This window comes from Nomascus leucogenys, chromosome 4, assembly GCF_006542625.1.
Source record: "Nomascus leucogenys isolate Asia chromosome 4, Asia_NLE_v1, whole genome shotgun sequence".
In the NCBI taxonomy this organism is placed as follows: domain Eukaryota; kingdom Metazoa; phylum Chordata; class Mammalia; order Primates; family Hylobatidae; genus Nomascus; species Nomascus leucogenys.
This window is the reverse complement of record NC_044384.1, coordinates 48407006-48479094: the sequence shown is the minus strand read 5'-3', so window position 1 is coordinate 48479094 and position 72089 is coordinate 48407006. Positions and strand designations below refer to the sequence as shown.

Sequence of the window (72089 nt, the reverse complement as noted above, 5' to 3'; positions counted from 1 at the left end):
TTATGTTTCTTATTGCTCTCCTTATATTCTCAGAGCACTTAAACGTTTAGCTGTCCTGATTTAGCCTTCTCTCCTGCCTGCTTGCTTACAAACTCCCAAGTTCATATTTTAAGCAATTTCAATCAGGACAGATTAATAAATCCCAGCCTATTCATGGGAATTAACTAATTCAGAATGAATCTTTCCTAATTGTTTTGTGTTCACATGGGTGTTCGCTTTGGCCCCTCTCCAAGCCTCCAGCCAAGGGAGAAAATTATCTCACCACACCCAACTAAAAACAGAGTCAAGGAATGATTCCTTTGGTGAAAGCGTCACTGAATAAGCAGTTTTAGCTTGGTGCGTGTGTGTGTGTTTTTTAAAAGGAGATCTGTTTGTAGATTGTTAACAAAGCAGTTTCCACACAGAAGAATACCAATTCCTGTTGTTGCTTTTTTTCCTAGCAATAACATTCTGAAATTTGCAATCTTTAGCACTAAGTTTTTGAAATTCCAAATGACATGTTGTTTTCTCCTGTATGAAAGTTTTCTTAAAAAGCAAATTGTAATTCTTTTCTCAGTCATTTTCTTTTTGTTTTTCATCTCTACCCTTCCAAAATAACATAATTTTCTGATAGTATCATCTTTTAAATTTTAAAAGCACATTCTTGAGTTAGGTCTTTCTTTTCAGAATGCAAACACTAGTGCTCCAGTATAAAAAATAAAAGGTCCTGACACTATTATGGCACAGAACTTTTTACATAGTTTCTTGCCCTTCTGCATATGAAAGTCCAGAATTAGTTATTATATGGTTGGACCTGGGAACTGTGTCTGAGCCCACCAGAGAAGCCTGGTCCAAGCTTCCCATATCAGGGATCTCTTAGCTTTTGAAGAACAACACAGATTGGGTGCTTATAAAAAAATAAAAGAGAAATATGCCCATGAGCTGAATTGGTATTCTAGAGAAAAATGGAGAGGATTTCATAGAGAAATGAGGAAGTGCTAGTGAGGTTTTAGAGCCTCTGGTTCCTCTCCAAATCTACATCCAGGAAACACCACCACCACTTTCCAAGGTGATGAATCAGACAATCCACTCCTCTCAGGAGTGGTTTCTGCAGTGGTGGCTGGCAAAGCACTTCGCTTGAGGGTTCATAAACACTTTTTGAAAATGGTGGTGATGACATGCTCGGTGGTCTTTTGCCATAAGGCTTATAGGAGAAGGATTTTAGTCGTAGGATTTTAAATAAATGGCACTGATAAGAGCTCAATGAGATAAAAAATATGTGTGGATGTAAGAATACAAACAGAAATTTGAAAACATCTTTGTCTTCCACAAGGTCATAAGAATTTACTTTTGACCCAGAAAGTGAATGACTGACTTCCTTTCATGGTATGTTAATGCTGACTTAAGATAAAATATATAAACATCAAATAAGTATGTCATGTGTATGCTTTCAGAGTGTGGAGGAGGTGTCTGATCCTGCAACATAAATGTTCTGGTGGTATTTACCAAATAACCTCTCATTTGGAAAAATAAAAACTTATCTGTCTCTTATTTTCTAAAAATTCTCCCCATTTTATAACATTATCCAGTTAAGAAAACTAGGTCTCTTTAACTCCTTTAGGGGACACCAAGAGCCAAATCAAACTAGGTAAGTTTCTGCTTTATTTTTCACAGAATACAGTAAGCACAACTTTAAATATTGCCAAGTCTCATAAACCATGCCCTGTTTGTGAATGAATCTCAGGGAACATTTCAAAAACAACAGAGCAGACCTTTTGATTTTCCTTATCCACGTTCTTTATTCTTCTCTTATTTCATATCCCTTTTTTGTACTTTCTTGATTAAAAAGAGAAACATAAACATCCTGTTCTAACACCTCCAATCCAATCTATATAAATGATGCTACCTGATTGCACTTCACAATACTTAGTAAACTGTGCACCCACGTTGCTCTGTATTGTTTTTGTTTTCTTTTTATTTTTTATACTGTTTTTCTCTATTCGGGAAACAATCCACAAGCATTTACTAAGCACACTCCACCTATTTAGTCTCTAGTATTAATTTCTTCCTTCCTGGAAAATTTAAGTTACACTGTGAAGGGCTCTGTGAAAGATGACAAGGTTCTAACCCCTTTCTCCTGGAAGCTAACGTGTGTGTGCGTGCATGTGTGTATAAAAGAGCAGGGTGAGTACGTGAGGGATATACGTGTAAACAATCAACTGCACTTCAAATCAGAATGAGGAAAGTGATCACAGTATTTTAGATGTGTCTCTTCTGATTGTAAGACACATACATAACCACAAGGTCTGTGAAGCAGGCAGCTTGAGAGGAAGAAGATGGGCAGAGAATGAGGAGGAGGAGGCATTCTCTGCTGAGGCAGGGGAATGATGGGCAAGTGTCCTGTGTGAGGGAGCCGAGCTGCCTGCGTAGGTGATTTAGTGCATGCCTATTTGCCTTTATCTCTAGGACATCGAATGTCTCCATGAGATGGCCTCTGATATGGCTTGGATGTTTGTCCTTGCCAAATCTCATGTTCATTTGTAATCCTCAATGTTGAAGGTGGGGACTGGTGGGAGGTAATTGGATCACCGGGCTGGTTTCTCATGGTTTAACACCATCCCCTTTTGGTGCTGCCATCGAGATAGTGAGTTCTCATGAGATCTAATTGTTTAAAAGTGTGTGGCACCCCCTCCCTCTCTCTCTTGCTTGTACTCCTTCCATATGATGGGTGTGCTCCCCCTTTGCCCTCTGTCATGATTGTAAGCTTCCTGAGGCCTCCCCAGAAGCTGAGCAGATGCGAGCATTATGCTTACTGTACAGCCTGTGGAAACATGAGCCAATTAAACCTCTTGATTTTCATATATAAATTACCCAGTCTCAGGTAATTCTTTATAGCAATGCAAGAAGGAGCTAATACAACCTTGATGACCACACAGGATGGTCAAGTTAATACACTGTAATATACACATCGTCCTGAATGAGTGGGTTTTCTTTAATCTCTGTCAGAATGTGCGTCTCATTCACACACTATTTTCTTTGTAGTCGAAAGTGTCCCATTGAGTTTAGACCTTAGGGAGATGATGTTTTGAACCTGGTTTGAGCCTTAAATTTCACATGCTTTTAAGTCTTCAGTTTTTTAAACAAAAAAACCTTAAAGCTAAAAATACTCAACAATAAATTCAGAAAACGTAAGATGATTTCCTAGGATTCATTTTTGGGAGGCTGAGGGGGACCTGAAAGGGAGTTCCTTGAACTTCCTTTGTGGACTTACAACGTCACTTTCTCCTGATTCTCTGATCACCTTTTTTCTTAAAGGATTAAAAGTCATTTGTTATTTCACCAATGTGTTCATTTACTCAGCATTTATGATAGCATATTTCATTCCAAGCATTGTGAGAACTCAAGGAGCTCAAACAGTATTTTTGGTTTGTCATTTTTTTCTTTTATTTTGGTTTTTAGGCTGAAACTAAAAAAATAAAATAAAACGAGATAAATGCTCTCTCAGGAGAAGCCCAGAGCACCCAGGGAGCCTGGAGGAAGAATCTTTACTTCCTGTCCAGAGAAGTCAGGAAGAACTCCAGAGCTTAGTCCAAGCTGAGCCTTTGAAGATTAAGAAGCGGTCAAGCACACGGCACAGAATGTAAAAGTATATAAAGGCAAGAGGGAATATTAAAAGTGGTGGGAAACTGAGGAGGATAGAACGGGCCAACCAAAAGACAGTAAAAAATGCAGTGAGAGTGGCTGCTGATGCTACTCAACTGGGGGGAAAGATGGCAAGTTAGAGGAAAGCAGGCTGAGTTTGTGCTGCCCAGGGCCACCCCTGTTTACTCTTGTTTTACTCCCTGGACTCCCTATTTGAATGCTGTCAGAGACGACTATAAGAGGACCAAGTGCAAATTCCACAGAAGGCATTCAAGGCCCTGCTATCCTATCTCCAGTGACAACTTCCCAGCCTGACCTTTCACACTCCTGATCTCCCTGCTCTCAAGCACACCCTGCAAGCTCAAACTCTGAGCCTTTGCTTACCTAGGCTCAGCTGAGCTTTATGCTACTTGGTGAAGTCTGACTCATTCTGCAGGGTCCATTTAAATGTACCTTCTGTGTAAAGCACTCTGGGACTCCTTATAATCCCTAAATCAAAATGAATAACTGTCTCCTGTATGCTGCCATGATACTGTACTTTAATCTGCTTCCATTAAATGAGCACTTATAACATTGGACTCAGAATAGCTAGTAAGTAGCTGTAGATGCTATGTGCTATGTATAAGTTATTTCTTTAACTACGCTAGCTCATTTAATATTCATAACTGATCTATGAGGATCATACTACTACCTTATTTTACAAATATGCAAACTGGGGCAGAGAAAATTGAAGTAACCTACCCAAGACCACACAGCTAACAAATAAGAAAGCCAGGATTCAACCCAGCCAACCTGGCTTTAGGATCCAAACTCCTATGGTGAACTCTCCTGTAACGAACTCCTGAAAACTAAGACTGGGTTTCACTCACCCTTGTATCCCCACTGGCTCTAGGGCTGGAAATACTCCATGACCATCTGTTATATTATTATTTATGTTAAGACTTTTAAAAGTCAGATGATAACTTTTAATAACTTCCTATGATAGTATCTTCTGGTCTCACTGCTGTATGATCAGGAAGCTGTTTATAGTATTTATCTTTAATCTTCCTTACTATTGTCAAAATGCATCCTCTCTGGTTCAATAAACACTAGACCCCCAAAAAACTCTTCTGCCTTCAATTCAAAATTCAATTCTGTCTTCAATTTTAGAAAGAGCCTTCCCTCTCTACTGGATCCTCCCCATCAATGTACAAATGTACTTCTGTTTCTCCCATCTTAAAAATTTTGTTAAAAAGTACCAAAATCTGTCACTCCCACTTTTCTTCCCTGCTACCTCCCATTTTTCTTACCTGTTAGAGGAAAACTCTCAGCAAGATTTGCACATACTTACTTTCACATTTCCTCTTCTCTCATTCTCCCTTAAACCCATTCCAATCAGGCTTTCATCCCCACTGTTTCTCAAAAACTGGACACAACTAATGGTCATTTTCCTATCAGTCCTATAGTGTGACCTATCTGCATTATTCAATCAAATTGATCATCTTTCTTTAAAATGGTTTCTTCATTTGAGCCACAGTGTTCCACACCTTTCTTCTCTTCTTACTCTTCACCACTTTGTCGATTCATTTTGTGTGTCTGCTTCTTTTTCCTGAGTACTCATATTTAAAATTCCACAAGATTTAGCCTTTGGTTCTCCTTTCTTGCCACACTCCATTGATTGTATCCTCTGGTCTCAAGGCCTGAAAAACCATGTGGACACCAATGACTATCAAACTTACATCTCCAGCCCAGACCTCTTTCCTGAACTCCATATGTATTTATCCAACAGCTTCTTCAATATCTGCTCTTAGATGTCTGACAGACATCTCAAACTTAACACGTCCCAACTGAATTCATCTTCAGCACCCTCATTCTGTCCCCAAATCATGACCTTCATTGTTTTCCCCCATCTCGATAAATTGTAACTCCATCCTTTCCATCATTCAGACCAAAAATCTTAATAACCTCTTTGCCTCCCCTCTTTCTTTCATACCCCATATCCAACCGGTCTGTGAAGCCAACTTCCAAACTTTATTCAGGACCACCTCCTCCCACCTCCATTACTACAGTGTTAATGTTAGCAACCAAGATTACTCACCTGGATTACTGTGAAAGCCTCTTAGCTACATGACTGCCACTCTTCCACATCTCTTTTCTATTTTCCACATTGCAGCGAGAGGCATCCTTTGAAAATAGAAGTCAAATCACATCATGTCTCTGTTCAAAATCCAGCAACACTTTAGCATATCCAGAGCAAAAGTCAAATTCCTGATGATGTCTTTACAAAGGCCCCATATCATCTGTTCCACTCTTCCCTTCAGTTTTCTGACATACTCTCCTTCTCCTCTATTTTGTTTTAGGTATTTCTGCTTTAAGATATTTGCTTTGGATGTTTCCTCCACCTGAGAGGTTCATCCTTCAGGTATCTGCATGGAAAATTCCCTTGACTGTTCGGAGTTATGTGCTCAAAAATCATGTGTTCAGTACAGCTCATCCTGATCATACTATTTAACAGTGGCTGGTCCCTGCTCTTTTAAATTCCCCTTCCTCTGCTCTAACCTTCCCATGACACTCAACACTTTCCTACATGCTATGTAATTTACTTATTATTTTGTTGTTCTTGTCTCTCTCCTTCCACTAGACTGAAAGCCTCAATAACTTGGGGATTTTTATTTTTTTATTTACTTCTGTATCCTAAATACTTACAATACTTACTAGCACATGGTGAGAACTAATAAATGTTTGCCAAATGAATAGATAGGAAAATAACTATCCTCCCTCAGGCTTTAACTTCCTAGACTGAATAAACAGAGTTCATTAACTTTTAAGTCTAACTTCCAACATGAATAATTTTTTTTGTGATTCTCTTCTGGCTTTTCTCCACATTCTTAGAATTTATTACATGTTGTGAATTCAAAATTGAATTCAAGATTTCAATAAAGCTTGTATAGTCTGAGAGTAGAAGAATATTGGAACTGAAATTCTCTAACTATTGATCCATATTTATCATGGAACTGCTACTTGATTTCTGACATCATTCCAGAAACTAAAAACAAACTGCTCCTGGAGGAAGCAACAGTAAACTTGAATTCCTTCTTCAATGATAAATATGTCTGACCTTTGATAATCCTGTGGTTTCAATGGGCAGATTACTTGTTCACTAGCATAACAATTCCCTGACCCCCTGTAGATGCCTTACACTAGGAAGCCATACATTTTAACATTATAAAACCTTCAGTTATTATCTACTGGTTTCATGTACCATTCCACATGCTTAGAATCTGTGGTTCCAAAAAGGACAAGTGGGTTTCTCCTGTTATCTTCTCTTATAGCCAGCAACACTTAAATTACTCTGGAATATTTATGAGAATCTTATTTTGTTATTTGAAAATAATTATTATGCAGTTGTCAAAGAAACTAAATGTGACCAAATTTTAGAGCTAACAAAATTTAATCTTGAGTCTGCCATGATTTTTACCTTGGTGCCTCATTGACACAATTATGTATCAAAGTTTTAAAAAACATGCTTTTTTACGTGATGGGCAGGTGGGTGGAGGGGTCGTAGGGTGGCAGAAAGGCACAGTTTGAGGGGTGTTTGTTTTTGTTTTGTCATGCATTTTTATAAAGCATGATGTTTTGGCAGCAGAACTTGATGATAATTTTCTGTCTGGTTAAAGGTACATACTAGTTTTCCTTGTTGAGATTTTACAAGAGATGTTCTTAGAACAACTAAGGCATAATTTCTTCTGCCTTGTAGTCAGCTCTGTTCTCATCAGAGCATGGGAGTAAACAGGGCATCTTGGAATCAACAAGGGCTTTATAATCACTCACATTGTGATTTGAATACAATTTGCACTACTTCATTCAATAAATATTTATTGATATCTATTTTATGCCAATTCTGGTTTGAATGCTGGAGATAAAGTAGTTCACAAGAAACACGAGTTTCCTGTTTTCATGAAGCTTAAACCCTGCACTTAAAAATCTCTTTGGTTAAACCTGATAGTGTAATTGAGAGTTTGAGATAACTTAGGTAAGGTACTGAGATAAAACTTATGTTAAGTGCCTAGACAGTATTTCAGTTTCTGGGGTGAATTTCAGTTTCAGCATCCCTATCTCTACCATAGCAATGCCTAACGATGGTTACACGAAGCATTTCCAATTTAGTGTTCACAGTGTTAATTTGTTATTAATGAATTGATTTAAGCATTTTTTAAAACAATTTATTTGTCTAGCCACACTCCATTTCTTGGGAGTAATTTTTTTCTGAACTGTTCTATTGGGTAATGGATAGAACACTAGAAAGAGAGTAAGGCTTATGCTACCTCAAGCTTTTGTGAAAAGATGAGTCCATCTTTTTACCTCTCTAGGTTCTGCGTCATACAGAGAATAAAAAAGTACAACTTGATTTAATGACATCAAAGTTCCTTTACAGTTGCAAGCTTTTGTGATTCTACTTCTTTTTACTATCCAAAACTTGCCCTTTTAAGCATCAAAGGATATCCTATATTTGTTACACTATGTTCATTCATATTCAGTGTTCACTCATATATTTTATAATTATATAAATTTAGAATATATTTTAAAGTTTAACACTTTTATTTTTATTTTTTTTTCAACTTTTATTTTCAGTTCCAGGGTACATGTCCAGGGTGTGCAGGTTGTTACATAGGTAATTATGTGCCCTGGTGGTTTGTTTCACCGATCATACCATCACCTAGGTATTAAGCCCAGCATCCATTAGCTGTTCTTCCTGATGCTCTCCCTCCCGCAACTTCCCCTCTCCAACAGCCCTAGTGTGTGTTGTTCCCCAACACGTGTCCATTGTTCTCATCATTCAGCTCCCATTTACAAGTGAGAACATGTGGTTTTGCTTTCCTGTTCCTGCCTTATTTTGGTGAGGATAATGGCTTCCAACTTTATCCATATCCCTGCAAATGATATGATCTTTTTCCTTTTTATGGCTGCATAGCATCCCATGGTGCCCATGTACCACATTTTCTTTATCTAGTCTATCATTGATGGGCGTTTAAGTTGATTCCATGTCTTTGCTATTGTGAATAGTGCTGCAATGAACATATGTGTGCATGTATCTTTGTAATAGAATGATTTATATTCCTCTGGGTATATACACAGCAATGGGATTGCTGGGTCAAATGGTAATTCTGCCTCTAGGTCTTTGAGGAATTGCTACCTACACTGTCTTCTACAATGGCAGAATTAATTTACACTCCCACCAGCAGTGTAAAAGCATTCCTTTTTATCCACAACTTGACCAGCATCTGTTGATTTTTTACTTCTTTAATAATAGCCATTCTGACGGTGTGAGATGGTATTTCATTGTGGATTTGATTTGCATTTCTCTTATGATCAGTGATGTTGAGCTTTTGTTTGTATGTTTCTTGGCTGCATGTATGTCTTCTTTTGAGAAGTGTCTGTTCATGTCTTTTGCCCAATTTATAATGGGGTCATTTGTTTTTTTCTTGTAAATTTGTTTAAGTTCCTTGTACATTCTAGATGTTAGACCTTTGTCAGATAAATAGATTGCAAAAAAAGTTCTCATATTCTGTAGACTGTCTGTCAATCTGATAGTTTCTTTTGCTGTACAGAAGCTCTTTAGTTTAACTAGATCCTATTTGTCAATTTTTGCTCTAGTTGCAATTGGTTTTGATGTTTTTGTCATGAAACATTTGTCCGTGTCTAAGTCCGAAATGATATTTTTCACTTGTGTCCATGTGAAGAGACCACCAAGCAGGATTTTTGTGAGCAACTAGGTTGTTTATTTCACCTGGGTGCAGGCGGGCTGAGTCCAAAAAGAGAGTCAGCAAAGGGAGATAGTGGTGGGGCCGTTTTGTAGGATTTGGGTAGGTAGTGGAAAATTAAAGTCAAAGGGGGTTGTTCTCTGGCTGGCAGGGGTGGGGGTCACAAGGTGCTCAGTGGGGGACCTTTTGAGCCAGGATGAGCCAGGAGAAGGAATTTCACAAGGTAATGTCATCAGTTAAGGCAGAAACAAGCCATTTTCACTTCTTTTGTGATTCTTCAGTTACTGCAGGCCATCTGGATGTATATCTGCAGGTCACAGGGGATATGATGGCTTAGCTTGGGCTCAGAGGCCTGACAAATACCCTGCCAGAAACTCCAATATATGTTGAATAGGATTGGTAAGAGAGGGCATTCTTGTCTTGTGCCAGTTTTCAAGGGGAATGCTTCCAGCTTTTGCTCATTCAGTATGATATTGACTGTGAGTTTGTCATATATGGCTCTTATTATTTTGAAGTGTGTTCCTTCAATACCTAGTTTATTGAGAGTTTTTAACATGAACGGATGTTGAATTTTATCAAAGACCTTTCTCCATCAATTGAGATTATTATGTGGTGTTTGTCTGTAGTGCAGTTTATGTGATGAATCACATTTGTTCATTTGGATATGTTGAGCCAACCTCACATCCTGGGGGTGAAGCCAACTTGATCATGGTGGATAAGCTTTCTGATGTTCTGCTGGATTCAGTTTGTCAATATTTTACTGAGAATTTCTACATTGATGTTCATCAGGGATATTGGCCTGAAGCTTTCTTTTTTTGTTGTATCTCTGCCGGGTTTTGGTATCAGATGATGCTGGCCTCATAGAATGAGTTAAGAGGGAGTCCCTCCTTTTCAATGTTTTTGAATAGTTTCAGTAGAAATGATTCCAGCTCTTTTTTGTACTTCTGGTAGAATTCAGCTGTGAATCTGTCTGGCCCTGGTTTTTTCTTTTTTTTTCTTTTTTTTTTTTTTTTGGTTAGTTGGGTATTTACTACTGCCTTAATTTCAAAATTCATTATGGGTATATTTGAGGATTCAATTTCTTACTGCTTCAGTCTTTGGAGGGTGTATGTGTCCAGGAATTTATCCATTGCTTCTAGATTTTCTATTTTATGTGCACAGAGGTGTTTATAGTATTTCCTAATGGTTACTTGTATTTCTGTGGGGTCAGTGGTGATTTCCCCCTTATCAAGTCTGATTGTATTTGTTTGATTCTTTCTTTTCTTCTTTATTAGTTTAGCTAGTGGTCTATTTTATCAATTTTTTCAAAAAAAATCTTCTGGATTTGTTGACGTTTTGAAGGGGTTTTTTTTGTCTTTATCTCCTTCAGTTTAGCCCTGATCTTGATTATTTCTTTCTTTTTTTTTTGAGACGGAGTCTTTCTCTGTCCCCCAGGCTGGAGTGCAGTGGCGCAATCTCGGCTCACTGCAAGCTCCGCCTCCCGGGTTCATGCCATTCTCCTGGCTTAGCCTCCCGAGTATCTGGGACTACAGGCGCCCGCCAACACGCCCGGCTAATTTTTTGTATTTTTAGTAGAGACATGTTTCACCGTGTTAGCCAGGATGGTCTCGATCTCCTGACCTCGTGATCCACCTGCCTCGGCCTCCCAAAGTGCTGGGATTACAGGCTTGAGCCACCGCGACTGGCCAATTATTTCTTATCTTCTGCTAGCTTTGGGATTGTTTGCTCTTGGTTATCTAGTTGTTTTAGTTATGATGTTAGGTTGTTAACTTGAGATCTTTCTAGCTTTTTGATATGGGCATTTAGTGCTATAGATTTCCCTCTTAACACTGCTTTAGCTGCATCCCAGAGATCTTTGGTACATTGTCTCTTTGTTTTCATTAGTTTCAAAGAACTTCTTGATTTCTGCCTCAGTTTCATTATTTATCCAGGATTCATTCAGGAGCAGGTTTTTTAACTTCCACGTACTTGTGTGGTTTTGACTGAATTTCTTAATCTTGAGTTCTAATTTGATTGTGCTGTGGTCTGATAGACTGTTTGTTATGATTCTGATTATTTTGCATTTGCTGAGAAGTGTTTCACTTCCAATTATATGACCAATTTTAGAGTAAGTGCCATGTGACAATGAGAATAATGTATATTCTGTTGTTTTGGGGTGGAGAGTTTTGTAGATATCTATCAGGTCCACTTGGTCTAGAGTTGAGATCAGGTCCTGAATATCTTTATTAATTTTCTGCCTCAATGATCTGTCAAATGTTGTCAGTGGGGTGTTAAAGTCTCCCACTGTTATTTTGTGAGAATCTAAATCTCTTTGAAGGTCTCTAAGAACTGTTTTATAAATCTGGTTACTCCTGTATTTGGTGCATATATATTCAGGATAGTTAGATCTTGTTGAATTGAACCTTTTGCCATTATGTAACACCCTTCTTTGTCTTTTTTGATCTTTGTTGGTTTAAAGTCTAGTTCGTCAGAAAGTGGGATTCTGACCCCTACTTTTTCTGTTCTCAACTTGCTTGGCAAATTTTCCTCCATTTCCTTATTGTAGACCTATGTGTGTCTTCACATGTGAAATTGGTCTCTTGAAGACAGCATACTGATGGGTTCTGGCTCTTTATCTAGCTTGTCATGCTGTGTCTTTTAATTGAGGTATATAGCCCACTGACATTTAAGATTAGTATTGTTACATGTTAATTTGATCCTGTTGGATCAAATAAAGCTAGTTGGTTATTCTGTAGACTTTTTTATGTGGTTGCTTCATAGTGTCACTGGTCTGTATTTCAGTGTGTTTGTAGTGGCCAGTTATGGTTTTTCCTTTCCAAATTTAATGCTTCCTTCAGGAGCTCTTAAAAGGCAGGTCTGGTGGTGACAAATTCCCTCAGTATTTGCTTGTCTGGAAAGGATCTTATGTCATTTCAATCTTACGTTCAGCACCTCAGCATACATTGAGGTCAAGAGACAAATGTGTATTATGGACAACATGGTATATTCATGATTGTTTTTTCCTCTAGGGCAACAAATCTTTTGTTTCCTGGACCAAACTTGTCTACCTGACTCTTTTCCCCTGTGAGATATATAAGATTCTCTTCTGGGTAGCTCATCAGTCCCTCATGCCTACCTGAATTGCTGGTGGCTCATCCCATACCTACTGAACCTGGAGGCATAAATCTGGGTCAAAGAGAGGTAGCCTTCACTACATTTAGATTCATACTTCTTGCAAGTTACTAGATCTTGCATTTTAAGAGAAGCTAAAAAAGGAAAGAATACAATTTATGTAGTTACATATTTATTCATCGAAATTACTAAATGCTAAAAGAGCTCTCCATGAAAAAGAAATGCTTTAGAAGCTCTAAAATGAAAGAACTGATATCGTTTTATTTATTTCCCTCTAGTAACCTTTGAAATATTTTATTTTTACAATCACATGAAGTCATTTTTTCTTTTTTTTTTTTTTGAGATGGAGTCTTGCTCTGTCGCCCAGGCTGGAGTGCAGTAGCATGATATTGGCTCAGTGTAACCTCCACTTCCTGGGTTCAAGTGATTCTCCTACCTCAGCCTCCTGAGTAGCTGGGATTACAGGCACCCCCCCTACCCACCGCACCATGCCCAGATAATTTTTGTATTTTTAGCAGAGACAGCATTTCCCTGTGATGACCAGGCTGTTCTCAAACTCCTGACCTCAGGTGATCCACCTGCCTCAGTCTCTCAAAGTGCTGGGATTATAGGCATGAGCCACCATGCCTGGCCATGAAGTCATTTTTAAAAGGTTACATTGATAATTGATATGTGGTTGCAAAGAAAGGCAGATACTTCATCCTAAGGAAAGAGACAAGCAGGCAAAGCTCAACCCAGAAACAAAGCCTTGGACTGGGAAAACCATGTAGTATGTGCCACTCCAAGCTCTTCCTGGCCCACCCATGTCTGAGATTCAGGGAGACAGTGGTACAAAACTCTTTAGCTTTGAAAGATATTGTAATGCATCATTAATTTGATATTCCCCTATAAGAAAAGAGGGCAATATTTTATTTTCTTCACCCCAGATGGCTGCATCCCAGGATCTAGCTCTCCCCAGTGGAACAGTGGGTGTTGTCTGGGGAAGAGCAGTGGTGCTCAAGCATCTGACCAGATCTGCTCATAAACACTTGAATGAATTCCACAAGAAATCACAGAAATGCTTGGAGGTTGAAAGGATGGTCTTTTTAGTGATCCAGGGGTGAGTTTTAGCAGATGGGACCTGTATCTGTTAAAAGATCAATTACAATTAAAAGGATCAGAACTACTTACCCATCCCTTTTTCTCACAGACTGCCTTTTGGTGCTTCTCTACAATTTGTTTATCAGATTTAATGGATAACTATAACCTTTGGCTAGTTTCCTGGATAGTTCAGTATCTCCTTAGAAAAGTCTCCAAACATATCACACTGAAAATCACATCAATACACTTTGTGCTTTTTCAATTCCTTATGAAGACTACAATTAGATAAAAGCTCACCATTAGCTCCAGAAATGAAACTTTGAACTTTACTCATGCAGCAACAATTTTTTGTTTGTAAACATTGAAAACAGTACAACCTGTGAATTGCATTGATTTGCTGTTGTTCAATTTAGGTCTTATAGCTTAAGGAGCACTAGCACATCATTTCAGTTATAAGGAGTCTAGTGTGTACAGATTCTTTTCTCTTGTTTTATGTTTTTGAGATAGAGTCTCATCCTGCACAGTCTGGAGTGCAATGGAATAATCATAGCTCATTGCAGCTTCCAACTCTTGGGCTCAAGGAATCCCCCCACTTCAGCCTCCTGAGGAGCTGGAATTAACAGATGTATGTCACTTTGCCTCACTAATTTTTTTTTTTTTTCTGTAGAGACAGGGTCTTACTATAGCACCCGGGCTGGTATCAAACTCCTGGCCTCAAGTGATCCTCCCTCCATGGCCTCCCAAAGTACTGGGATTACAGGCATGAGCTACTACACGTGGCCCAAATCTTATTCAATTGATTCCAACTTTCATTTTTATCACTTCCCCCCAACATCTCTCACCATTTGCCCTGCCCCATCTATTCCCCTCTTTTCCCTCCCAAGTTTCAACAGTGCTATCTTCCTCAGAACTGCATCACATGCCCTAAAACACTTTCACACTTTCTCTCCTTTCTCTCAACCTGCACTCAATCTGTTCAAGGACCAAACATGCCTAATCACAGAGAAGCCTCCCCACCCATCAGTCCAGCCCAGCCCAGAGTCTGAGTACAGGTTACTGCTTGCTCTGGGACTTCTCCACCCAGTTCTGCCTCCCCACCTGCCGCCTCTGCTCCTCGCCCAGTGGACACCCTGAGGCGATCGGCTGCTCTCCCAAGCTAGTTATACCATTATCTTCACTCTCCATCCCTGGAGCCAGTTTTACTGCTCATTGTTCACTAGAGAAAGCAAAAAATAATAATAATAATAAGGCTTTAATTTTCAGAAGGCACTTAACTACGGAGGAATTTGGATGCTATGGGACAGTCACGTTCAATCCCTTTTGTTTTTTTTCCATAACCCATCAGAAGAAATACCTTTTACACTTTTACCAAGTGTATATACCTATACACTGAAGAAAATATAAATGAATATAACACACCAGAGGAAGGAACCAAATACACCACCTATATCATGTACAAAATTACTTCCTGTGAATTCAACCACATATTTGAAAAACAATGGAAATTTAGATAGGATGCATGTACATTAATATATTATGTACATTTCGGTGTTGTAATTATAATAGCCAACACTTATTAAGCACTTGCTCTGTGCCTGGCACATATATTAAATCATGTAATTCTCCTAACACTATGTGGTAGGTGCTGGTATTAGTCCTATTTTATCAACAAGAAAGCTGAGGCACAGAGAGGTTAAATAACTTTTCCAGGGTCACATAGATAGGAAGTGATTGGACCAGGGTTTAAACCCAGGCTGACACACACTCCACGACTACTACCCTACCTCCTCCATCAGACATGTGTAATTTTATAACACTACGTAAGGTTACGTTCACAAAGTATATTGCTGTTTGTCAGTAATTTAGAGGTTTTTCTAGGTTTTTATGACCAGAGTGATATTCTGGTTTCATCTATTACCTTATAATCTTACTCTCTGTGAAATGAAATTCACAGGAAACATTCATATTTGGCAGACTTTTTTAAATTTTGAAGATGGCATGGGCTCTCTTAGTGCAATAAATTGATGTTAATAATTACCATATTCTTGCTAATTAAATATAAAACGCTGGAATTATACATTACAATAAGAACCAACTGTGGCAGGGTGTGGTGGCTCACACCTGTAATCTCAGAACTTTGGGAGGCTAAGGCAGGTGGATCACTTGAGGTCAAGAAGACGAGACCAACCTGGCCAATATGGTGAAACCCCATCTCATGTAAAAATACAAAAAATTAGCCAGGCATGATGGGGGGCGCCTGTCCCAGCTACTATTACAGTAGGATTACAGTAGCTGTAATCCCAGCTACTCAGGAGGCTGAGGCAGGAGGATCGCTTGAGCCTTGGAGGCAGAGGTTGCAGTGAGCTGAGATCATGCCACTGCACTCCAGTCTGTGCGATAGAGTGAGACTCTGTCTCAAAAAAAAAAAAAAAAAAAAAAAAAAAAAAAAACAACTATGCAGCAGCTTTTCTTAATGCAATTTTAAAATTTCCTTTCTCATAAGAGAATGTACTTATTACAAAAATATTGACTTCCTAGAATCACAACCTGTTAGAACTAAAAGCAGCCACACTTCAACCAACCTACCATTTTTCCTTTGTGAAAAAGAACCCTGAGACCAAGAGATATGGCAATTCTTCTCAAAGAACAATTTAATTAAAAATGAACAAAAAATTTTATAAAAATTAACCATAACTTTCTGGAATACTACCAAGAAAAGCTCATTTATAATGTCACGAATGATGTGAAACTTTTAAAAATTAGTTATTTTCTTAAAGCTTCTGTGTTTGAAATATTAAGAATGCATTGTCTTCAAAGCTAAGTTCTATGTGAATAACTTAAGTTGGTCCAAAGAAATAACGAGTCTGAGTATGAATTTATGCTAATTGGGCACACCTACTCAAAACAAGTTTAACAAGTTCTCACTGAGAATATACATTTAGTAGACCTATTAAGTTAGCAAAATAATAGTAATATTGACATAAAGCAACTATACCAGCTCACAGGATAATAAGATAGCAGTGGACATAGGACAATGGTCAAATGCTTCCTGAGTTTCACAAGTTTTATTCTAATTCAACTTAGACATGCATCATAAGCTGAGTGTGAGGTAGCATTTATGGTTATGGCGCTATCTGGGAGGTATCTCTAAAGGAACAAATATTTAGTTAGGCAGTAAAAGAAAGACCATTTAGCTTTCAGGAATGTCTCAAATTTCAAAATCATTTTGGAGAATCTAGCCAGGTAATGATTTTCCTGAACATTGGACTGTCGATGAATTTGTGAAGGTGATGCATGCGTTTCCAAAATCATTTTGAAATTAAGGGCTTACTGTTTAAATCAAATACTGACCCCCAAGTTAGAGAATTTGGTGAATAATATACATATAAATACAAACAAATCATCACTTTGACCTGATACTGCTTTCAGGTAGGGGTCTAGTAAACTTTTGTATGCATCACTCTCACGAATTCATCAGCTGTTCAATGTTCAAGAAAGCCAGTACCTGGCTAGATTCTGCAAATACCATCCTGATGTGTAATAGCCCCTAGTAAGCAACAGGCCCTTAGGTATATAAGCAGTTAGATTGAGAAGATGGATAAGACTGTCACAATCTACTCATTTGCTCAGTGCTATCAAGTATCGGCTAGTCCTACACATGACCCAAAATACTAGAGCATCCACTTATGTTTTAGCAAATTTAGATAATCTTCAGTTTTAAATGCCACAGCTTTCTGAAATTCAAAGACAATTAAATAAACTATATACCCTGTCCTTAAAAATAAGGATGTTTCAAAAGATGATGATTGATTCATTTCATAAGAATGCAAAAGAAGTGAACATTTCATGTAAAATATACTTTAAAGTTAGGAGTTAAGGAGGTGTTCAACTACATTCATTAAATTTGAAAATCTTTTTGTCTGCTATCTCTCTACTGCAGTAAAATGCATACGGTAGATAATCACACTAACAGAATTTCTGATTTTATATTACATTTTCACTTTCAGTGCTTATATCCCTTTACTTACTTAAATATAAACAACACTATTTAGGGTTACTGCAATACATTTATTCATTTATGAACTTTGAAAAGTTTAACAAATTCTTCACAATTTCCCATCAAACGTGATACAAGGGGGTAATTTAAATATGAGATCATGGCATTTATGTGGCCAACAAACACATGAAAAAAAGCTTAACATCACTGGTCATTAGAGAAATGCAAATCAAAGCCACAGTGAGATACCATCTCATGCCAGTCAGAATGGCGACTATTAAAAAGTCAAGAAACAATAGATGCTGGTGAGGCTGTAGAGAAATAGAAAGGATTTTACACTGTTGGTGGGAATATAAGTAAGTTCGATCATTGTGGAAGACAGTGTGGCAATTCCTCAAGGATCTAGAACTAGAAATACCATTTGACCCAGCAATCCCATTACTGAGTATATACCCAAAGGAATATAAATCATTCTACTGAAAAGACACATGTACATGTATGTTAACTGCAGCACTATTTACAATAACAAAAACATGGAACCAACCCAAATGTTCATCAATGATAGACTGGATAAAGAAAATATGGCACATATATACATGGAATACTATGCAGCCATAAAAAAGAATGAGATCATATCTCTTGCAGGGATGTGGATGAAGCTGGAAGCCATCATCCTCAGCAAACTGACACAGGAACAGAAAACCAAACACTGCATGTTCTCACTCAGAAGTGGGAGTTGAGCAATGAGAACCCATGGACACAGGGAGGGGAACATCACACACTGGGGCCAGTCATGGGGTTGGGGGCATGGGGAGGGAGAGCATTAGGACAAATGGCTTATTTATGCAGAGCTTAAAACCTAGATGATGGGTTGATAGATGCAGCAAACCACCATTGCACATGTATACCTATGTAACAAACCTACATGTTCTGCGCTTGTATCCCAGAACTTAAAGTAGAATAAAAAATAAAAAAATAGGACAGGGCGCAGTGGCCCACGCCTGTAATCCCAGCACTTTGGGAGGCCGAGGCAGGTGGATTACGAGGTCAAGAGATAGAGATCATCCAGGCCAACATGGTAAACCGGGTCTCTACCAAAAATACAGGCGGCATGCACTTGTAGTCCCAGCTACTCGGGAAGCTGAGTCATGAGAATCGCTTAAACCCAGGAGGCGGAGGTTGCAGTGAGCAGAGATTGCGCCTGGTGACAGAGCGAGACTCTGTCTCCAAAAATAAATAAATAAATAAATAAATAAACAAACAAACAATAAATAAACTCATAATAAGGAGTCTAGACAGAAACAGACATGAAGGGAAAGTTCCAGAATCTGTGTATCTGGTCATTTTACACTCATTTTTCTTTATGGGCAGGGTTATTTTTTCATATTTGTAATCTCTGCTATTCCCTTAGTAGGGATCCTGCTAACAATAAAGGTTGTATTTGTGAAAAAACAAACAAATAAATAAATAAATATCAGGTCATGGAGCAGATTAGAGGATATCTAAGTTTTTTCCAGTTTTTGTAATAAAAAAGACATTATGCTGCATTCATTTTTTTACCTGCATTTTTACCTGAAGACAGTATTATTTAGCAAGGTCAATTACATTTTATCTGAAACATTAACATCTTATGCACAAATTAATGAGAAAAATAGAGTCATCACAGAAAAATTAACTTATTCATATATCTTGTTATTAAATAGTTAATCTCAAAAATACATATCAAGTTTTTATACAATATTATGTGACAGATGCAACATATAGTTGTAGGCACTCGGTAAACACCAGTGGAATAAATCAAAGACTATAACCTTAAATATTACAAACTAAAAATTCTTTGTGGGTGAAAAAACAATAGTAATAAATTACTCATTATTTGTTTTAAAAACTATGTCTTGGCTCACTTATGTTAGCAGTTTAAATGGTCAGTGGTTCTCTGACGGTTTGTATTTTTAGAATATGAGAGTCTCCTTTTAAATATTGATTCAGCTTGTGTTTATATAAAACCTTTTTACTATATTGTAATATTACTATTAATATCTATCAAAAAATGACTAAAGCTACAACTAATTTAATTTACATTTTATTAATTTTATTGGATTTTATAAATGAGATGATTTTTATAAATATTTGAAAATTCGAATAGCTACTTGGATATATTTACTATTCATTTACTTTAAATAATGAATGGAAAATATATAAATTTGTATCTATCAATTAATGAGTCTATAAAATTTGATGAGTAAATGTAAGATTTCAGAGGTTCCTTGCAATTATTTCAGCCCTCTAAGCTCCTAGCTTACAGGCTGGGCTCCTCTGACCTGAGGAAAATAAATAATATACCTATAAATACAAAACAATGCTTGCATTTTCTCCATGAGGGCATCATGCTCCCTGGACTGTGACCTCCTTATGAGTATCTTCACTCCTCAACACCCAGCATAGCATCTGAAACATAATAAGAACTCAATCCATGTTTGTTGCATGAATAAGTAAATTATTGAATTTTACTAATTGGCAGGCCTCTGTAAATTTATTATCCATCACTTTCTCAAGTTATTTTACTACCAGGATCTTTTCTCTGTTATAAGAATTGATGGGTATTCTTTCACCAAGTGAGTGTATGTTGGCTGTGAGTGTGGGTGGAGGCAAGGGTGTTCCGAGGAGCAGGTGGAATTCCTGCTGGCACTCAGACCATACTGCAGTGCAGGGGTGTGACCTTATTTGTACCACCTCCCTCACAACAAAGAAGGTCTCTGGGAAATGCCCTCTTTAAAGAGGAAGTAACTCTTGAAGGTTAAACTGCACCTTACCAAGGATCCCGGCATGAGGGAACCATGGTTCATAGCAGAGCCTTATTGGGTAAGGCCCCATTGGGTAAGGCCCCATTCAATGACATTTATTGCCATCAAATTTAATACTTCTGGATGGAAGCAAATATTTTCAATGGTAAAATATTTTGTTAAGATTCCATAGTTTCTGCTTGGTATGATTAATATGGGTTAGAGTTGATATAACATTGACACAAGATTCCTGATAGAATTAGGTGTTACCTCTCAATCAAGATATCTGAATGTATGCAGATTTACCTGGGTGTTCTTCTCACTAACTCTTAAGTCCAAAGTTCTGTGACTCACAATATACAAGTCTGACTGCTTGCATGTGCATTTCCAGAGGTTAGTCATCAGCATTTCCTACCACCTAGTTGATTATATCATGTAATTTTGATGATGTTTGCAGTTGCTCTAGTTGAAAAACCCTCCCAAGAACCAGAGCATGTTTTTAAAACCTGTTTCTTGTTGTAACTCTTGCCATAATTGCCAAAAACGATTTGCTGCTTACTGGCTGCAACTGCAGTGTAATTCTTAAAGTCCCTAGCAGTAGAAAAAATGCCATATATATATATATATATATATTATATATATATATATATATATATATATATGTATGTATAACTGCTTGGGATGAAGGGGTGAGGAAATAGACGGCTTTAAAAATACTAATTATCATTCAAGAAGTTGTAATGAAGTAGAGTTTATATGGCAGTGACTGTGAGATATGGTCTAGAGAGATGCTCTAAGAACTAAAGTGGCAGAGTTTCTGAAAAATAGCGCTTTAATTCAATTTAATTCAAAATATTTATTATGTTTACACTGGATCCCAGGCAATGGTAAGGAAGCAGAGGGAGGGACACATGCTCCCCTACTTTAAGGCCCTTTTTACTTCTCCAGGAGCATGTACACAGGCTCTAGAGTACAGTTCATACCATCAACACCGGTTCTCATGGCCACACCCTAAGCCTTAGGAAATCATTTTACTTCTATACATCTAAACTCAAATATGAAAGTTTTAGGACCACAATCTACTATCCTTCTGAAAATCTCATTCCTTTGCTTGTATTAAAAATACATATGTCTTTTAACCTCACAGACTCCAAACTCATACTCTGCATTTCTTCAGAATTAATCACATAAGGGATCTATTCTTTGCTTCCTTCCCTTTCCAGAACATATCCCGTAGTCTGTTCGGCTATTCTTGCCAACGCTCACCTCCACATAATTCTAAATGTTTCTGGAATTCTCCAACAATCATCTATTTTCAAATTTCTTGGCTTCTTTAAGATTTACTTCCATCTTCTTAGATCTCTGAACAAAGATTGAAACATACCCTTTCTTCTTGAAACTCCACTTTGCTTTCATTCATTTATCCATTAATTCAAAAATATTTATTGAGCACTATTATATGCTAGCTTCCAAGAACATAGTTTCGATTAAAACGTTTTTCTTGTTCTCAGTGAGAACATATGGACACAGGAAGGGGAACATCACACTCTGGGGACTGTTGTGGGGTGGGGGGAGGGGGGAGGGACAGCATTAGGAGATATACCTAATGCTAAATGACAAGTTAATGGGTGCAGCACACCAGCATGGCACATGGATACATATGTAACAAACCTGCACATTGTGCACATGTACCCTAAAACTTAAAGTATAATAATAATAATAATAAAATAAAAAGAAAAATAAATAAATAAATCTCCTAAGAACATATGATTCTATACCCTGGATGTTATGAAATAATAATAATAAAAAAAGTTTTTCTTGTTCTCGTGGATATAACAATCTAGTAGTGAGGATAGAGAGTAATAATCACACAAATACCTGTAAACTTGGCAACTATGACAGATGTGAAAGAGGAGATGGACAAGGGTCCCAAGAGCTCCTTCTGGACTGAATATGGTATAAGGTGAGACTGAAGAGTGGGCAAGTATTAGACAATATAGGACCTTGCAGCCCTGACGAAGGACTCTTTTTCCCCTTTATTCTAAAAGTTACCAACAGATGTTTTTTTTAAAAGGTATTGATATGCTTACGTTTGCTCTTTGAAATTATTTTTCCACCTTTAGTGTAGGAAACAGATTGGCGGCTGGCCAGCATAGATGCAGACCTGTGAGAAAGTTACAACAACAATCCTGGTGAAGGACAATAATCACCTGGCTAACATAGTGATAGTCAAGATGGAAAAAAGTGAATGAACTTGAGAGATATTTTGGATGTAAAAAATCAATAGACCTTGGTGATGGATTAAAATAGAAGTGTAGGAAAAAAAGAATGTTGATAATATCTCTTGGGCTTCTCTGTTACACAACTAGATGGGGGTATTATTTTCTGGGAAGTGATCACTGGTGAAGGTGAGAATGAATTTCCAACACATTGAGTTTGAATTGTATTTGAAACTTCCAAGATAAATGTCAAGTAGGCAACTAGATGTATAGGTTTGGAGTTCAGGAGAAAAGGCCTGGACCAGATAGCTCTATCTATAAGTTGTCATTTGCATAAGATCACTTTTGCGAGGGACAACAAACAGGAAAGAGGGACACAGACCCAAGCTTCATGTGACGATACATTGAATGGGTGGTTAGAGAAGAACGTACTGGCAAAGAAACAGAAAAGTAACAGTCAGAAAGTTGGAAAGAACGGCCGGGCGTGGTGGCTCATGCCTGTAATCCCATCACTTTGGGAGGCCGAGGCAGGCAGATCACGAGGTCAGGAGATCGAGACCATCCTGGCTAACTCAGTGAAACCCCGTCTCTACTAAAAGTACAAAAAAATTAGCCGGGTGTGGTGGCGGGCGCCTGTAGTCCCAGATACTCGGGAGGCTGAGGCAGGAGAATGGCATGAACCCGGGAGGTGGAGTTTGCAGTGAGCCAAGATCACGCCATTATGCCACTGCACTCCAGCCTCAGTGACAGAGCAAGACTCTGTCTCAAAAAAAAAAAAAAAAAAGAAAGTTGGAAAGAACATCGGGGGATTTCAGTGCACCTCCTATTCTCCTATCTTCAGGAGTCGTATGGAAACTTTTCATCTTGAAGCATTGCCTTTGATTTAAATTACATTGGATTGAGCTAGTTCTTTGACTTCTTCGAAGCACCTTTCTGTCTCCTTTGCTGACTCTTCTTCTTTCTAAGCAAATGTAGACAAGCCAGTTTGCTCTTCGGATATTTTCATGTCTTTCTGTTCAGCTCTCCCTACATGATTTCCTCCACTTATGCGATCTCATTAACACCTTTAAACTGACGACTTTTACATATGCATTTTTAATCCTCATCTCTATCTTCAGATGGACAAAACATCATCTCATCGAGTTGCTGCACCAATACTATATATGTACACTACTCCAGAAAGTCAATTATGAAGCTTAAAATATTTTTACTTTTTGTTACAAAACAAAGGCCTATTAATAGTAAACCGTAGAAATGTATCAGAAGAATAGAGAATTAAGCATACAATTATTTCTTCAGTTAACAGATTTTAGTGAATAATTCCAAAAAACTTCTATGCATATATAAAATACATCCACACAACGTATTTTTATTTTTATACACAAGTGTTCACATTGGGCCCATTATTCTACATACTTGATTTTACACTTACTGTAAGTTGGACATAATTCATTATCAATATATAAAGATGTCACTTTTTTTTATTATGCCGTACAAATGTACCCAAATTTTCTGACCAAATTCTATTCTAATAGACATTGTGGTTGCTAAGAATTTTTCGTTATTACAACAATAATGAAATGAACATCTTTGTAGGTAATTTTCAGTCAGTTGTGCCAGTGCATCTTGAGCTAAATTCAGGGAATAGAAATTGTTGCATGAAAGTGTATATATTTTTTAACTTTGTTAGCTGTTGTCAAATTGCTGTCCGAAAACATTATATCAACTTACACTTTCACTTCAGTCAAGTAAATGATTTTCTACTTCTGCCTCAGCAATAGATACCTAGTATTTATAACCAAAATCTAGTACTTTTTTTATAAAGTGCCAATCTGATGGGTGAAATTTTTTTCGCTTCTTTGGTGGTGGTTGTTGTTGTTGTTGCTTTGCTATTTATATATCTGATTTTAACTGAGGGTGAACATCTTTACTTCTGCATATTAACCATTTTTATATTTTTCTAAATGCAAGAACTATTTGTGTTCATGTAACTGAAAGACCTCTTTATTTCTTTTGCCTATTATTCTTTTGAGTCATCGATTTTTTCTTATAGTTTTACAAGAGTTAAGTATATATTTTGGAAACTAGACCTTTGTTTGTTATATATGTAAAAAACCTTTTTTTCTACCTTGCCACTTTTTTTGTTTTGCTTATGCTTATCATATGGACATTTTAATTTTTATGTTGCTAAATGTGTCAATCCCTTATTGGTCCTGGATTTAGATAGACATTCCCCACTTCAAGGTACTTCCATTTTTTTTTTTTTTTTTTTTGAGACGGAGTCTCTCTCTGTCGCCCAGGCTGGAGTGCAGTAGCGCGATCTTGGCTCACTGCAAGCTCCGCCTCCCGGGTTCACGCCATTCTCCTGCCTCAGCCTCCCGAGTAGCTGGGACTACAGGCGCCGCCACGCCTGGCTAATTTTTTTGTATTTTTAGTAGAGACGAGGTTTCACCGTGTTAGCCAGGATGGTCTCGATTTCCTGACCTCGTGATCCACCCGCCTCAGCCTCCCAAAGTGCTGGGATTACAGGCGTGAGCCACCGCGCCCGGCCGGTACTTCCATTTTTACTCAGTTATTTTTTCCCTACTATTAGTTTCTTCTACATTTAAATCTTTTTTCCATCTGGAAATTTTTCTGGCATAAGAAGTAGGTTGATTTTGTTCTAAGTGGCTAGCCACATGCTCAACACCATCTTTTGAGTTATGTACATTTTGCTCAGTGATTTGAAAAGCCATCTTTATTTCAGACTAGAGATCTTTTGTTAACTCCTCTATTAAGTTTATTTCTGGATCTCTAATTTCCTTAATACTGTATTCATTTCCCAGTTCCAAATTGCATGAATAACTATAGTATCACAATGTTTAGTAACTTGTCAGACATGACTTTACTAATTACTATTCTTTTCCAGAATGTTCATTTCTATTCTTGATTATTTGTTGTTCCATATGAAATATGAAATCATTTTGACAAATTTCACACACACAAAAGACTTGGAGGTCTTTTTATGATATTGCCTCTTTCTGTACAAAAACAAGAGCACCTTTCTATTGATTCATTACTTCTTTGTGTCTCTTGCGAAAGTCTGAGGTTTTTGTCAGGCAGGTAGGTGCTACACATTTCTTCTCAGCTTCTTTATAAGATCGTTTATACTTACAGTTGCCGCTTGAAATGGGACATATTTATTTCATTATATTGTGTAACTGATAATTAGATTATTGAATTTTATTAATTATGTACTCAACATTCTTAATTAAATTTTCATGTGTCTTACAAGTTATAATTGATTCTCTTGGAATTCCTATGTAGACAAATTTGTGGTCTATTAATAATATTTACTCCTTTCCAATATTTTCCTTTGGCTATTACATCTAGAAAACATTAAGAATGTAATAGTGAGATTATTTTTCCCCTGATTTTAGTAAGACTGTGTTTACCATTTGGACACTAGGAATAATAAATTTTTGTATAATACATCATTTTTATTAAGTGAGAAACCATCCTTTTTTATATTTGTTTTTCCATTTAAAAACAAATGATGAATTATATCAAGCTTTTCAAAACATGCATAGAAGTTATTTTTTAATTTGAGTTATTATAATGATTAATTACTGTAATAGATCTTTTTAAACATTAAACCGCCTTGCATTTTTAGAAAGAATTTCAATTGGTCATGACTTATTCTTTTACTGTGCTCCCCAAATTGATACATCAGTGTATTATTTCAAACATTAGCAATTATATTAGTGAATATGATTATTCCATTTGGCTTGTTGTTGTGTTGCATTTTGTGTTTGTTGTCTTTGTCTAATTTGTTTGCAGAATCATTTTTTATAATCTGTCAATGACTAAAGATATAAATTAAAACCTCTTGTCCTATCTACTTTGCCTGTGGGTTTTTTTTTAGCATGTTATGCTATTTCACCTGATGCAAAAATATTTATAACAATTACCTCTTCACCATATATTTGCAATCTACATATTTAGTTGTCTCATTTTTTTTTAATTTCCCTCATCCAAACAGGAAAAGAGGAAGTCAAACTCTCTCTCTTCACTGAGAATATAACCGTGTATTTAGAAAACCCTAAAGACTCCATGCCAGAAGTCTCTTGGAACTGATATATTATTTTAGTAAAGTTTCAAGATACAAAACCAATGTACAAAAGTCAGCAGCATTTTTTATACACCAATAACATTCAAGCTGAGAGCCAAGTCAAGAATGCAATCTGATTCATAATAGCCACACAAGAAAATAAAATACCTAGGAATACATCTAACCAAGGAGGTAAAAGATATCTACAAGGAGAACTACAAAACACTACTTAAGAAGTTACAGATGACATAAATGAAAAACCATTTCATGTTCATGGATTCAAAGAATCAATATTGCTAAAATGGCCATACTGCCCAAAGCAATCCACAGATTCAATACTATTCCTATGGAGCTACCAATGTCATTTTTCACAGAACTAGAAAAAAACTATTCTAAAATTCATGTGAAACCAAAAAAGAGCCCAAATAGCCAAAGCAATCCTAAGCAAAAAGAACAAGGTTGGAGACATCACATTACCCAGCTTCAAACTATACTATAAGGCTACAGTAACCAAAATGGCATGGTATTGGTTCAAAAACAAAAATGGCATGGTACTGGTAAAAAAACAGACACATAGACCAATGACATTAAAAATATTAAGAGAAATGAACATTAGAAAACTTGATTTTTTTCTAGAGTTTAAAATGCCTAAAATCAAAACTTTAAATTGTCCCTTGTCCCATAAAATGTCCTTTATTGCTATTCTTTATTGTTGGTGGATGGTCTATGATCCAATTATTGAACGTCGTATTTAGTTTAGTTTAGTTTAGTTTTTTTTTAAGTTCTGGGATACATGTGCAGAACATGCAGATTTGTTACATAGGTATACATGTGCCATGGTGGTTTGCTGTACCTATCAACCCATTATCTAGGTTTTAAGCCCCGCATGCTTTAGTTGTCTCTTTTGTCTCTTTTAGTCTAGTACAATCCCCTATTACATTTTGTATGTCATAAACAATGACATTTTTGAAAGATCCAGCTTATTTTTATTAGAAATTCTAAAATCGATGTTTTTTGGATTGTCTCCTCTTTTGCAAATTCAGGTTAAATATTTTGGGCAAGAATACTGTGTGTGACATTGTATAGTTTTCATTACGTCATGAGGAGGTACCTATTGTCAGTTTGTCTCATTATTAACAATACTGGGTTTTATCCATCAGTAAGATGGTGAGATACTTGGAGACCATGTAAACTCCTAATTTTCTAACACTTTTACTCAATAGTATAAATACCCATTGATGGTCTTTGTCTGAATCCATTATTTATGTTGCTGGGTGCAATATCTCAATTTTCTACTTCTATCATTTTCTTCTCTATTTACTAGCAATCTTCCCTAAAGAAAAGTTTACTCTTCATCACCACCGCCACCCTTTTGAGGAACACTATGGACTCATGTATTCTTTTTCATTCAGCATGCCAAATAGCTCATCAGCATCAATTTTTAGTACTTTTTGCAACAAAGACACTAAAACTATGATTATGTAGCAAAAGTCTTTATTATTATAAGGTATATGCTGTAGTAATTAAGTGGCACAATATCTACAACTCACTTTTAAATTATTCAGCAAAAGATGTGTTTATACATAGAAAGAGCTAATAGGGCAAAATGTTAACATATTGTAAATCTGGATGAAGGTTTGAATTTTTAAGCAAAAATAGGGAAAAACAAAACACAAACAAACAAACAAAATGTTAAAAACTGATCAGTTCTTCCACAAAAACCCCTAACAGATTCTTTTTTTGTTATTAATAGGATAAGTGTCTTCCCTTTGCACCTCATTTCAAAAGAAGGAAAGTGTTTCCCCTGAGCCTCAATCACCCTATTCCTCCACCCACTTTGAAACTGCCATCTAGTACTATCTATTTTAACTTCATCATGCTCCCATCTCTTCCCCTTCCCATTGAAACCACACTATTTCCGGTCCTTTACCTAAACTATTATGGTAGCCTCTAAATTCATCTTTCTCCCTGTAGTGTCTCTTGCCTACCTACTCATTACAGAGCTTCCAGGACAAACTCCAAAAACACAACTTTAGGGTCAATACCTTGCTCAAAATCCCACGCTGGTTCTCTCTCTACCACTGAATATAGTCCAAATTTCTCAGCAGAACATTCAAAGTCAGTCACATTCTGCTTTCATTCGGTTCTATTATCAGCCCTGCTAACTCTCACAAGTGAGACACTTAGTCCAATACAAACTCCTTTTGGGCCTTAAAAATAGGTATTTCTTTCTGTCTTCTTTCCCATCCGCATCTTTATTTGTTGTGAATGTATTCATCCCAAAAATTTCAAAATCTACCTCTTCCATGAAGTGCTCTCAAATTTCTTTAATGGGAAAATTATTTCCCTTTTTCAGGGGCTCATAAAACACTATAGATCTTTCCTATACCATATATGTCAGTGTGCTTGGTAAAAGGAACAAGCCTGCCTCATCACACCTTTGAGATCCAGTCAAGATGATAGCCTTCTTAAACTTTGGAATTTCTAGTATCTATTTTTTAAAAATTTCTCCTGGCTTGCTGAGAATGATGCTTTCCAGCTTTATCCATGTGCCTGCAAAGGACATGAACTCATCCCTTTTTATGGCTGCATAGTAGTCTATGGTGTATATGTGCCACATTTTCTTTATCCAGTCTATCATTGATAGGCATTTGGGTTGGTACCAAGTCTTTGCTATTGTGAACAGTGCTGCAATAAGCATACCTGTTCCTGTGTCTTTATAGTAGAATGATTTATAACCCTTTGGATATATACCCAGTAATGAGATTGCTGGGTCAAATGGTATTTCTCGTTCTAGATCTTTGAGGAATTGCCACACTGTCTTCCACAATGGTTGAACTAATTTACACTCCCCCCAACAGGGTAAAAGTATTCCTATTTCTCCACATCCTCTCCAGCATCTGTTGTTTCCTGACTTTTTAATGATCGCCATTCTAACTATGTAACAAACCTGCACGTTCTGCACAGGTATCCCAGAACTTAAAGTAAAATTTAAAAAAAAAATTAATTATCCTGGCAACTAGCACAGTCCCTACCAGGGTCAAGAAACATTGGTGCAATTGAATTTTTAAAACTGCAGTCAAAAAGCAGTTTCTGAAAATGATAAAGTAAGCTGCTTACATGCCCATGGGCTATACACATACCCCTAAATGGAAGCTATCCTGGACAAACATCAATCACGACTGTTACCTTTCATATTAGTATCATCACTATCAAAAGCCGGGTCTTCAAAAATGAAAGGCAATGGTGGGAAAATCTGAAGACCATGAGGGTGATGGCATTTTGTTTCCATCATAAACAATAAATAACCTGGAGACATACATTTGCCATAAGGTTTTTACAATATGAAGTCATTTTCATCTGAGAGGAAATATGGAGTTATTGCATTTTCTTTTCTTTTCTTTACCTTTTTTTTTTTTTTTGACAGGGTCTCAATGTGACCCAAGCTGCAGTGTGGTGGCATGATCTTGGCTCAGTACATCCTCTGCCTCCTGACCTCAAGCAATCCTCCCACCTGAGCCTCCTAAGTAGCTGGGACTACAGGTGTGCACCACCACACCCAGCTAATTTTTGCATTTGTTTGTAGAGACAGGCTTTCTCCATGTTGCCCAGGCTTGTCTTGAACTCCCAGGCTCAAGCCGTCCTCCTGCCTTGGCTTCCCGAAGTGGTGGGATTACAGGCATTAGCTACTGCGCCCAGCCTACAGCACTTTCTTGAGAAGAGGCATGACATAAAGAAAGCAATGTTTTAGAAACACTATTCTGGAAAATAAATATAAGATGGATTAAAATGAAGAGTTTTGATACAAAATGTGTAATTAGAAGTATGCACAGCAATGCCAGGTAAGGGGGGCCTGGAGAGAAACCATGAGAACAGAAATGAAGACCGAAAGGCAAAGTGCAGACAATAGAAGCAATTAACTATGGCTGCATTCAATTAAACACTATAAAATTTAAAGTATAAGATGAGAGATTTAGGTAAGCTACAAAGAAAGAAAGAAATTAAGTATTTCAGCAATCAGTTCTATTATGCCACAAATGTGTAGCCATTAACATTATAAGATTTCTCTCATGTCACCTCCAATAAAACTGGGCTATGGATTCCCAAAGCATCTTATGCATGCTTCTGTTCAGCAAGTGGAAAAAAAATATGTTTTCCCCATTCCACAGCCTGGAGCCACATGAGGGCAAGAACCATATTCTATTCATCTTTGTAACCTCAGTCCCTAATATAGTGCAAGGAACATAGTAGGTCAAAGAAATAAATGCCGTAGAACTGGCCTGGTGATAACGTATTACAAGTAAAAAAAAAAAAAAAAAAAAAATAGCCTGAAGTTGCACATGAAATCCAAACACTACAGTGGGACTGTGGCTAACCCACGTAGGTGTATGAGTAGAACAGTCTTCCAGAAGGAAGTAGTATTACTTCTGTGTCAGTGTGTTTGCAGCTACAAGGTAAGCTCCTTAAGAGCAGAGTTCAAAATTGTTTTGAACACAGTGCCTACTGCAGTGATGAACATGTAGCAATACTCAGAATTATCATATATTTTTAACTTTTTTAAAGCACAAGCAATAATAGCTTAGCCTCTTTCACTATTCTTATTTCATCATAAAATACTTACATATTATATTAGAGAGAGTTCACAGTTCTCAAAATCTTTTGAGATTTTCCCTTGTTCATAAACATTGTTTCTATATAGAGAAAAGCATATAAAGATGTGATGCTGTTGAATTCCTGTTCTAGAATTTACTAGAGAAAAATAATTAAGATTTCCCTTAGATCTGGTTTAAAAAAAAAGGAAGAAGAGTTAGGCTGTGGATTATTTTGGTCAATTATAAACAAAATCTCTCTAAGCATATAAAACTAAAAATACAATTTTATTATAAATATCTTTTTCTCAGTGATTAGTTTTTTATTTACTTATTATTATTTTTTTTAATTTGAGGTGAAGTCTCGCTCTGTTGCCCAAGCTGTAGTGCAGTGGCACCATCCCAGCTCACTGTAACCTCCCCCTCCTGAGTTCAAGCAATTCTCTTGCTTCAGCCTCCCGAGTAGCTGGGATTACAGGTGTCTGCCACCACGCGTAACTAATTTTTGTATTTTTTAGTAGAGACAGGGTTTCACCACATTGGCCAGGCTGCTCTCAAACTTCTGACCTCAAGTTATCCGCCCCCCTCGGCCTCCCAAAGTGCTGGGATTACAGCCATAAGCCACCATGCTCGGCCTAGTTTTTTAAATTTTAATGGCTACTTTCAGTCATCATGATTTCTGTTCACATCCTTGAGATCAATTTTGTGACTTCTGCTAAAATCAACTAATCTACTCATAAGTCATATTTCATACTGCAAGCTATAATCTATTCATCTAGTCAAGGGATTGTCAAACATTTTCTGTAAAGGGCAAGAGAAGTAATTATTTTAGGCTTTCTATGCCAACATGGTCTCTGTCATAACTTCTTAGCCTTGCTGTTGTAGAATGAAAGGAGCCACAATTTATATGCAAATGACTATGGATGTGTTCAACTAAAAAAGAACAAAAACCACACAGTGGACCCTATTTGACCCATGGCAATAATTTGCTGACATCTACTTAAGTTCATTATTTTTACTTTTATTAGGAAAATTTTCAAATATACATAAAACAAAGAAAACCATATACTATCATTTAGATTTAACAGTTGTTAATATTTTGCCATATTTATTTTATCTGTTTCATTGCTGAATTATCATGAAGAAAATTTCCATCATCATGACATTTCACTCCTAACGTAATTCACATATCTTTAAAAATAGACATAATATGGCCGGGCACGGTGGCTCACACCTGTAATCCAAGCACTTTGGGAGGCCGAGGAGGGTAGAACGCTTGAGGTCAGGAGTTCAAGATCAGCCTGGCAACATGGTGAAACCCCAACTCTACTAAAACTACAAAAAATTAGCTGGGTGTGGTGGCTCACACCTGTAGACCCAGCTACTCAGGAGGCTGAGGCACAAGAATTGCTTGTTCTGGGAGACAGAGGTTGCAGTGAGCTGAGATCACGCTACTGCACTCCAGCCTGGGCAAGAGAGCTAGATGCATCTCAAAAAAAAAAAAAAAAGACATAATATAATATAACCTGATAAAATATATCATAATTTTCTACAGTTCCTATTTAAATTTTCCCAGATATTAGATATCCCAAAATTACTTCTATAGCTCTTTTGTCCAAACCAAAAATCCACTTACCAACCAGACATTGCTGTGACTGTTATATATTAAAAAGAAAAGTATCTTTTAATCTAAAATGTAGCCCCCATCTCCCAGATGTATGTGGGTATGACACTGACTCTTTGAGGAATAGTTTAATTTTAAACAATGTGAACAAGATCTACAATCAATATATCTCATGGTAATATTAATACAGTATAGAGGCAAACAGAAAATTTTTATTTATATAATGCCTAACATATTTACTTCAATTTCTCCTCCAGTTTTAAGTTTTTCATCTTTCACCTATTTTTTAAACAATTTGTAGAGTTCATTAGGATAATTTAGACACATATAAAACTAGAGGTTCACATATAACATTAAAACATAGTTAACAATAATTTATTGTAAATTTCAATATAGCTACAAGAGAAGAATTTCCCAACACAAAGAAATAAACGTTTAAGGTGACGGATGTCACAGTTGCCCTGATTTAATCATTATAACATTGCATACAGGTATGCAAACATCACATGCACCCCAAAAATATGTACAGCTATTACATATCAATTTAAAAATACTTTATTGCTAAAAGGGAAAAAAAAAGCACATTCCAAAGAATTTCTCTGAAATATGAGTCCATGCTATGGATGCTATGTAAATGAAGGTGGATAAAACAGTTACTGTTATTAGGCTTGAGAACTTCTAGATCAATAAAATGTGTTACCTTTAGTTAAATGTGAGGATTATTTTGTTTTTCAAAATTATTTTTTTAGAGGCTGATTATTTTGTTTTCTTAAAGGATATTGCAATATTTCAAGCTAATAACAAATGTAGAAATACAAACACGTTACATTCTGGAGTTTGCAATGCCTTATGAAAAAGAGGAAAATCCTCTTCTCTAGAGAAGTTTAGTCCCTATGGAAACCTTTGTCAGCTCACCAGGGAAATTCCAAACAGAAAAATCACCCCAAATTTCCTAAAATTTTTATGAAATGAGAACTGTTGCTATGTGCGTGCAGATACACATACTAAACAATGTTCAGAGTAAAGAAAAGGAGTTCACTGAGATGGGAGAGAAGAAGCAACAGTGTGATGTGAGGTTACAGATGAGGTTGCTGGAAGAAAGAATTGAAAACAATGTGAATACAGAAATGAAACGGTTTGTGTTGCCTATGTTTTAAATTATCTTAAGTCATTGGCGTTAGGAAAGAGGACCACTAAGTCAGGAAAAGGGACAGGACCAACTGAGATAAGAGTACATGAAGGAAAACTAATTAAATGTGCTCATTGAAAGTTGGAACAATGGTGGAGCTCTCAATTAAGAAAAGGCATAGGGTAGATTGAGAGAGCTGAGTTTGTAAAAACCAGAAGTTAAGGCTTGGAGTAAGAGAGAAGATAGACAACAAAAGCAATGATGTCTGCACTGTCCGATTTGGTAGCCACTAGCCACATGTGGTTATTTAAATTTAAATTAAGCAAAGTTAAATATTCTCTTCCTTAGTCATAACCATATTTTAAATCCTCAGTAGTCACATATTATAAGTGGCTACCATATCTGACAGCATAGATAGAGAACATTTTCGTATTGCAGAAAGTTCTACTGGATAGCACTGTTCCGAGCACATTAAAATGAGTAAGAAAAGAGAAAAAGGCAGGGAAGGAGGCAAAGGAGAGAAAGTGATTAATAATTTCCCTCTCCCACTGTGTTTAAGATCATATTGGCTCTCATGTGACTGCCAAGACAGACGCTGCTCTGCAGTGTTGGAGTTCTACCACACCTCCTCTCCAGAAAGATGTTTGAGAGGTTGCTGCTTTATGAATCCCCTAGTCAGATAGGATTGTTAGAGCAAGGCATTGAGTTGGGGTGGAGCCAGGGTTAGGTTTAAGGAAATGTAATTTAATGGATGAAGGAGGCCCCCATGCCTGCCCTAGCATCATGCCCAGAATGCAAGGTACATAAAACATTGACTTGCCACTGGAAAGCTGCAAGAGTAGGTGCAGTTGTCTCTGGTGCCCGGTGAGTCTTCTGTTATTCATGGTCAAACAACATGATACTAGTATATTGCTCAGACTAAGTCATAGGTTGATACAGTCTATTTTACTTGACATTTCTCATTAGAGAAAATTGGCCAGCCCATCTTTCTACATTTTATTTATTTACATCTGCCTTTACAATCATAAGCATTCTTATTCACTGCAAATAAACATGGGCAGCCTATCTCCTCCCCTCTACACTGTATGATGGATAGTATGAAAATTCAAACCACATATCTTCTTTGCCACAAATCTGTAGTGAAATGACAGCCTTCTGTAGACCCTCTGACCCTCAGAGATTTTCTTCCTTTTGGAGACATTTTGAGTATATTTTTGACCATAATCAACATCTTATCAGATAGGTCTCTTGTTCCAAGTAGCCGTTTCAAACTCTGAGGGCATCCAGTGTCTATGAGCTTCCTGCCACTCACAATATTTATACTAGACATTGCCAGGGGAAGAGAAGAGAGTCCAAAAATATGTCCAAATGCTGCCCTGTGAAGGTTGCTATTTATTTTCACAAACCTCAGGGCTGCGTTCAGTTTCCCATCTACATGTGTAGGCAGCCATTTCTTCAGTGTATTCCCTATGCTCTAATTGGCTCACTGTACAGATTCTTGGCTCCGTGCTTAGGAATTGTCATTGACTTTTAAGCCACCTCACCTGCTGAGCAGCTTTCTGTGTTTCCATTAGTATTTCAGGCACCGAATCTCATTTTTAAAGTTATTATCAGGATTTTAATTGGTGGTTCTCACTATTCACCCTTAATTAAGTTTAGTAATATTTAAATTTTTATTTTGTTGCATTTAAAAAAAGAATCATAAAGAAAGAAAAATAATTAGGGAGAGAAAATAATTTCTTTAGAGGGAAAATGGAGGATTCCTTAGGCTGAAGGCTGGTCAGTTAATGGGAATTGTGACTTATGCAGAGGATCTAATAATTGTAAGTATCATGGTTTTACTTGTTTGAATTAATAACTTTAAAAAAACCTCACTCTGGCATCAGCAAATTTTCTGCCTCTTAACAAGTGAAAATAACTGAAACTTTCCCAACATCTACTAAAATGGAAAGTTTGTAATTTTCTACTATGACCTGAGGGTTTGGCTACAAACAGATAATCGAATGAATAAGATGAGCATTCAAGTTATACCTGCCTGTTTAATATGGGGAGAAACTAAACCACCTGTAAAGAAAGCATGGGGTGAGAAGCCCCCATCACCTGTATAACCCTCAGTATTTCTGTTCACTTTAAGAGCCTGCCACTGAAAACATTCAGTAAAGGAGTGAATCTTCCTTGCCCCATCAAGAGTCGCCTTTCAGCTAGAAGAAGGGTGTGTCCCCAAGTTTTTACCTGGGAGCAATGATGATCTTGTCAAGCATTTCAGTGAGACCAGCCCAAGTTTTTAGGGTGGGGATCCAGACTGGTTATACGTACCTTCAGTCCTTCTCCCAGAGGAAGGCAGAAACACCTCAAAGCCTGCATGTAAGAACATCTACTGAGAAATTATTTTAATCAGACACCAGCTGAGCGGGAGAAAGAAAAAGAACAGAGAAGAACAAACAAAACTCCCTTGGTCTTGGATGTAAGATAATCCAGCAGAAATGGACTGGAGTTTCTTCAGAGTAGCTGCAGTGCTGTTCATTTTTCTGGTGAGTGGATTCTGGTAAAAGTCCTTCATAATCGTGCTCATTGTAAACAAGTGAAAACTTTTTAGAAAATGTTAGTAGGCATCATTTCTAACCTAAACCCATTAAAAATGTATATTAATGACAAGATGATTTTATAAACTAGATTTTTCAGTAGCATTTCTCTCTTTAATTGAAGACTCAAGATCATGTTAATGCATTAGTGTCAACTCATTGTATTACATCTCTGACATTGAAGTCATTGCTAAGTCATGCTGGGAAAAGATTGAATTTAGGAAATTCCTAACGCTAGTTAGTAGCACTTTGTGGTTCAAAATCTCTTTTGCAAGAGGGCTTTTAAACTAAATATCACAAGTGTGTCTGGATTTTTACCCTATTTTTTTTTATTTTTTGTATGTTTGTTGGTGGAATTGCTCTAATTTTTAAAACATAAAAATAGCACCACATAATTTAAAATCATAGCAGTTTGTGGCTGGTCTCGCTATCCAAATAAACTCATCAGTTGCATATTTGGTTAGAATCTGTATCACTACTATAAAAAGCCCCATACTGTTCAACTATGATTTTATTTAAAACATTTAATTTCAAAAAATGGCAGTATAGGAGGTTTATAAATGACATATTAAGTGAAGAAGTGGCTATAATTAAAGAGTAAGTATAATTATTATTACACTCAATTTTACTACTGGAATGTCAGTGATGACTGTGATATAAAAGTTGTGCACTTGATGGTCAGATGAATGTAATGAAATACTTTATCATTGCCCCCTTACATGTAATTAGTTTTCTCGTTGTAGAGATAATACTAAGTGCACCACTAATGTATTATGTCAATTTCACTTTGAGTGAAAATTTGAAAATTGTAATCTCTCTCACAGTAAGGTTAATGTAATTCAAAAAGGCAGGTGCCAAGTAATTTGCCCTCCAGCTTGGCAGGATATATAGTGCTGTGGTTCACATTCGTTTCTACTTGCTTAATTTTTGAACTGGAATGTTGGGTTGGTATAATAAGTTAGATCTTTGATTCAAAGTATGCTGGTTAGTTTGAATTCAGTTTTATTAACTAAGGCGGGACATAATCGGTGGATTTAGTTACAAATGAGCATCAGTAAGCTGGTGGCTTTTGTTCCAAGCTTTCCTTCAGACATTAGTCCTATCCCATGCTCTTTTCAGTGGATATTTAGGATCAGTTGATTTCATTACTTTGGATTTGGTAGGGATCAATGAGCATTATACAGTATGTCATCTGAAATATGAGAGTTTCATATTGTCAGTAATCAAGTACTTTTACTTAAAATTTCAAATAAATTTGATCCATTAAGAGCTATTATAGTTTTAGTTGATCAGCTTGTTCAGATAGGTGTACACTAACTTTCATAGAATCTCTAAGATGTGCCTTATTTCTTGATTTATTTATTTCAAATTAATTATGGAATATCAAATTTCTTTAAACAGCCACTTCCTATTTAGTCATTCTTCAATAAAATGTATCATCATCAAAATCGTATATCTTTATTGAACTTTCCCTAGCTGTGCCTAGATTGTTTTTTTGTTGGTTTATGGGGGTTTTTTTGGGAATGGGGGAAGAGGATGTTACCTTATTTTATATTGAAATTAATCACAAGTCTCCCACATGCCTTATGAAAATTTTTTCTCAAAGAACTTACACTATAATGAATTACAATGTTTCATTTTCATGTTGACATCATAGCTTTTTTTTGAAAACATTTCACTTTCTAAGGTTTGGAAGATCAAAATTTATTTTAAGTACTGATTTTACCACATGGGATAATTTTGGTAATTGTCCTTTGGAATTTCCTAATCTGTATTTTTCTTTAAAATACTTTTTTTCTTCATAAAACAACCACCACTATAGCAAATTATTTCAGTTATCTTTTTTTTTTTTTTTTTTTTGAGACAGAGTCTCGCTCTGTCGCCCAGGCTGGAGTGCAGTGGCGCAATCTCGGCTCACTGCAAGCTCCGCCTCCCGGGTTCACGCCATTCTCCTGCCTCAGCCTCTCCGAGTAGCTGGGACTACAGGCGCCCGCCACCACGCCCGGCTAATTTTTTTTTGTATTTTTAGTAGAGACGGGGTTTCATCATGGTCTCAATCTCCTGACCTCGTGATCCGCCCGCCTCGGCCTCCCAAAGTGCTGGGATTACAAGCATGAGCCACCGCGCCCGGCCTCAGTTATCTTTCTCCGAGTCTCATGATAAATGCATGCTTTCACCAAAAAATGAAAAAAAATCTATGTAAATTATTTATATTCATCTCTACTCAAAGTCAGTAAGTGGGACTCTGCATTAGGAAGTGTATTTGTACAATTGTTAAGGCCTTTGAGATATTTAAATTGGTAGTGACTTTTAAGCAAATCTACCTGAGAACTGGGCAACTATTTGTTTGCAAGCATACTGTGTATTCAGCCCAATGCATCTGAAGGTTGTGAACCTTGTTCAAATGAGTGGATTGAATCAGGGAGTACAAAGTTGGAGGAGCTGCTCTTACAGCAATCAAGATTGCTCTATGACTATTCTATTGTTCTGACAAGTCTCCTGGACAGACAAGAGATTACACCTGCTATAACACTGCAAGTCAAACACATTTTGTTAATTCTGCATCTATTTTGCTTTCTTCTTTTGGTTTCCATATAATCAGTGTATGGAGTAGAGAAAGGAGTTAGAATATGTTTTCTCTAGACCAGAGAACAATGCTTCCTATGCACCAAAGAAATCTGTGTGCCTGTATACGACAATGGTAAAAAGTACAGCATGGTCACTGTTGGAAAGCAAAATAGAGCCAGCGGGATCTCTATGGTTTTAATGATTTCTGAAAATTACTTGCAACTTTGCCAGGTCCAGTTAGTCCATTTAAGTCAATACAAATCTGAAGATGTCTTTTTCTAAAAAGGTAAATTTCTGCAGCTCAAGCTCAAAGAACAGAGAAAATGACTTTTGTCTATGACCATGAATGATCTGATTATTTTGGTTCATTATATTAACCATTTTCCCCCTCTTTCTATGGGTTAATATTTCATTTCAAAACAAAAAAAACTCCAACCCTCTGACCACCTGATAAACTAACTCCACAGTTTGAACTAAACTGAAATTCTATAAAATATGAGCAGGAGTTTTTAAGAGTACTTTCAGCACTCAGGCTAAAATACACAGAAAATAATACACATTTCATTACATAGTTCCTAAACTTACGTGAAGACATCTTAAGTCCCCATAATTGTGTTCACAGATGCGTAAAGCAAGAGAAGAACTAACAAACTAGTACAGACCAAACAGAAGACAAGCAAAAGAGAGGGCTCTTTGTGCTTTCTTGAGTGTGTATTATAGTGATATGTAGTACAGAGATCAGTGTTTCAGTAAAATATTTTATAGAAAATGGAAGGAATATTTCTGTTCACGTATTCAGTGAAACTTACAAATTGCATTCAAGTGTCATCATTAACAGTTTTATGGTGTTCATAAAAGCTTTATTATTTCGCTGCAGATTTAGGATTAGCATCTTCTATCACCTTTACAGAAACAAGGAGTACAAATTTATCATCGCTCAATTGGTTTGAGTTGCCACAAAGTAGAAATATTTTGTCATCCCTGTTTTAGGAAAAGAGTAGAAACTAAAGCACTGTCTTAAATCTGAAAGGCCGACCCTAGGAATAAGATTCACTTGTTTAACAAATCTCATCAATCTAGAAAATTACCTTATCTATACCCAGAGCACTTAATTTCTGGTAACTCTTTCTCCACAACACATTCATCAAAGACATGGTTGCTGAGTATCCCTGTGTCCTAATAGACATTGCCTAACATATCAGCAGGAAGCCTGCTCTGCCAGGCATCGCAATTAGATTTATAATGCTCCCTCAACTCAGGGAACACCCTTGCCCAGTGCTGGGTCATGCCACCCTTGCTGATTATGCTTGATATGCAAATTCCTTCAATAGACTTAGACAGATCAAATTTTTTAAAATGCCATTGGCTGCTGATCCATGCTCTTAATTGGTCTATGAGAATAGGGCACAGTTTTTCATACTTGTCTAATGAGAAATCATATCTCTACAAATTAATGGTTGCCTGTTGCTCACAAAACTGCAGGACTGTAAGTTATTTGAAGGCAGATTCTGTGTCTGATTTGCCTTTGTATCCCTTATAGTGCCTTGCACCAGTGCAAGATTGCTCAAAAGATGTCTAATCACACACAGCAGAGGTACCACAGGGAAGTTTTTGGATAGTTTATACAGCTCTTCCCCCACACACTCCAAAAAATTATCACGCTATTAAACATAGAAATAATAATACTGGATTTCCCCAACATTTTAATGGTGTAGTATTAAATTCATTTTGCATTTCATCTGAGACTTACTATAATATTTTTAGGCCTTTAAAAGTCTTAATCTAGTGTTGGATCCTCATAATACACATTCAGTATGTACTTGTAAAATACACAAACGAAAAGAATAAATTAGAGAATTCAACCCATTGAGATGTTGTCAACCTCAGACTGATACCCTTTGTCAGAGCAGTACAAAGGAAAGATAAGAGGAGGTTTTTAAGTAAAGCAAATTGTGATATTTTAGCTTTGTTTCAAGTGCATCCTCGCGATGTATATAAAAGTTAACAATTACATTAGAATTGAATGCTTAACAAAAATGTAACAATTATGTTAGGATTCAACGCTCAGCAAAAAGTGACTTGGAAGACCATCTCACAATTATTAAATGCAAGAGATTTTTTTTAATAAAAATAGCTTGTTACTCTCAAACCCATTTTTATTATGTGCAAGGAAGCATGAACTTCAATATTAAAAAGGAAAACATTAAAAATTACTGTAATTGGGGATTTATTAAAATTAGCCTGCGATTTTGTCTCCTGTAGCTTTTAAAAAGTACATAAATGGATTGGTTCCTAAAACAGAAACGAAGGGAAAACTCATTGAGGATGCATTTCAGGTGAATTATTTTCTGTTTTCATAGAATTTTAGGACTAGAGGGGACTTTTAGTCTCATATACAGCTGAGGAAACTGAGGCACAGATTGATTTAATGACTTACCCCAACGTCCCTATCCACTGGGCAAAACAGCTCAGATATACTCAGTCAGTCTGACAACCCCTGTGTTCATCTCTAGGTAAATCTCCATCACAGCCTCCATAGCACAGACTCCAAGCTCATTGGGGAATCCAAACTTCTCCCCTAATTGTCAGAAAACAACCTCACCCTTACTCCAGGGACAAGGTCTAGGTCATTTAGGAGAGTGTCCTCCAATTTCCCTCCCCGAGTTTATTGATTTTAATCTCCATCCACCTCACCCTTACTCCAGGGACAAAGTCTAGGTCATGTAGTACAATGTCTTCCAATTTCCCTTGCCTAATTGATTGATTTTAATCTCTATCTTTCCTTGCCTTTGTCTTTGAGGTCCTTTCTTTTTCTGCCCATTCTCTCCTGCTCTCCCCATCACAACACTTCTATGAGAATCTTCCTGCTGAACATCTCTTCTTTTAAATCAAAATCTCCTCCTAGCTTCTATCTTAACTTTCAAAAATCCTTAGGTTACCCTCTCTCAAAAAATGCTACTATCTTGTCCCTCTGTTCCCTTTTATCACCAATATCTTGAAAAAGTGACCATCTTTATGTCCTCCTCTCCTCCCCTTATTTCCTAATCCCTTGCTGTCAAGCAAGTGCATGTTCCATCCAGCTAAAAATATTCTCTTGAAAGTCCCTCAGAACCTCAGGATTTCCTCAGAATTCACTCTGTTCAACTTTTTTACCTCATCTCTTTCAACCCCATCTGTCTTTCCATTTTCCTTTTCATCTGACCTCCATTATAATGCATTATATTTTTCTATTGTTTCTTTCGCCACTCCTCTCTTTCACCACTCCTTCTCTCCTTCCTTTTTTTTTTTTTCTTTTTTTGAGACAAAGTCTTGCTCTGTCCCCAGGAGTGCAGTAGTGCAATCTCAACTCACTGCAACCTCTGCCTCCCGGGTTCAATTGATTCTCCTGCCTCAGCCTCCCAAGTAGCTGGGACTACAGGCACGCACCACCATGCCCAGCTAATTTTTGTATTTTTAATGGAGACGGGGTTTCACCATGTTGGCCAGGATGGTCTCAATCTCCTGACCTCGTGATCCACCCACCTCAGCCTCCCAAAGTGCTGGATTACAGGCGTGAGCCACAGTGCCCGGCCCTCTCCTTTCTTTTTTTTTTTGTTTGTTTGTTGTCGTTGTTCCTAGTTCTATAAATGTAGGAATTCTCCCAGTTTTATCCTCAATTGCAGGCTGATTCTTGACTGCATCCTCTACTTTAGGAATTTCAAATTCTCACATGATTTCAACTATCCTGCCTGTGCAGATGTACCTCAAATCTGCATATGCGGCTTGAACTTTTGCTCAACTTTCGATACATGTTTCCAATTGCTGATCATCTTCACCCAGGCATTATCTGGCATCGCAAACTCCATGTGTTCTAATCTGCTAAATTCTATTACTGTCTTGTTCCCAATCCCACAGTTTAAAACTGCCATCCCCTGAGCTTCCTCCCTCTCTTGAACACCCCCATCCCATTTGTTCTCAAGCGCTGCCAATGCTATGCTGCAGTATGCCTTGATCTTTCCCCATCCATTCCCTCTGCCTCTGCTCCAGCATACTTCCTACTCACCTCCAGTCTGCTTTGATACAGAGACCCTCAACTGCTCACTGTCTGTAATCACTGCCTCTTCCCACTAGTCCTACCAATTGTTGTCAGAGTAAGCTTTAAAACCACGATTTTATCATGCCCTTCCCACGTCTAAATACTTCAATATTTTCCTACTGCCCACAGGCATTTAATATTAGAGCTGGAAAGTTACCTGTATAAAATTTAGTCTACTCTTGTCATTTTACAAGTGAGAAAACTAAAGTTCAGAGAACTGAGGAAATACGTTGAAGATTTTCCAACTCTATCAAGAGTCAGATTTCACTATTTTGCCTTTGAAAGTCCAAGAGTGACTTTGTATCAGAGTTTATTCTAGACTCTGAGCAACAGAAAATAAGCTTACACCAACCCACGACATTTTTAAGCAGACTTGGCAGTTTTTAGATTACAAATCCAATTGAGAGTCTGACTGTATGACGAAAGCTACTTGGTCTTCTGCCCAAGCTGTCTCTCATGGGAAAAAGAATGACCCAGCTTCATAAAACTGGAAAGATTTCTTAGTCATCTGCATAGCTTTCCAAAACAAACAGCAAGCACTGGCGCTCCAGTGTAGTAAGGGAAGCGTAATAACAGATAACAGATGCATGCACAATTCTGTAGCTATGAAGAAATGGCTTTCAAACAGACAAATAAGGTATGCCCATCTCCCATCCCACACTCACGAGCAAGAGAGAGGGAAAAGTGTTCATAAATTCACAGGTAGCAAGGAGCATGCATTTACATGACCGCCATTTCATCATTTCAGTTCTGCACCCAAGATGGGCTCTACAGATAACATTTCAGTTACATGTTTTAAAATTTGGGTCATTTACTTTTCTTTGTTTTTCTTCATGCTGTATTACTATTGTTGTATGTAAATATCACCAATCACAAGGATAATAGGTTAGTTTAAAATCAGAATTTTTTGAGTTCTTAAAGTTGCAATATAAATTCTTTGTAGCATGTTTTTCTTAGTAGTAATTTACTTGAGGGAACAGGCTTTCTCATATTTTATTACAAAACCCACAGCTCAAGTGAAAATTTATGCTAAATTGTATTGAATTATATTTAGCCATAAGTTAATATCCAAGACTCAGTTTCCTCATCTGTAAAATGGAGATAGTATTAGTGGTGACCACATGTATTTGTTGTAAAGATTAAGTGCATAGATTTACATAGATACATAACCTAATACCTAGCTATTATTTAATAAATTATAAGAGTAATAACAATCATAATTATTAATATTAAACACACAATGGATATGTAATTCTCATAATAAGAACATTATCTTTTTATACTTTTCATATTGATCATAAATACTTATTTTCTGAATTATCTATTGTGGCAATTTTTTTAAAGTAGATACTTAGAGACATTAAGTTTATATTTTCTTTAATGGTACAATTAAAATTAACTATAAAAAGAACTTTTTTGTATTTTTAAATGACTACTGTTAGTATTTTTAAATGTAAACTATAATTTTCTTACATCAGTTATACAAATAAAGTTTTTCATACTTTGCAATTCTGAATAAATTCAATTAAAAGTTGAAAATTTCTTATTTAAGGAGAAATACAAGTACAAAATAATAGTGATAAAAAGAAGAATAAATTGAAAGGTAAAAACAAAAATTCTTAGCATCATCGTCAGACCCAAGACATAAACCAAATCCACCTGCTATTTGGCTGATAAAATAATTTTAATGACTCACAAGCCTATGATTTCATGTTGTTTTTAAAGTAAATGGATAATATAAATTTTAAAGCATTTAATTAAAAAATAACTAGTGTGATTATCTTATTTTTTACAGGTGGTGGTAGAAGTTAACAGTGAATTCCGAATCCAGGTAATATATAACAAATCCATTTTTCCAAATTTTTAAACAAGAAAATAATTTGAGAATAACAATATATTTTCTGAAGAAAATGTATTCTCATAAGTCAAGTTCATATAATGCTAAAATTAATAGATTACCAAAATTACCAATTTTCCCAATTAAGCATCCTCTATTTCTGAGATTATACCCTCTTCCAAAAATCTCAGTGGAATTTGAATTACAAATTCAAATTAATATATGCCATTTCTTTATTGCTGTAATTTAAGGTAAGAGATTATAACACTAAAAATGGCACCATCAAATGGCATTCAATCCGAAGGCAGAAACGTGAATGGATCAAGTTCGCAGCAGCCTGTCGTGAAGGTGAAGACAACTCAAAGAGGAACCCAATCGCCAAAGTAGGTATCAACTCCAAAGCATAACATTGAAAATCAGAATGGATAAAGTTTCAAAAGAAACTCTCTGTTAAATATTTCATGAACATGTCTCACCGAGAAGCTACAATACAGAACAGAACTATAGTCATCTAGATGATGAAAACTGAAACTCATAAGGAGAAATTAAGAAATGCAGGTGCTCAGAGAAACAGGTAAACGTTGACTCACCTCATTGGTGAAATGCATACACATGATCATGTGTTATCCCAAACTCCAGATGAAAAAAGATCATTATTTTAATAAAGAATTTGGCTTTCAGCACATTCAAAGGAATTACTTCAATGTGTGCTCTTTCTGCCTCACAATGTATTAGAATTGCATTCCTACTTTTTTGTTTGTTTATTAACATTCACAAGGTGCCCTCTCTCATACCCCTTTTCTATTCATTTTTCCATATCTTCCTTTCTGCATACACACACACTCAGAAACACCCCCCACAAATTAATGAACATACAGATACACACGTCCACAGATACACACACAAATATACACATACATCCACACAGACACTCACAAATACTCCCCACTAAGATTTGTTTATGGCCAAACAATATTTTATTTCAAAGAAAGAGTTCTGGTTTCTATAACCATTTATTTGTGTGGTCTCCTTCCTTTTCTGCTAACACACCCTTCCCATTTTCAGAATTCAAGCTTCCACTCAAACCCAGATAACTCTTGTCACCTAAATAAATCTACTTTCTTCGAAAACTTTACATTTAAAACAAACTGAAGATTAAAGTTGCATAATGACAACATTGGTAAACTCCTTAAGAGGGCAAGGAGTTTCCTTCTGTTGCTCCAGTGCAAGCACAGACCCTGCAAATAATACTAGATCAAATTTTAACTGTTGAATGAATGAAGGCATGCATGATGATTGCATAGACTTAGATATAGTAGGGTGATATTTTGCTTTTTTTCTTGTTTGATAGAAGTAGAAAATGAATTTCTTTGATTACATTGTCAGTTACCATTGAAAATATTATAGCTGTAATTGTTAATTTTATCTAGGAAAATAATTCTCCGTTGTCAACATTTCCTAAATAACAAGGTCATCACACGCAACAACTCTCAAGAAAGCTGTCATATATCAAATATAGAACTCTATTTGCTCCCTGTAATATTTTTACTTTTGTTCCTTCTGCAGATTCACTCTGATTGTGCTGCAAACCAGCAAGTTACATACCGCATCTCTGGAGTAGGAATTGATCAGCCACCATATGGGATCTTTGTCATTAATCAGAAAACTGGTGAAATTAATATAACATCCATAGTTGATCGAGAGGTCACTCCTTTCTTCATTGTAAGTGGACTTCATGTCAATATATATGTTCATGCTTAAATTCTTCTCAGAAGCTCTTAATCTCAGATCTTACTTAATTTGATTTCAAGAGTCTCAATATTTGGCATTTTTGGTTTTCTTAATTCACGAGCTTCCCATGACTGAAAAGAAATGCAAAGATTAAGAGAGAAGGAAATGTTTCACTTAAGTGTCAGCAAAAATGCTAACCTGTATACTATCCTCATTGGCAAACTAGAGTATTTGTCTGGAAGGACAAATATCTAACTTTTTAATTTTTCCTTTTTTAAAAAATTCAGTAAGGAGTGTTACCTTATTTTAAGTCTAATGTCAAGTAATGATTCTAGAGCTACTGCAGGACTGTTTTCTGAGCAAATATACTTTACTATAAATTCATATTTCTCAAGCTCACCTGAGCTCCGAATGCACCTTGAAAATGCATCCATTCTTAAGTGAATCTCACTCCATTCTTTACAGGAGCTGTCACATAGCTTAGGTATCCTATCTCTTCAAACCCTCAACCTCATTTCCACTTTAAGCAGTTGACCTTGTGACCAACTTCACGAAAAAGGCTGAGGCAATCCATCACAAACTCCCACAATTATTTCTCTCTCACCCAGATCAGAAATGTTCTTCATTAAATCCAAAAGCAGGATCAACTGTGTGCTTTTCCCCACAGTGTATTCCAAGACATTTCCATCGTCCTATAATTACCAGTTACTTGGATAATCATTTCATCACCTCTGTTTTTCTGTCTCCCTTCTGCTGGTTCCTTGGCTACTCCCATTTCCCTCTATCATCATGGCCAACACTTCTTAATATTAAAAACAGAAATAAAGAAACCCTACGTTGCTCCTGTTACTTCTTCTATTAAAACCCCGTCAATCCATATCCCAAAACACCTTCAAATAATAATCGATATTTGCAGTTTTCACTCACACTGCCTGCCTGTATTCCTCATACAACTTTAATTCTTTAGCCTTCAATTCCAAATCTCTATTTCTCCCTTCTATCCCACAATGATCGCCCACAAACTTTAAAAAGGCATGCTACCCTGTTAGCTTTTCTTGGGGCACAATGCATTTTTTACATCTTTATTATTTTTTTAGAGACAGGGTCTCATTATATTGCCCAGGCTAGTATCACAATGCCTTTATATATGAAATATGCCATTTTGTAAAATAGTACACATTACACTTAGGGACGCTTCAAATACAAATAATAATAGTAATAATAATAATAATGATAATAATATAAACCCCCATGTAGCTACTACCTAGCTTAAGAATGCCACATTTGCTTTCCCTTGGTGACTGTAAGTAGGGCTTGTGCCTATGTTCTAATTAGACTTAATAATTCTTTTAATTCGCCACAGTGCTAGCATAATGCTCAAAGTAAGAACTTAATAAATCTGTGTTTCACTGTATAATTATTTCTCTTTTCTCTCCCAGATCTACTGCCGAGCTCTGAACTCAATGGGCCAAGATTTAGAGAGGCCTCTAGAGCTCAGAGTCAGGGTTTTGGATATAAATGACAACCCTCCAGTGTTTTCAATGGCTACATTTGCAGGACAAATAGAAGAAAATTCTAATGCAAGTAAGTAATGTAGTGGCTTCCAAATCACTCCTAACAGCCAGGCACCTAACTGGAGACTAAACTATGTCAAAGTACACATCATGAATGTAAGAGATAAACTATAGAAAAGATGAAGAATAGCAAGTCTTTCCTTTCAACTACGGAAGCAGCTCCAAACTGAGAGACACAAGGCACGATTCCAAAGCAATGAGGGGGATTTTTCTCACATAACTCTCAGGTCAGCCCTGTAGAGGAGTCCTAACAAGAAATTTTAAAGGCATTTTGCACAGTGGTGGCAGAGGCATCAGGATGTGAATTTAGCCTCCCAGTCTAACTGTGTAGAAGGACGATCCCACCCTTTTCTGCTCCTACTGCGTTTTTTCCCTCTTTTTAAAGTTAGCTACTTTAAAATCAATAGAAATCACTTCCACACAAAACTTCATTTTGTGGTTTAATCTTTAAGTGATAAAATTTCTTGTGAGTTCCAAAAATCCCTACACTTTACTTTTATTCATTAAAATACTGTACCTATACTTTCAACTTTTAAAAATGTTATTATAAAATGCTCATTAAATTTATGTAATACAGAAAGTAAAAGGGAACAAAAATCTGTTGTCTGCATTTCCTACTACCATTCTTCAGAGGTATGCACTGTGTACATGCGCTCTATAATTATGTAAACATAAATCACATGTTTTTTAACATAAATGGCATCATCTGTTACATGCTAATCTACAACATGAATTTTTATATAAATATATTTTGAACATATTTCCATATCAGGACACGTAGATTGTTTCACTGCTTTCAATAGTTACATGGAATTTAATTATATAAATTATGTAAGCGTACACAAATGTTAATCATCTAGTGAAAACATTTTAAAGGTTATGCTACAATGAATACAGGTGGGGGATGACAGATGCCTTGAAGCATTTGTAGGAAAATTGTATTTGAAATGGAGTTGGAGAGTAGAGAACAATTCCAAAATTATGAACGAGCACTGGCAGTTTTCCACATTCTCCAATAATCTAATAATCTTCATCAAAACTACTTATAAAATTAATGAAAAAGATAAGAGACAGGACAATATATGTAGTTAAACAAGCATTTCTTTAGATCTACTAATTACCTTGCACTTGACGAAGGATCACCCAAAACAAAACAGTAATAATGTATATTTATCAAATGTGCATTATTCATTAGGAACTTTATATAGTATTCACTTATTAATGATTTAATTCTCACATGAATTCAATGAGGATGGCAGTAATATCATCCCCATTTATAGATATAAAAATTGAGACCGGGCTGGGTGTGGTGGCTCACGCCTGTAATCCCAGCACTTTGGGAGGCCAAGGTGGGCAGATCACGAGGTCAGGAGATCGAGACCATCCTGGCTAACAAGGTGAAACCTCGTCCCTACTAAAAATACAGAAAATTAGCCGGGCATGGTAGTGGGCGCCTGTAGTCCCAGCTACTTGGGAGGCTGAGGCAGGAGAATGGCATGAACCTGGGAGGCGGAGCTTGCAGTGAGCCAAGATCGGGCCACTGCACTCCAGCCTGGGCAACAGACCGAGATTCCATCTCAAAAAAAAAAAAAAAAAAAATTGAGACCAAGATCATATAGCTAGAAAGTGTTGAGAAAGTTGGGAAAATGTTGATCTGGCCTTATTATCATTTTGTTTTGCCACAGCATCCTTTAAAAAAGAAGAAAATATACTAGAAGAAGAAATAGAAAGCCAGAATATCACATTTCCTTTGTTTCCCAGTTATCAGCAATGTCTAGATTCCTAGTAAAATGTGATCCTCTTGTTAGGCAAAGATATAGAAAAGAGCCAAGATATCCATATGTTGAAGGAGTAGAAAGGGAAGACAGTGAAGTCCACATCATATGGATCAACTAACTTTAACACTTTTTTGGAAAGGTGATATACTGTACTGTAACAAAAATGTAAATCACCCATTTGCAATCAATTTTCCTTGATTTCTAGATACACTGGTGATGATACTCAATGCTACTGATGCAGATGAACCAAACAATTTGAACTCAAAAATAGCCTTCAAGATTATAAGACAAGAACCTTCAGATTCACCAATGTTTATTATCAACAGAAATACTGGAGAAATTCGAACGATGAATAATTTTCTAGACAGAGAGGTAATTCTTTTTCTTTAAGTGGGTTTTTGGTCTCAAAGGAACTGATTCTAAAAGCAAGGATACTGAAGAGACAAAGAGATGAAGAAAATGATGTTTTAAATTTTTACTTGTGTAACTTTTTCACATAATTCTTTCATGTAAGAAATATTTTTTAAATGAAAAAGGGAGGATTTTTCAATTACATTTTGTACTGACATTTTTCATATAATTAATTAATTAAAATTTGCTTCAATTTAAGAAAACTATATTGTGAAAGTACATGAAAATATGCCTAAGGTAGAATCTAAGGTAGAATCAAAAGCTGCATTTCTCTGAAAAGTGTGTTCTATAATAAAATGAATTTAGGAATCACTTGCTATATGTCCACGTTTTGGTGAGTTACAATGCATGTGAGTATGCTGGAGGCTCCAAGAATATTGACACACTAAGTTCTCTTTCTTTAACCTAGCATATCTAAGCTCCATTGACAAGAGAATTCTTGTTTTTCCTATGTAACATCTGTTGATAGCCCACCCATTCATTTACTTTGGGAAATGAACCACAGGATAAGAATGATGGATAGGAATTAAATGACAGCCTAACTAATCTTTTTATTTACAAAAAATAAAATAACTAGTGATGTTAACAGAGTAAAATCAGTATTATGAGGTTTCTAGCATGCCTTGTGATTTTATGATTTAGTTTTAAAATATGCGCTTTTTCATTATTTAAAAAAAATTGTCTTTTAATGGAATGTTGCTGACCTAACTGTACATTAGGGGCATAAGTGAGGAAGCTTTATTTTCTGATGGTATTCAATTAATTTTGTTTTAATTATTAAAAATGACAATCTTCTTGCTGATGACTTTTAGGTTTAGGATAAATCATATTATTTTAATACTCTTTAATTATCTAAATGTTATAAGTTTCTAGGTTACCTAAGTCTCCTTTTATACATGTTTGAAAATCAACATTAGAAGAAATTGAATGTTTACATTTTTCTCTCTCAAACTGTCTTAAACAGCCCAATGGGGCTTCTTTCATGTCAAAAGAGCTTTCATGGTAAAGCACTGTTAAGAAAGGGCTGTCAGAAGGAAAGGGACTCTGCAGCCATTGGGAAGCCACCAGGGCAGATATTCTCAACCTGGGGTCAATGGAGAGACCTCAAGATGTCTCTATAAAACCCCCTAAATTATATCCACCATTTTGAATGAGTGTGCATTTTTGCATGAGTCAAGGAAAGCCTCCATAGCTTTTACCAGCTTCTAGAAATGTAAGCACCATTGAATAGAGTCAAGAATAGATACATCACCAATAATTCCATTGCCACAACCCACTACCTCTCAAAACACAAAGCTTTGTTTTCTCTTTATATGCTTCTTGCACACTCGGGGGCTGATTATTTAGGTTATGGAATATTCATGGCATAAATTTTTGGTAAACTTAATCTCTCTCCTTGAGATCATTCTGGTTTGTTTTACCCTTTATAAACTTTTTCAACCTCTGGACATATTATTATTAATAAGAAATGAAGCCTTTCAAAAAATGTTGCATCTTTTGAATAATGCATGATAAGTATTACTGGGAATAATCACGTGAAACTTGTGGATTTCCCATATTCTGTGTTAACCCTACCTCTATCATAGATTTATGTAAATGTTGAGCCAACATTTCAAAGAACTTTACATAAGACAAAGTAAAGGCTGTCTACGTCAAGTGTGATGTTGCTTGTAATATGTGTTTTTAGCAATATGGCCAGTATTCTCTTGCTGTAAGAGGCTCTGACCGAGATGGCGGGGCAGATGGCATGTCAGCGGAATGTGAGTGCAACATTAAAATCCTCGATGTCAATGATAATATCCCCTACATGGAACAGTCTTCAGTAAGTATTTGTTCTTGGAATTAATAAATCTAAATTCACTATATTCTAAAACACATATGAACAATTCTGCTTACAGAGGCACATGTTATGTTTATTGTCATACAACCCAAATGTAGACACACAACTTTTTCTTGTGTTTATGCAAGAATAGATGGAGTTAAGCAATAAAAAATGAGATTAAAACCACAGATATCTTTTCTAAATAATGAAGTTATCAACATTCCAGTATAAGCCTACTGTACTTCTCTCTTTCACACAGTTTGTGCTAAGAGTTTTCACTTCTTGTTTCAGTATACCGTAGAAATTCAAGAAAATACTCTAAATTCAAATTTGCTCGAGATTAGAGTAATTGATTTGGATGAAGAGTTCTCAGCTAACTGGATGGCAGTAATTTTCTTTATCTCTGGAAATGAAGGAAATTGGTTTGAGATAGAAATGAATGAAAGAACAAATGTGGGAATTTTAAAGGTTGTTAAGGTATGGTATAATTATCCTAAATGTTTTGTTTTCTTAATCTTTTTTCAAAATGTTAAGCTTAAAATAAAATTATGCTAACATTTCACAAACTTGACTTAGTGAAAGAATAAAAATTACTGTGTTTTAAATTTATATATAACATAGAGCTTTATAATGTAGTCTTTCTGCTAATAATCATTTTAGAAAAACAGGTACTGAATTTTAACTTGAAACATTTTGTCAATACAGTACTCCCAAATAGATTATATAAATTGAAAACACTTAAAAATATATTTTATGCTTACAACAAGGTATAATTAATCATTAAGGTTAATGTCTTAAGAATTTTTTAAAGCATATTTAATAGGGGCTTTAAAACTGTGTCCACGTCAACAGCGTAAGTCAATTATTACACATGTAGAATATTCATCATGTAAATGAAAATGTGTTTATTCCTCCTCAATTTTTCATAAAATTTAAGTTAAATTACTATAAATGTAGAATTATCACACTCCCATCTCACTGTGGCTGCTGATCAAGGCTTATTAGGAACACAGATATACCGGAAATTTGGTCCAAGTCAACTGGTCCAGAACAACTGGATGCCATTCTCTTATGTCCTCCCCATATTAATGGTCCACATTTACCTGCAGTAAAATTTCATCTGAGATGTAAGAAAAAAAATTTGCCTCCTAGGGAGCTGATAGTCAAAGTTTCTCCCTGTGCTATACAACTTATACAGTCAATTTTTAAAATCTACAACAGCTGTGCATGGATTGTATATGTTGCATGCAATATATATTTTCATGGTAAAATATAATCCCTATTTAACTATTTCTTTTTTCAGAATAGGTCTGGAAAACAGACTGTCAAACAACTCTGTCCCCATAAGAACGTGTGGCTTTTTGCCTCCTGTGTCTTCTTAAAGTGTCACCATGCCTACAGCTTGTATTTAACTTGAGACAGTGTGCAGGTGCTTTAGTTTATCCCTCACAGCATCCCTGCAAATTAGGTTATATTATTTCCATATTGCAGATAAAGACATTGAGGCTCCAAGAGAGCACAGAACCTGCATAAGTTCTCATAGCTAGTAAGTAGTGCAGCCAATATTTAAACCTAGTTTTCTCTAGATATGAAGTTCACATTCTTTCCATGACACTATTTATGATTCAACACTGGGGAAATTGGAGTCTAATCTATTTTGCCCCAAACTATTATATTACTTTAGAAAATTATTCAACCTATCTGTCCTCAATATCTCTATCTGTAAAATGGGAATGATAATTGTTTGCCCAGACATATCATATATTAAATCCTTTGTTATAGCTATATACATATATATGTGTGTGTAATGTATATATACTTTTGATTTTACATCCATTCTTTGAATTGCAAATAAAACCAACATTAGAACAAAGATTCAAAATTTTAGCTAAATAGGGGAGTTCAACGTGTGAAATTCTATTTTTATCTAAATTACTCTCGTGAAATTTTAGAAAAATATATTTGGTGTGTATGGGCCTAATGGCATAATTGTTTGTGGATTTTATGTGTTGTGGATATTAATATCATTTTTCATAAAGAAAATCACTACTTTATTATTTTATGAAATAAATATTTCCTAGAACATGTTGAAGAAAATAGATTTATTTGTATTATACATATATTACATTATATTATCTGATTTGTTCAAAGAGTCACACTTACAGATGTGAAATTTCTTCTAAATAGTTCTTATGGATAAAACCACTCAAATGATTGAAACTCTAATATATTTGACCCATACTGTGTAATAAATAGCTACTTTCTGAAAAACATAAAATGATTGAAGGTAGGATAAATTGTCTTTGCACTAAAAAATACATACATTTGACTATCTGTATTACTTTAAGTTTTTAATTTGGTGAACAATTAGAGCTCATGTCATATGTTTTCAACTTTTTAACAATGAATCTGGGGGAATTGAATTGTTTCTTCCTTTATTTGCACAAATTTACATCAATTAAAGATTAAAAATTTAAGAATAGATTGTGTATTTGTGCGCATTTATGTTTCATAAAAGAAAGATAATACTTTTTTTTTTTGCTATTATCAAAGGATTTGTCTTTCACCTGGAACGTTTTCTTTTCTTATAATAAAACTATTTTACTCTGTATTTTCTAGCCCTTAGATTATGAAGCTATGCAGAGTCTGCAACTCAGTATTGGTGTCAGAAATAAAGCTGAATTTCATCATTCAATTATGTCTCAATATAAACTGACAGCATCTGCAATTTCTGTGACTGTGTCAAATGTAATTGAAGGCCCAGTGTTTCGTCCAGGTTCAAAGACATATGTTGTAACTGGTAATATGGGAGCAAATGATAAAGTGGGAGAGTTTGTAGCTACTGACCTGGACACAGGTAGACCTTCAACTACTGTTAGGTAAGAATGAGATTTTCAACTAATTTTCCTTACATATTGAACTTAAGTACATATGTTCTTTTTATAGATTATAAGTATCTGAGTTAAAATACTTTTCATTATTTTTGAAACTATCATTTAATGGTAAAAAGTACTATAAACTGTTCATTTAAAATGTTTAACTTAAGAAAACATAAAAATTCATGCAAGATGTAAGATGTTAAACTGTAGTGATATGTGAAAATAATATATCTCAAAAGTATCGACACTCCTGTATTTCTATATCTTATTGATCAATTAGCTGATTACCACAGGCCGTGATTAGTCCCTCAGAAGAGTTTAAGGAATGATTTTCCGATTGCAAATCTGCTCAGCTTGAAATTAATTAGATTTTATTAGCTCATTTCAATTATATTCTTCACTTTATTCAGCATTTAATATTGGTTAATAACGCTGGTGTGAAAAATTAGTTATATTAAGGAAAATTATGCCATGTAATTTTTTAAAACTCCATATATGCAAATATTTCTACCAAGTCACAAAAAAATCTGTGCGTGCACATGTACCTGTATTTGCACATGTGACTGTGATAAGAAGAATGGGAGAAGCACTTTACCCATGCATTTTTTTGTTGTTTGGGGGTTTTTTGTTTGTTTGTTTGTTGTTTGTTTTTTGAGACGGAGTTTCACTCTGTCACCCAGGCTGGAGTGCAGTGGCACGATCCCAGTTCACTGCCACCTCCGCCTCCCGGGTTCACACGATTCTCCTCACTCAGCCTCCCAAGTAGCTGGGATTACAGGCACCTTGCTACCACGCCCAGCTATTTTTGTTTTAGTGGAGAAGGGGTTTCCCCATGTTGGCCAGGTCAGTCTCGAACTCCAGAGCTCAGGTGATCCACCCTCCTCGGCCTCCCAAAGTGCTGAGATGACAGGCTTAAGCCACCGCACTCAGCCCACCCATGTGTTTTAAAAGTTCTTTCCTGGTGTTCTCACATAGTGTGAGTAGTTCTGTTAGAAGTCCTGTCACACTATACCATGTTGCTGATTAGCGCTCTTGTACCCCACAGGAGTGAGTTCACTGAAGGTAGACCCAACCCAGAGCTTAGCAGAGTGCCAGAGAGAGACAGAGAGAGAGAGAGAGAGAGAGAGAGAGAATTACCTAACCAGTGTTTGTTTCACAAATAGTAGATGAGAAGAAAAACACCAAAGTCAAAGATGAGAAAAGAATAGAATAGAGGCTCAAGGCAAGGCCATAGTTTGGAATTAAAAGAGGTCTTGTCAAGTTCTAATGCATGTGGGGAGGAGGAGCAGAAACAGGGGGGAAATTCAGGCCAAGCTGATGAAGTAACTTCTTTGTAAAAGAGTAGTTTAGAATTAGGAGCAGCCCGGGAAATCCTAGGATCTGGGTCTTCTGTAATAGTTCTGCTGCTACCTAAATCAAATGAAAATGAGACTGCAAGCATCAAAGGATTATTCTGACATCCAAGTGGGCATAAAAAGACATTCCATCAGAAATGGGTGCTCAGTAATTTTTTTTTCTTAAATGTAAATCTTGATATATCCCTGAGTGGCCCCATATTGCTAAGACTGCCCTGAAAAAAAAAATAGTCTCTAGTAATTGAAAACTGTATCTAGGGATTATAACTACTCACTGAAAAAAAAATACTTTTTAAATTAAAATTTCTTTTTTTAGATAGCTGACATTAATTTGTATCACTTTCTTTCAAATACAGGTATGTAATGGGAAATAATCCAGCTGACCTGCTAGCTGTTGATTCAAGAACAGGCAAACTCACTTTGAAAAATAAAGTTACCAGGGAACAGTACAATATGCTCGGAGGAAAATACCAAGGAACGATTCTCTCTATAGATGGTAAGAAATCAATTTACATTTTTATCTTTCCTAGAGAAAGCTGTATGTACCTTAAGATATTAACATTTTAATTATCACATTTTGAAGTAACCCCTTTCCAACAAAAGTTGTCACACTGGGCATTATAGACTCATATCTTTAACAACTTGAGGCAGTATAATTTAGTAGCTAAGACCATGAGTGCTGAAATGAGACTAGATTTGTGTCTTCTACCATCACTTACTAGCTATAGAATCTTAGAGAAGTTATTTAATCCATCTACAGCTGTTATTTCTTTTTTAAAATGGAGCAATAACAATATATGTTTAGAAGGATGTGATGATAATGATAAAAATAGCAACAAAAACAAAACAACAGGATTAGCATAGTTGAGCTGAAAGGACATGGGCTTTGATATCGTATAGACTGGATTTAAAGATATTTCTGTTATATACTTCCAGAATGTTTTTATTCATTTATTTAGAAAGTGTATAAATGAGTCCTAACTAAATGTCAGCCATTGTGCCAGATTCTAGGGTTACATCAATTAATAAAGTCAGACAACTGAGCTCACATCTGTGTAATAAAGATTACAAAAATAACCTCAAACAAATTATTCCCATATTTTTGCTGAATAATTCCACTTTCAATAATCTTAGGAAAAGTTTAAATATAACAAGATGAATGCACAAGATGTTAATTACAGCACTAATAATTAAATATTGAAAACCACATCAATAATAGGCAACTGGGGTAAGTAAACCATAGTCCATTTGATATAAAATTATATAACCATCAGGAACTATGTTAATACAAAGTTTATTAAAATACAAAAGAATACTTATAGTGTAAAGTAAAAAAAATGGAATGAACCATATGATCACATCAATGTAACATAAATAATAAGCAACCATTCGGCATTATAATTAAGGACAAAAGATCATTTTAAAAAATATCAGCAGGGGTCATCCTTGGGTGCTGCTACCATGAATTTGGTTTCTGGTTTTGTTTTGCTTCTTTCTGTAATTCTATACTTTTCAAATTACATATAATATCCAACTATTGGTAATGTAAAGAAATAATCCAATAAATAGTATTACTATGACTAATAATGTTAGTTACAATAATAATATAAAAATTTAATTGATTTTTAAAACCGAGTCAAAAACAAGGGATGATTTGCAAGTTAGGAGAAATTATGGGAATGAAGACACTGAAATACATGTTAATGTAAAAAATAATTCTGTATTGTCCAACCATTGCTACACTAAATGTCTAAAATATTCTTCCATTTTGAACGTTATTACAGATACTCTTCAAAGAACTTGCACTGGTACAATTAATATTGACATTCAAGGTTTTGATGGAGACGACAGGACTAATACAGAGCCGAGCACTGAAATTACTACCAATACTGGCAGACAAGAAAGTTCTTCTTCCACTGACTATGAAACCAGCACAACTTCTGCTGTCTCTCAGTATATAGTTTCTTATGGACCCGCCAATGAGTCACCATTATCAGACAATGTACATTTTGGTCCTGCTGGCATTGGACTCCTCATCATGGGATTCTTGGTCTTAGGATGTAAGTACTTTAGCAATCCTGTGTATATGTGTCCCCCGAAAAATGCTGGGGGAGGAGTTAAGTTTTCTGATTCTTTGATAAAACGTATTTTACAAATCCTCATTTTCTGCAATTATAAAGAAACTTCTATGTTTGGCACTGGGTTTATAAGATGAAAAAATTAAACTTTTTGTCCCCTTATAAGACTGTGGAGGATAAAAACTTATTTGCAATAAGTCTCAATGTAATGGGAAAGTGCCATGACAAGCAGGCTCAAATTGCTATTTCAGTGAAGAAGACAATCAGAAAAGGCTACAAGAGGCCGGATGTGGTGGCTCATGCCTGTAATCCGAGAACTTTGAGAGGCCAAGGCGGGCAGATCACTTGAGGTCAGAAGTTCAAGACCAGCCTGGCCAATATGGTGAAACCCAAGTCTCTACTAAAAATACAAAAATGATCTGGGCATGGTGGTAGGTGCCTCTAATCCCAGCTACTAAAGAGGCTGAGGCAGGAGAATTGCTTGAACCCAGGAGGCGGGGGTTCAGTCTCAAAAAAAAAAAAAGAAAAGAAAAGAAAGAAAGAAAAGGCTACAGAGAAAGAGTAAACTCTGGGTTTCATTTTAAAAGATGAATAAGAATTAGTCTGATGGACAAGAGAAAGGGAACACAAAACAAGGGGAAAAAAATCTATGTGCAAAAACCCAAAAGAATGAGAGTGCAAGGTACTGCAATGAAGAACTCCAATGCGCAAGAAATAAAAGACGTGCGTGACAGCATGGTGAAAGTTTAGACTAAAAGATGGGCAGGGGCCAGGTCTCAAAGAGATTTTATTTATACTAACACTGCATAGTATTAATAAAAGGAGAGTCAAATAGATGAAGGGTTAAACTCTGGTTTCTAAGCCTAATTGTCTGAGTCTTCCGAAGGTCACCTAACCTTTCTGAGCCTTGCTTTTGTCATGTATGAAATAATACTTACCTTAAAACAATGCTTTGATGATGAAAAAGAAGTACCACACATGAAGCATTTACATGTTCTATGGCCACTAGGGTAGAACTAGTCAAGCGTCTAGCTATGAAGGTAGAATCCAGTGGATTCTCCAGGTGGCCGTTAACATTACCTCGAATGATGATAGAAATTAGAGCAAGATAAACCACATGGCACAGTCTTTGAGAAATGAGAACAAGAGCTCTAAAGTAAGCAGGTTGTAATCTGCACATTACAATTAAATTAATGCAAACATTGTCATTTTCAAATGTGGAATCATAAAATCTTAATGTCAGAAGGTACCTCAGATATTTAAATCAAACGCTCACACAAAATGTGAAGTCAGAGCACTTACATATAAAATATTTTTTCTACTTTCATTTTTCTTAGCACATGAACAGCGACAGATATTTTTTGGACATTTATTTGTGAACTGGGTTTTCTCTGATTTTAAATAACTCATGTTTTTGAAGTTTTAATCAACACTGGGCTCATCTAAACAACGAGTCTGGCCATGGTGATAACACAGCTTAGAGCTGGAGTTCTTTTTCCAAAATTTAAAACATGTTTCCAAAAAATGAAATTTTTACATTAACAAATAAGAGTTTATTCTTTCTGGCTCATAATTAATTGAAGTAATAACCAGGAAAAGTTCTATGAAACAGAGAAAAGAGAAAGAGAGAAAGAAAAAAGCATTTTCATCAAAATGAACCAAGACAAGAAAAAGGCAAAAATGCTAGTGAAGTTGCAGAATATAACATAAAATACATATGAAAAGAGTTCATTCTCTCTGTTATTCATATTTATTACCAACTAACATTGTAAAATGTTTAAATGTAATACTTCATAAGAGTAACTTAATTACCCAAGTGCTGATTATCACTACCGTAAATAATATCTAACTTTCATGTTGAGTTTTGTTTGTTTTCTGTTTTCTTTTGTTTTTTTTTGTTTGTTTGTTTTTTTGTTTTTTTTGAGATGGAGTCTCACTCTGTCACCCAGGCTGGAGTACAGTGGTGCAATCTCATCTCACTGTAACCTTCACCTCCCAGGTTCAAGCGATTCTCCTGCCTCAGCCTCCTGAGTAGCTGGGACTACCCACGCGCACCACCACACCTGGATAATTTTTGTATTTTTAGTAGAGACAGGGTTTCACCATATTGGCCAGGATGGTCTCGATCTCCTGACCTCGTGATGCACCCGCTTTGGCCTCTCAAAGTGCTGGAATTACAGGCGTGAGCCACCGCGCCCGGCCTGAGTTGGTTTTTTATACTGCTGACTACCTCTGGGTACTGTAGTTAATAAAAGATTTATAAATTATATATAGGCCTTAGAGTCATCATTACCTGTAGACCCAGAGTTTCCTCTAGTAGATTTTCAGAAAACCAACACATGGGCTTCTTTTCTTCTTTTTTTCTTTTTTCTTCTCTCCCTCTCTCCCTTATGTCTATCCTTACTACCTTCCTTCTTCCCTAATTTACTTCCTTCTTTTTTCCTTTCCTCCTTCTTCACAATTTTAATTTACACATTCTTTCTTTCATCCATTTATTCAAAACCATTTACCAAGATTAGATTATATAAGAGGCTGATAATAAATAGATAAATAAGAAAACTCCACTTGATTAACAGCAAAAGACAGTGCTAAGCAGTGTGATGTTTTCTATTTGCATAAGAGTTATTCAAAGAAAAGACACTTGCATAGGGGGAAATAGCAGCCTCACAGAGAATTGTTGGAAGCATGAATAAGATTTTACTGTTGAAATAAAGGCAAGCATATGTTAAAGGAAGAAAATAAAGACATGGAGGAGAGAACACAAAGGATAAAATATATTGCCTGACCTTTTCATCTTTCCTTCTTCTCTCCTTTAATACTTTCCTTAATAATGACGTGGAAAGATAAATCGGTTTTAATAATGTAATACTATCTGTAATTTTTTTTTTTTGAGAGAGAGGGTCTCACTCTGTCATTCAGGCTGGAGTGCAGTGGCACAACCACCACCCACCTCCCTGGTTGAGCAGCCTCAACTTCCCTGGCTCAAGCCATCCTCCCACCTCAGGCTCCAGAGTAGCTAAGACTACAGGCAAAAGCCCCCATACACGCCTAATTTTTGTATTTTTTTGTAGAGATGGGGTTTCACCATGTTGCTCAGGCTTGTCTCAAGCTGCTGGGCTCTAGTGATCCACCCACCTCTGCCTCCCAAAGTGCCGGGATTACAGGTGTGAGCCACCACGCCAGGCCCACTATTTGTAATTTTTAATACTATAAAATAAACTGAAATTGACTGCAGTCTAATATACAGAAGCTCCCATTTACTTTGGGGTCTGACCATCATTTAGCTTGTATTCTGAAACTTTCATAATTTTAGAACCAACCAGAATTATATTATGAATTCAAATGTAACCATAAAAAATCAGGTTGTTTTGTTTTTTATTTGCACCCAGTGCTAACTCTAGTATTACTATCCTTCCACCACCAGTGGTCCCATTTTTGATGATCTGTTGTGATTGTGGAGGTGCTTCTCGTGGTGCAGCTGGCTTTGAGCCTGTTCCCGAATGTTCAGATGGAGCAATTCATTCATGGGCAGTAGAAGGACCACAGCCTGAACCCAGGGTAAGTGCCACATTCTAAGAAATACCCACTGGTAGTCACTGAAATTCAGTCATTACACATGAACCAAGATGGCCACCGTCACTCACAGTCTATGCTGTTTTCTGTGCTGAAAAAGCTAATGGAGAAGATGAAGAGGAATCAAAAGCACAACAAAATTAGATGGAAGTAACCAGGGAAGGTTTTCTAAGTGAAGTTCAAATTTTAAATGGATTTCAGAATTTCCTAAATAGTATTTTTTTTAGGAAATCTGAGGTAATTTAAGAATAAACCAAATGTATGATTATAGAAAGATTAGAGTCATTGGTCACTACAAATGGAAATGTTGTTTCCTGTCTTTTAGGATATGACCACTGTCATACCACAAATACCACCTGATAACGCAAATATAATTGAATGCATTGACAACTCAGGTAAGAAAAAAGAATTTGTTTAACAACTCAAATGCTTAAGTAGGAAGTCTGTTTTCTCTCTTTGATTATTGTTTTTTGATGATCTTATTTTTCTTCAAAAGTGTTTATATCATTCTTTTTTAAATGACTAATTTGTAAATTAAATGGCAAGGAAAAACCTACAGTAATTATTATTATTATATGCTGCATTTTAAAAATTTTCCTCAACCATCAAAGAGTACTTAGAAGATGACCAAATTAAGATCTCTATATATGCAGAAGTACTGAATTGTAACCATGAGTAACTTTTAGTCAAGATTTTTAATTTAATAGAGCAAATTTCATTAACATACATACACACACGTATTTCATACACATATATACACTAATTAAAATTAAAGTACAACCCAACTAAAATAGACCTGTGCTCATTTATTGAGGCTAAAATCTTTATACACAATTAATTTAAAGATTCAAAATTGCTTTGACTTTAGCTGCTTATTATAACAAAGAAAAAAACTGCATCCATTTTCAGTATCATCACAAATATTACCTAAAAAATATTTGTCTAATTTCTTTAATTGAAAGCAGTTAGGTGAAACACTATCAAAATCTTTCTAAGCTCTCAGCTGAGATTGTGTGCACATGGTGGAGTTTCTTCCAGCACATGGGTAAGACTGTTTAAATATAACTTGCCTTAAAACAGGAATCTAGACCAGTTCACAGGCAGAACCCAGGAAACAATTAGAATTTCACAGTAAGTGGATAACTACCATTATAATAAAAGAACAATTAAAATAACATCTCATATCTGTGAAAATAGTTGTATCACATTACTTTTCTCAAGGTAAATAAATACTACTGGTCAGCTTATTTTTCTCATAGTCTTTTTAAACAGTAACCGTTGTTTTCTACTTTAAACTCTAACAGGCATAGAAATGTGTATAACTTGTAGAACTGGACCTTATTCAAAGAACTGGACACAGTAGTCCTTAAATCTATTTCTCCACCTGATTTGTCCATTTTCATTAATAACCCCAATGTCTTCTCACCTCAAAAGCAGAATCTCATTTTTGACTCGTATTCACTGACACCAAATCAGTTCTCAAGACTTACATCAAATCCATCAGTATTTATTTACACGTTTGTTCCCATTAAATCCACAAACTTTTGCACAAATTTTGAACAAAGCACCATAAGAGGCACCAAGGAAAATTGAAGCATGAAAAACACACTGTTCCCAAACTCAAGATCCTTCACGTACTAAAGCCAGTGGATACATATCCCACTGACAACATTCTTCATTCCATAGGAGTTCCACGGTCCCAGCCATCATTTTATCTCACCTACCTCAAATATTTCTTTTTTTTTTTAATTTAAAAAAGATGAAACACTTGACCAATTTGCATATCATCTTGTACAGGGGCAATCCTAATCTCTATATAGTTCTAATTTTAGTGTATGTGCTACTGAAGCGAGTACCTACCTCAAATATAGTAACAGGCTTCCACTTACTCGTCACATCCAAGTGCAAACCCAAGATTCTTCATGAAAACCTTTCTCCTCACATAGCCATGGCCTCCTCTCTGAAAGCCAGTGGTTCTCATGTCTTTTTCTGGATGTCTTGTGCTTCTAGTTATACACTGGGTCATTCTTACACTATTTTTTTAACTTTCAGAATTTGAGTACTTTTCCTCCAATTTCCTACAAGTTGAAATCAAATGCTTTAGGACATAGATTTTTTTTTAAGTCCTCTGCAGCCTTCACTTCCAGCAGAGAATATAGTAATCTCTCAACAGATAATTATCAAATTAACAAATTAATAATATTATTTTGAGTTCAATATTGTATTTATATCTTTCTTTATGTATTATCTTTTTATTTCTTTGTTCACAAATGCATACCTAAATGAAAAAATCATATATTACAAGGCAAGTTGTTAATTTTTAGTTTATGATAGACTAAAGAAAATAAATTTAATTTGATCAACACTTTTAGGAGTTTATACAAATGAGTATGGTGGCAGAGAAATGCAAGATCTGGGAGGAGGAGAGAGAATGACAGGATTTGAACTAACAGAGGGAGTTAAAACTTCAGGAATGCCTGAGATATGTCAAGAATACTCTGGAACATTAAGAAGAAATTCTATGAGGGAATGTAGAGAAGGAGGTCTGAATATGAATTTCATGGAAAACTACTTCTGTCAGGTAAGGTCCCTAGCCACATGCCTTTCTCGCCATCCATGTGCCCGCTGCTCTTCACCAAGCTTTCACTAATTCCTTAAGGGGCTTTGGCAGGAGTCTCCTAACTAGATTCTCAGCCTTTAGTCTTTGTGCCCAACAATCCATGCTGTTAATGAATTATATATCTAAAGCTCTGACCTGAGCACTTTACTCCCCAACGTAAGAACAGCCAATGGCTCCCAGCTCTCTTTTGTTCATGGCATGCAATCCAAAGTCCTTAACATGTTAATTAAGATTGTTCACAAAATGAACCCTCCCTCTCATCTCCAATTACTCCTTGCCATCAACTCCACTTGTTGAGTACCTTTGCCACAGACCTTTCATCTCCATGTGTTTGCTTATCCTGTGCCCCTCCTGGAATGCTTGCATCCCACTATGTCTCTCACAAACTCCTGCCCATCCTTCAAGACCCAGTCCAAATATCACTCTCCCTCCGAAGGTTTTACAGTTAACCCTCTCATCCAAAATAGGATTAATGTTTTCTCATCTGTATTTCTGCAGTACTTTCTTTACACATTTATAGAACCTATCATTGCTAAAATCTGTCAGTTTGTATGTCTACCACCACTTTTAGTGTCTCATCCATATATTCTCTACATTATATTGCCAGTACATAGCTCAGTTCTAGACATAGAGTCAATGGTTAATAAGAGTGGGGTCAAGAGCCATAGTCTACTTCCAAAACATTGTAAGAATGAGCTGCAGGTGGTGGGAAGAGCATGAAGCCTGGAGAAGCAACTGCAGGAGAATTAACTTTGCCATCCCCAGGAAGAGATGTAATTGTCCATGGTTACACACCATGTGATACCCAACCTTCAGGAAGTTCCTGTCTCTGATACTGACTAGAAAAACATTTCTGTCCTTCTACATTCTGGCCTAAAATGGTTTCATTAACTAACCTAGTAGTTGGTTTAAAGAGTGGCTGATATTTTTAAATAAAATATTGGTAAAAGCATTCAAATAGCAATAGATAGTAATGAGGCTTGCTGAAAACCATAGGAATACTTATTCATATATATAACAAAATATTTTATGTTATATTTTAATAACATAGAAATATCTTCCTTCCAATCTCTGATCAAATATCACTTTATCAGAGACCCCTTCCTTGATTACCCTATCTAAAAGAACAACACCTATCACTTTCTTTTTCTTTACCCTGCATCTGCCACCTCCTGACCATATGCTTCTGTGTTGTCTGTCTCACTCAACCAAAATGTAAGCTCTGTGAGAGAACAACTGTATCTGGTATTGTTCATTATGCACAGCTAAGTTCCAAACACAGAGGGTCTGGCAAATAGCAAAGGCTCAATCATTTTTTTATGTGAATGGCACAATGAGTTGGTTTCCTATAAGGTATTTCTGTTAACCTGAAAGTTTACAATCCACTATTATGAACAACAAAGATGAAATGAAAGTGTATAAGTCTTTGGGCTTTTACTTTGAATTTAGAGATTATATTTTTTTAAAGTGTCTTTGATCACCTTTAATTTTGTAGAACAGACCCAGAGTCAAATTTTCCTGTTGCTGTGCTGAAAAAGCCATGTTGCAATAAACCTTCACAGAATCACCATATTCACTCCATCTGAAGGAAAGAAACAAAATCCTGAGTGAACCCAACTCAACTATGAACTACCTTTTCCAGACAAAAAACAAAACAACACATTTTTATGTCCTTTAAGTTCAGCATTTTTATATACCTCCCTCTAATTTTGTTATAAATAATTCGTGTGATTATTTTGTGTATGGTTTTATGTCCAAAGTACACAATTATAAATAAGTCCATTTAAGTAAATTTTTAAAATCATATTATTGGAATTATACTTAAAATAATTTCTAACCAAATTATTTCAAATAATTATAAAATGATTTTTAAGGCATCTCTAGTAGATGTTAGAATCTTGTTTTATTTCTTTCCTCTTTGGAAATGCTCTGGAAGAAAAACTAATGATAAAGGCTGTTCCATTATTGTTAAATATGCATTCATAATTTCATTTTCTCTTTCTCTTATAAATTCAGAAAGCATATGCTTATGCAGATGAAGATGAAGGACGCCCATCTAATGACTGTTTGCTCATATATGACATCGAAGGTGTAGGTTCCCCTGCTGGCTCTGTGGGTTGCTGTAGCTTCATTGGAGAAGACCTGGATGACAGCTTCTTGGATACCCTGGGACCTAAATTTAAGAAGTTGGCAGACATCAGCCTAGGAAAAGAATCATATCCAGACCTTGATCCTTCTTGGCCACCCCAAAGCACTGAACCAGTTTGCCTTCCTCAGGAAACAGAGCCCATTGTTAGTGGACACCTACCAATCTCCCCACATTTCGGCACTACTACAGTAATTTCTGAGAGCACCTATCCCTCGGGACCTGGTATACAGCATCCCAAGCCTATTCTCGATCCTCTGGGCTATGGTAATGTCACTGTGACTGAGTCTTACACCACCTCTGACACTCTGAAGCCCTCTGTGCATGTTCACGATAACCGACCAGCATCAAACGTGGTGGTGACAGAGAGAGTGGTCGGCCCAATCTCTGGCACTGATTTGCATGGAATGTTAGAGATGCCTGACTTGCGAGATGGGTCGAATGTTATAGTGACAGAAAGGGTAATAGCACCAAGCTCTAGTCTACCCACCTCTCTGACTATCCATCATCCTAGAGAGTCCTCAAATGTGGTAGTGACCGAAAGAGTAATCCAACCAACTTCTGGCATGATAGGTAGTCTGAGTATGCACCCCGAGTTAGCCAATGCCCACAATGTGATTGTGACAGAGAGGGTTGTTTCTGGTGCTGGTGTAACTGGAATCAGTGGCACCACTGGGATCAGCGGTGGCATAGGCAGCAGTGGCCTGGTTGGCACTAGCATGGGTGCTGGGGGCGGGGCCCTGAGTGGAGCTGGCGTAAGTGGTGGTGGCATTGGCCTGAGCAGCTTGGGAGGGACAGCCACCATTGGCCACATGAGGAGTTCCTCTGACCATCACTTTAACCAAACCATTGGGTCCGCCTCCCCTAGCGCAGCTCGAAGTCGAATCACAAAGTACAGTACCGTGCAATATAGCAAGTAGTCAGGACCCCAGCTCACTTTTTCATAGTCATTGTGGTTTAGATCCAATTCCCACCACTAAAAAACTAACAATGTGGTTTATAACGCACAACTTCATGTTCAGGTCATCTAGGAGCAAGGTGAGAAATCACAATGAGAAAAATAAATGGAAACACCGCTGCTAGGGGAGAGCTCTCCTTAGCGTTCATAAACTTTTTTCTTATATAAGGACTAAGGAACTAAAACTTGAGGCAGAGTCTTCTTTGTGCCTGAGTGGCCTGTAGTGTATCTCCAGCATGTAACTGGCCTTACGACGGCAATTGGCATAATTCTCCTTGCTCTGTTTTGCTTTTCCATATAGCTCGAGCAAAATTCAAAAAGAACTAAATATGCAATATATGTTCATGTCTACGGGAAAAATCTAAAATGTGTGCCAGATGCCCTGTCGGTTTCACAGATAACATAAATAAAAATTCAACCACAGATTTATACAAGGGTTAACCATTTTTTTAAGTTTGACTACGTAGTCAAGTCCACAAGCCATCAAGCACTCCTACCTTAATTATTGCACTAGAGAAAATAAATTTCAAGTTAGGAAGTGTTTCCTAGGAGGAAAATTCCATTAGAGAGTGTCAATAGGATGAGGTTTCTTCAGGGTAAACTAGCAATGCCTGAGCCTGAACCTTAATTTGGGGCCTCAGTTAAATCTCCTGTGGAGTCAAGGATTCTTCTGATTCTAGGTTGTGTTTAGTGATAGATGTAGTCTTGATGAATATTGCTTACTGGCGAGGTTGAGGAATATCACCCTCGTCTTTCCCTTTACCACTGTGGTTTTGACTTAAGAAAGCAAACTTCGCTAAGTTTACTTCTCGAACTGAAGCAAGTGAGGCCTGACATTGTTGTCATCACTAGTGGCAAATGACCTTCCAAGTAAGCAGATGGGAACTGAATTGTGTTTTCAGGTTTTGTTTTTAGTATGTGATATTCATTCATATCCAGCTCTTTATTACATAGCTCTGAAGTTAAAATGATTTACATAGGCTGAGCTGTGGACAAAAAAAAAAGAAGAGGAAGCTTGTAGTACGCTTAAGCTTTGGGGATTTTTTTTTGTAAGGGGATCTAAAAAAATGTTTGTAGAACATGTAAAATGTTTAATGGGGAAAGTTGGAAAAGAATTCTTTTGTAAAGTAATACCATGCTAATTATTCGCTTTTAGTAAGTAAAGTAGTGGTTGCTTTAGCAAACCTCTGCTGCCATTTTGCAGGGATCAACCAGGAACTTTTAGCAGAATTGACAATATGGTGTTGTTAAGCATGAAATAATACCAGAAACGTATTCCGCTAGTTTATCTCGCCCCCTAATTTTTCTCACTAGCATAAATTTTAAATTCCTGATTTGATTTGTCAATAAGATCTTGGCTTATATATGCTCTGATTTATAGGTACTGTCCAAATTATATAGTATAACATATTTTTCTAGCTTCAAAATTTAGTAATGTCCTATTTATGATATACCATTTCTGTGTGTTTGCTATATAGTATTACCCAATTAAAAATCTCTAAAAAGAATCAAAGCGTTCTAAGAAAAAGGTAAATTTACTATTGCATGGTAGAGAAATCTTTTTCTTTCTTAAATACAATGTTACTATAAGCTCACTAAAATGAAACTCTATATGACAAAATAAAATTAGCAAAAAAAAATTTGCCCTGAAGTTGTGAATTATGTACAACTTTTAAAGAATTTACCCCAATTACTCGAATTTCCCAGGAAATTACAAAGCCAAAGAATATTTGACTTCCTCCACTGGTCAAAAGGGGATAGGAGTGAATTATTTAACCTAGAGCTATTTTGCTCTGTAACGACAGATAAGGCTAATATTTTAAAAGCCACAGTATACATCTTCTTTTAACTCTGTAGAATATGTAAAATTTTGATGGTCTGTAGTATGCTAAATGCAGAAGTATAAATAAAGTCATTCAAAGGGAGTCTTTTCTTTTTCTGCCACTTAGGGGGCTACATTAAGGATGGGTAATCTTTCCAGGAATAAAGTCAAAAGGTATTTATTAAAACATACTTGAGTATGCCTGGGTCCAGGAGTTTTACAGAATAGAAATAAGTATTAATGAATTAATTAATTTATTAAAGGGAATGGTAGCTGACCACAGGAAACTTGCTTGCTGTTTTGATGTGAAATATCATCACAAGCTTTTCTTAAGACATCTGATATCTTCCAGACATATTTTTTAGGTTGTCTTGCAAACAACAAAATCACTGTCTTTAATAACTGCTGCTGTTAAAATCCATTGGTTGTTAAGATCCCCCCAATTTAGTTACATTTGAACTCCTAAACACTGTTAAATGATGGGAAAAACAAGAAAAAACATGGCCATATGAGTCATCTATCTTTCTAGGAAGATACTTTCTAATCAAACTTTTCTTCCAGGATTGCACATTGATGGGAAAAACAAGAAAAATTGAAGTATTAGTCATCTATCTTTCTGGGAAGATACTTTCCAACTAATTTTTTCTTCCAGGATTGCACATTGATTTTCCATTTAGTCCTAAATTTTAAAATTACCTTTTCAAGACATCAACGATTTTAGTAGTTATTTAAAGGCATGTCATTTTTCAATGAACAAGCTTTGGGCAGAACTTCATTCTTCTTTTTAGATGTTTACTCTAGATCATATACATCATGTCATAGACCAAGAAGAGATATGGAAATCATTTTATAAGTGAATACTATAATTAGGATTCAAGCTGAGTTTCAGATCAACTTGCTCTTAACAAAAGGAAGAAGAAAGAGATAGTAATTTAATACTATGTATGTATGGTTTGAAAACAAACCATAATGTTTATAAAATATCTATCTGACTGTCTAAAGAGGTAATCTTTAGGGGAGAAAAATCAGTGTATTATAAATACTTTACCATTTAATATCAAACAAAATACCATCTCAAGCTAATTTTGACACTGAATTACAGATATACCTGCTACATATTATTTACTTCTAAGCACATTGCCTGATGTAATTGCATTTGCACTGAAAAATTAAAAGAAAAAGTACATATTTAGGGTTATTTATATATCTTCATCTAGACATCTGTTCTACATTTGTGTATAAAGTTTTTAGCATCATAATTTTTATGCAAGAAAATGTTCTGACAAAATTTTAATTATATGTCTTCAAAAATTACATTTTTTACTCTAGTAAGTAGATGTTTTTAGTTATCTGGCAATTTATTTCTGAATTTATACCAATGTTTGATTGTCATGGTACAAAATATATGACACCCTTTGACTTTTGCTGGAGTTGAAAGGCGTTATAATCTTTAGCATAAATGGTTATGACTATTTTGGAAAGACATTTAAAACCCAAAGCAAACTTTTAAAAGTATTTGCCACATTTTCCCATGCCTATTTCATAAATTCCAACTTTTTTTTTTTTACAATTTCTGGTATTTTTAAGACCCATTTCACATTGCACTAGGATACAGCAGTCCACAGTAGAGTGCTACTCTCCTTGAAATCAAATCTGTCTTCCACTTCCAGATTATTCAGTTTATGTTAGGACAAATCTTGACTAGATCAACCTATTATTCATCAGATAATATTAAAACAATGTGTAATCTTGTTTAATTGTCTACATTCTCTTCCCAGTTTAGCTGTATTTGAATTACTAAACGCTTTATCGTCAAACTGTACCTAGTCTAACTTATTTTTCTTTTGCTGTCTGTTTTACAAGCATTTTAAAATTCTAATATTCATCTCTGGTTGTGTTTAAAATTAAGGTTCTCTTATTCATGTTTCAATATAAAAGTTTTTGGATTATTTGGGTGCTAGTTTCTTGCTTGGTTATCTGTTGGTTTTTTTAAGTTGATTTGTAATTTCCAAAGAGTTATGCATACAGCAATAAAGTGATTAATATGCCTCCCTTATCTTTTCTGAATTGTAAGCAAGGGGGAGGTTTTAGACTGTAAAACCAAAGTTATCAAATCTAGTTATTATCATCCTGTGTTGGAGGAGATAATAATTCTTTTATTTTCACAATATTAAAATATGTTTTCATTCTCCATTTCCTAGCTATCTTTTTTTAATGTGTACTGAGGAACCTACTCTCTGGATCACTAATTACAGATGCTAGAGCCCAGCCTTGACCAGGTGCTTAGCCCCACAAA

At 36.0% G+C, this 72089-nt stretch overlaps 1 protein-coding gene and 1 non-coding gene across 2 annotated transcripts; one reads left to right on the top strand and one right to left on the bottom strand.

Annotated features, from left to right (window-relative positions):
* Nucleotides 1–36255: 36255 nt before the first annotated feature.
* DSG1 (desmoglein 1) lies at nucleotides 36256–71841 on the top strand. The gene is made up of 15 exons (XM_003261969.3): nucleotides 36256–36515; nucleotides 45005–45040; nucleotides 45298–45429; nucleotides 46613–46768; nucleotides 48217–48361; nucleotides 50335–50501; nucleotides 52228–52362; nucleotides 52654–52839; nucleotides 54982–55241; nucleotides 56953–57092; nucleotides 58381–58656; nucleotides 62099–62232; nucleotides 62573–62642; nucleotides 64620–64828; nucleotides 66884–71841. Exons 1-15 carry the CDS (start codon nucleotides 36468–36470, stop codon nucleotides 67931–67933), a joined length of 3144 nt encoding a protein of 1047 aa, XP_003262017.1. The 5' UTR covers nucleotides 36256–36467; the 3' UTR covers nucleotides 67934–71841.
* LOC115834907 lies at nucleotides 64001–64103 on the bottom strand. The gene has a single exon (XR_004029900.1). It is a non-coding gene; the product is annotated as a U6 spliceosomal RNA (small nuclear RNA).
* Nucleotides 71842–72089: the final 248 nt, after the last annotated feature.

Coding starts and splice junctions, on each gene's coding strand:
- DSG1 (XM_003261969.3), top strand. CDS start 36,468: ATGGACTGGAGTTTCTTCAGAGTAGCTGCAGTGCTGTTCATTTTTCTG. Junction 50,502..52,227: donor ATAATTTTCTAGACAGAGAG/GTAATTCTTTTT, acceptor ATGTGTTTTTAG/CAATATGGCCAGTATTCTCT. Junction 52,840..54,981: donor GAATTTTAAAGGTTGTTAAG/GTATGGTATAAT, acceptor TGTATTTTCTAG/CCCTTAGATTATGAAGCTAT.